At 45.1% G+C, this 72,089-nt stretch overlaps 1 protein-coding gene across 1 annotated transcript; it reads left to right on the forward strand.

Moving 5' to 3' along the window:
- The first annotated feature begins 13,066 nt into the window (after positions 1-13,066).
- On the forward strand, positions 13,067-45,233 carry LOC138249314 (extracellular calcium-sensing receptor-like). Its single transcript, XM_069203273.1, has 6 exons — positions 13,067-13,290; positions 17,314-17,605; positions 31,952-32,776; positions 35,465-35,692; positions 40,735-40,858; positions 44,311-45,233. The coding sequence occupies exons 1-6, from the start codon at positions 13,067-13,069 to the stop codon at positions 45,231-45,233; spliced, it is 2,616 nt and encodes an 871-aa protein (XP_069059374.1).
- The last annotated feature ends 26,856 nt before the right edge of the window (positions 45,234-72,089 follow it).

Here is a 72,089-nt window from a genome sequence, read left to right on the forward strand (position 1 = left end):
GAGTCTAGAATTGGCATTGAGGTTAAGCATGTACAGGAGTACGCCAACTGTGGAGTCTAGAATTGGCATTGAGCTCATGCATGTACAGGGGTATGCTGACTGTGGAGTCTAGACTTGGCATTGAGGTTAAACTTGCACAGGAGTACGCTGACTCTGGAGTCTAGACTTGGCACTGAGGATGAGCTTGCAGGGGAGCATGCTGACTGGATTCTAAACTTGCCATTGAGGTTACATTTATGTGGAAGTATGCTGACTGTGGAGTCTAGATTTGGTATTGAGGTTAAGCTTGTACCGGAGTATGCTGACTGTGGAGTCTAAACTTGTTGAGGTTAAGCCTGTACAGGAGTACGCTGACTGTGGAGTCTAGGCTTGGCATTGAGGTTAAGCACGTATAGGAGTACGCTGACTCTGGAGTCTAGACTTGGCATTGAGGTTAAGCATGTACAGGAGTACGCTGACTCTGGAGTCTAGGCTTGGCATTGAGGTTAAGCATGTACAGGAGTACGCCAACTGTGGAGTCTAGAATTGGCATTGAGGTTAAGCATGTACAGGAGTACGCTGACTCTGGAGTCTAGGCTTGGCATTGAGGTTAAGCATGTAGAGGAGTACGCTGACTCTGGAGTCTAGGCTTGGCATTGAGGTTAAGCATGTACAGGAGTACGCTGACTGTGGAGTCTAGGCTTGGCATTGAGGTTAAGCATGTACAGGAGTACGCTGACTGTGGAGTCTAGAATTGGCATTGAGGTTAAGCCTGTACAGGAGTACGCTGACTGTGGAGTCTAGAATTGGCATTGAGGTTAAGCCTGTACAGGAGTACGCTGACTGTGGAGTCTAGGCTTGACATTGAGGTCAAGCACATACAGGAGTATGCTGACCGTACATCTGCAGCTAATCCCCAGAACTTCAGGTACACACTGGGTAGGTGAGACAACACATCTGCAAGTGGTGGCTTTAATTGGCAGCTTGGGCAGTCGCGGGGCGTGTGGCACCGTGTCTATCATATGGGGCTCTGCCTTGATCTCTCCAGGACCCTGAGATGAATATGGTCACCAGGTGGTGAATCGTGGTCCGCTTCGGGCTAAATGGTGGGAGCGCAGCTTGAATCTGATTGCAGAAACTGCTGACACAGCAAATCAGTTGTTTGCAACACGCTAACGTCACATTATAATTGAAGTTTAAATGAAGTGAAGCTAACGACGCTGGTGAGTGGGTGTGGCAGAGGGGAGTGTCTTTAAAATGAGAAATACTGATAAAGAGGAGGGGTTAAACAAGGAGTAAGGAGGGGTTAAGGGGTGCTTAGGGAGGGACATGCTGCCATCCATATGAGAGTAAGTTCATTGCTATTCACAAACTTCACTTCTAGAGTTACTACAGCTGAAAGTAACCTAAAACTATTGTAAACGTACTCCAGCTCAGCGCTGGAGAAAGAATAGCGTCATCCATGGCCATTCACAGGTACTGCAAGACCCTCCTCTAGAAAATAATGGGTTGGGGACTTAAAACAAAAGCCAATAGAAATTAATGTTTAAATAAATAAAGTTATTATATAATTGCATTTTATTTGATGTGTAAATAGTTTTCCAAATATAAAACATTATCATTATTTTATTAAATATTTTACTAATCTTTTTAATGTAAAACTTAATTTAACATTATTATTTATTCAAAATAATTAAATTACTGTTAATTACTTTTATACATTACTTTATAATTGTAAAAACACAATAAAGAAATAAAATGTATTGACTATATTTTTTAAATAAATTTTCAAAAAACATGCTTTTTAATTTGATACTGTCACCATAATGAATTGTTTAATTTAAGATTATTAATTTTGTAACAATTTATTATCTTATTCTACATTTAAAATAAAAATATAAGATTAACAATAATAAAATTATTATTTAGCTTGAAAATATTTTAGCTATTTTTCAATAAGTATTATTAAACGTTTAGACTTTTCTGAATACTTTATCAGACACAAATCTCTGCCCCAATAGCAGAGGTCTCGGTCAGGGGTGCGGAATGTCAAATACGGGCATAAAGTCACCTCTATTAGTCACTTAAGGTTCTTATTTGATGTTGGTATTGACTCCACTCCCTAATTCAGGAGGTGGATACTAGTTGGTGTACATTGTTGAGTACATTTACAATCATAAATGGTGAGCAGCCCAAAGTGGAAAAGTTACTCAAAAGTGTTAGGAGTAAACTTGCACTTTTGTGAGTAGATTGACAAACATGTAAGTTTACCTTTGTGAATAGACTCCTACATGTGTAGAACACTCACAGAGAAAGGTACATCAGAACTGGCCTCTCACCTGTAGGCTGATGATGTTGTTAGATTTAATTCTGGCTGAACTTCAGAATGTTCCGTTTCTCTTCTGTAGTCACACTTGCTGAGCAAAGTAGCACAGCACACTTGGTCACTCCCTGAGTGCTGGGAGGAAGAGTCCTGCCTGCTGACTAGAACTCTGGACACAATGTGGTTTTATGATTATCATATGATGGCACTGTTAAAAAATGATATGGCTTTATCATCATTCTGTGCCTGGAAGCCCATTGTATCTACAGCCTTTCCAAACACATTTTAGGCATCTCATGGCGAGGCTTGATTAACAATGTTTATAAGTTTCTGTAAATTTAAGGCAGCATGTTTACAGATTGTGATGGTTTTAACTAATCAACAATAAAGAAATTATTTTAATTGAATAAAATGCATCATTGGCATTGACAGATGTAAGTACGCAGTATTTCAGTAGCGCAAACCTAGCCAAAACGCATCAAAGCGCAATACGGGGTCAAAGACAAACATAAACTCAACAGCTGATAGGAAAGGTAGGTGGTGCATGGACTAATAATGTAGAGGGATGTAATGTTCTCTAAAGAGGTGCGTCTTCTACTCTTTCCCGAACTGGAGCAGCACTGGTTGGTCCTGATGGATGCAGGGAAGGTGTTCCAGATCCAGGGTGCACAGAAGGAAAACACCTGCTGTCTTGTTTTTTCTTTTTTTTTTTTGAGAATCACTAGAGCTTCTCTGCAAGGTGAGTGGGGGCTGTTCATGGTGGCTTTTTAAATGATTTGGCTTGCTTTAACGATGGTGCAGGCAAGCAAGGGGTGCAAATGGAGTTCCCTCAAGAGGGGGATGATTTGATCCTATTTCTTTAGGCCCTGTAGGAGATGTGCTGAGGCATGAAGGATGCACTTAACGGGTGCTAGTCTGGAAAGTCTTGGAGCACAGCGTTACCACCATTCAGGTGTGAGGGTACAAGAGTGTGAACAGCAGTTCTGAAGTTTTTTTTTAGAAGAAGGGGTGTCACTTTCAAACCTACTACCAGGTCATGTTTACTTTTCTGGCAATGTCTTCCCTGAGGGTGAGGTTGGGGTCCAGAATGATTTCAAGTCATTTGGCATACAGCGGAAGTTTGGACTCAAATCCATCAAGGTTCATCAGGGTTCATGTCATTGGACCAGGTGTGTAATGATTCTTGTTTGTTGTTCTTGGCACATAACAGACAGATCAACACTTCAACCTTTCTCTTTGACTTGTGTTTTCCTCTTTTTATCACTACTTTTCCTTGTAGTGATCTCTTTTTTTTTAAGTTGACATTCTATAGCGTTTCTGCTTTTACTTCACTTTTTTATGGTATGTAATACTTTTTAGATGTGTTTTTTTGCCTATTTTTGCTGGCTGTTAGTCTCCTTTGATCACTCCTAATATAGAATCTTATGCTGCCATACCAACAGGCATGCGCTCACTGAATTCCTCAATAATCTAGTATCAAATGAAAAGGTTGAGTTGCACAAGTTACTGAGAGCCACATTTATCAACAATTTGCATCACCCTTGCGTCACGCAGAGTGACGGAAAACATATATTGAGGTTTACCCAGCCAGGCAAGGCCACCATGTGTGGCCCTCAGTGGCGTGGTAAATCTGGTGGAATGCAAGGCAGGGCAAGTTCCCATGCATCCACCCATGGATTATGATTCATTCTCACATTTACGAACACTGGTAGACCTAGAAACATGTCAGAGTTGTGTGCATTCCCACCAGAGGTACAACGAGAAGAAATATCTTTATTTCAACTAGTTGTTTCCTCTTTCTGTGTGCTACACATAGAAACAGAAAAATGCCTCTGAGGACTGTTTTTGTGCAAGAAGGTGCCCATGCACCATAGTGTAAGGGTGCCTGCATAGGTGTGATGCAGCATATTGTGAGCCGGCTCAAGGAGAGGGTAGCAGTTCGCTGTATCCTTTTAAATGTCACATTCCTGCCTTCTCCCGTCTATGCATTGCAGGAAGGTGATTTGCTGCGCTGCGTTGCTTCATAATTCGGCCCCTGAGTTCTTGTGCCATTTCTGACATGCTCTTTCAATCATAATATTTATAGAGCGCACTAGGTACCCGTTAGGGTTTCAAGGCGCTGAAGGGGGGGGAGTTGCTGCTACTGGTCGAAGAGCCAGGTCTTGAGGAGTCTCCTGAAGGTGAGAAGGTCCTGGGTCTGTCGCAGGGCGGTCGGGAGGGCGTTCCAGGTCTTGGCGGCGAGATGGGAGAAGGATCTGCCACCAGAGGTCTTGCGATGGAAGCGGGGAACTATGGCGAGGGCGAGGTTGGCAGAGCGGAGTTGGCGGGAGGGGACGTAGAAGTTGAGTCTGTTGTTCAGGTAGACTGGTCCGGCGTTGTGGAGTGCCTTGTGTGCATGGGTGAGGAGTTTGAAGGTGATCCTTTTGTCCACGGGGAGCCAGTGTAGGTCTTTCAGGTGGTGGGAGATGGGGCATCGGCGGGGTACGTCGAGGACAATCGGGCGGAGGCGTTTTGGATGCGTTGTAGGCGTTGGATGTCTTTTGCTGGGATGCCTGTGTAGAGTGCGTTGCCGTAGTCTAGTCTACTGCTGACGAGGGCCTGGGTCACCGTTTTTCTGGTGTCCGTCGGGATCCATTTGTAGATTCTGCGGAGCATGTGGAGGGTGTTGTAGCAGGAGGAGGACACGGCGTTGACCTGCTTGGACATGGTGAGGGCGGAGTCGAGGACGAAGCCCAGGTTGCGTGCGTGGTTGGTTGGTGTTGGAGGGGGGCCCAGCGCGGTGGGCCACCAGGAGTCGTCCCAGGCCGAAGGGGTACGTCCGAGGATGAGGATCTCTGTCTTGTCGGAATTCAACTTCAGGCGGCTTTTTCTCATCCATTCAGCGATGGACTTCATTCCCTCTTGGAGGTTGGTTTTGGCGGTGAGTGGGTCTTTGGTGAGGGAGAGGATGAGCTGGGTGTCGTCGGCGTAGGAGAGAATGTTGAGGTTGTGCTGACGGGCCAGTTGTGCGAGGGGGGCCATGTAGATGTTGAACAGCGGCGGGCTTAGGGAGGAGCCTTGGGGTACGCCGCAGATTATGTTGGTGGCTTCGGAACGGAAGGGAGGGAATCGGACTCTTTCTGTTTCTCTGGGTGATGTTGCATGCACCATAGGCCTTGGTGTATGTTAACAGGCTTGGTGTTTGTACTCTAAATGAGCTGGGTGACATTGAGGAAGAGTTAGGAATACGTGTCTAGGCTTCGATTAACACGCGCTGCTTTAGATCTCTTGCTGCAATCTAACAAAAATACAAGTGTTACACTTAGCTCTGCTGCTCACATTGTAAACTCAGAGAAGGAGTTGTCTCTTCTCTGAAGCACTTCTTGGTAGATGGAGACTGTAACCAGGTTAGCCTTGAGCATGTTCTGAGCCAGGGGAACCAAAGGACACAAGGAGAGCAGCTTGCAGGTACTTCCTAAAAATGCACAGAGGCACTGATTCATATCCAGTTAAAGGAAGGCAGGGTCCAGTGTGGGGGGGGCTGCTGCCCTTAAGACCCCTGAAAACCCTACTAGTTACGGCGTGGCTAACAGTCTTTCCGGTCCCTGGGTGAGAGGTGCTGGAAGTTGAGATACTGATTTCAGTCCTTTCAGAATAAAGGTAAGTTGGGGGGGCTTCACATGACTCAGCAGTAATTTAGCATGGTTTAGATGTATAGAATAACCTGTAAGACACTTAAAGGTGACAGATGTACGGATGTAGACTGGTAAGTCAGGGATGTGTAATGAAGAATTGTTTGAGCACACCAGGCTCCAGTCTCCAGTATCCAGTCTCATAATAACTTTATTCGCTGAGTTATACTATGGTGATAATTTTCACTAGGAAATACCAAATATTTGTCTACAGATTTTTCAATTCAAGGCAGATCTCCGCTCTAGCACCTGCAAACGAAAGGGATTCTCTGAATGTATTCTGTGACTCATAGCGCCCCTACCCCCAAGAACATTATCCTGTGGGATTTGTGATAGACACCTGACAGATTTCCTTTGCTGTGAAAATGTCACATTTTCCTTTTGGGGTTTTTGGAAATCTATCTGGTGTGACTCCAGTATTATCAGTGTAACAGGACGTTTGATACCAAACTACCAATTAGGGGTTGGCAGAGCTGACGGAGTTCCACTCCGCAGAATTCTGCGGAGTTGGTTAATAACTCAGTCGAATTCCGCAGAGTTCCCTGAGCTGCGGAGTGGCTCTGAATGCGCCCAATCTCAGAAGCGCTAAGCAGGGTCGAGCCTGGTTAGTCCCGACCGTGCTTAGCGCTTCCGTAATTGGGCACATTCAGGACAGGGGCATAGACAGCAAAAGCTGCCATATCAGGTCTCTTGTGCACCGGCCTGCCCGGTGTGCAGTCAATGGACACGGGGCAGGCCGGTGCACAAGAGGCCTGAAACAGCAGCTTTTACTGCCTAGGGACCCGGTCTGAATTCAGGCCAGGGCTGTAGACAGTGATAACTGCAGCTTCAGGTCTTTTGTGCACCAGTGTGTGCATATAGAACAAAAAAACGTGGACTTACTTGGTCCTCTTTTCCAGGGGGTCCTCTTTCTCACTGGCCTGGCTGGCTGGCTCTCTGCCTCCCTGGATCTTCGGGAGCTGCTAGGCTTGGCTGCCGGCGAGCAGCTCCACACTGCTGATGTCGGGTTAATGCACACTGCATCTCAGTTCTGGGCTACACAGCGCAAGCGCAGACTGTGTGCGCTTGCGATGTGTGGCCCATAAGTGGGCTGCAGTGAGCATGTGGTGAGGTCCACTCCGCTGGCGGGGCTAGAGGAGTTTTTGGCCGAACGCTGCGCTCCATGTGGAGTGCCAAAAACTGTTTTAGCTCTGTCAGCGGAGCAGAGCTCCCCGCCCTCCCGTGCTACCACTGCCTTATCCCTGCAGTTGTACACGTGATTGTTTCAAGACAACTATTCAGCAGAAAGTTTAAAACAATTACATACAGAAGAATATGTAATATATGATTCTTTGGCTGTAGAACAATTTATTTATTATAGTGTTTTCATTAATCATAGCAGGTTAATTTGCTGAAGTGTCAAATTAAGAAAGCAAAGAATTTCAGTCTGGCTGCAGCACTTTTCTGTGCACAGTTATCTTTTTTAAACGTTATTTTTAGGGTGATATAAAGTCTCATTGGTTTAGTAGGTCTGTGTCCAAAAATCAGCAAACATCTCATTTTAAAATGATCAAGCGCTGCTTGGTTTTGTAAAGTCAATCAGAAGAATGGCACTAGAGCGTCGGGCTGGCTTGGTTATGCCATCTTCCACCACGGTCCTAGGTAGCCTGTAGGATGAGCTGCTTGACTGGGTTTTGGCCGCTCCACGCGTCTAATGTAGTCTGTCTATCCTGCCAGCATCCCCCGGACGGACTCACTGCAGCTCTGTCCCCCCAACAAGTGCCCCCTGTCCCAACATCTGACACTAGAACCCTCTCCTAGGGAGTGTATCTGCGCTTTGCAGCCTGTGCACTCCTTTTAAGTATCTGCCTTCCAGTCTGTGATGGGTTTCTTTCTCAGCAGCCATATTCACCATGCCAGGCTTCTGTCACTCACACCCTGTCGTAGGTTGTCGTCATCCCTAACTCAGCCTTCCTGCTGAGATGTTTGTGAGTAAAGCCCTGTACTATCAATAAATCATTAGGTTTTTAAAGCACAGCTTATCACCCCGGGGGTATTCAGGCACTGGGGGTGGTTGCTGCAAGCTGGTAGCAATTCCTCAAAGAGCCATGCTTTGAGCTTTCTCCTGAAGTCGATGAGGGTGTGCGTGGTTCGCGGGTGAGGTTGTTCCAGATCTTGGCGGCAAGGTGAGAGAAGGCACGTCCTCTGCTGCAGCTGGGTCAAACTGTGAGGACATAGGCGAGCGATTTCAATCGCAGCTTCCTGGAGGGTTGGTGGAAGAAGAGTCTGTGGTGGATAAGACTGGGTCGTGATGTTGTGGAGGGCTTTGTATGCGATGGTGAGGACCTTGAATTTGCACCTCTTGTGCATGGGCAGCCAGTGAAGATCCCTTGGATTCGGGGTGATGTGGATCTACCTGGGGAAATCCAGGACAAGTCTTGCAGCCAAGTTCTGGATGTCTGGAGGAGGTGGAGTAGGGTGGGGAATCCAACGTATAGGGTATTCCCGTAGTCTAGACTGCTGGTGATTTTGGCTTGGGTTACTGTCTTTCTGGTTTCGATGGGGATCCATCTGAAAATGTTCTGCAGCATGCAGAGGTCATGAAAGCTGGCGGAGGCCACTGCAGTTATCTGTTGTCGAAGGTGAGTTTGCTGTCGATGAGGATGCTGAGGTTGTGGGCATGGTTCATCGATGTCAGGGGTTGTCCGAGCGTGGGGGGCCACCAGGAGTCATCCCAGAGGGAGGAGTTGTTTCCGAAGATGAGCACCTCAGTCTTGTCTGTGTTCAGTTTCAGGCAGCTGGATTTCATCCATTCAGCAAAGTGAATCATGGCATTGTTAAAGTTTTCTCTAGGGGAGGTGTGATCTTCAGAAAGGGAGAGTATGAATTCAGTGTTGTCGCGTATGAGATCATGTTGAGTCCATGGGAATGCATAATCTTGGCTAGGGGCATCATGTATGTGTTACAAAGGGTGGGGCTGATTGAGTTTCCCTGGGCGATGCCGCATATGGTGCTCTTTGGTTCTGAGGTAAAAGGTGGGAGGAGGAGTTTATGGGTGCATCCTGTGTTGAAGGTGTGGATCCACTTGAGGGCGTTGCTTCTGATCCCGATGTGGTGGAGTCTTGAGGTGAGGGTGTGGTGAGAGATGGCTAGAATGCAGCGGAGGGGCTGAGGGGGATCAAGTCTGCCTTCTCTCCATGGTCGAGAAGGGACCTGATGATCATCAGTAGTGGCAATAAGGGCAGTCTTGGTGATGTAGATGGTGCGGAAACTGCATTGGGAGGTGTCCAGTAGGTTGTGTCTTTCCAGGCATTCAGAGAGCTGTTTATTAATAGCTTTTTCCAGGTCTTAAGCTGGGAAGGGGAGCAGAGAAATGGGGCAATTATTTTTTAGTCCATGGATGGTTTTTTGAGGAGCGGCTTGACATCTGCTTGCTTCCAGGATTCAGGGATGGTGTCAGTCCTGATGGAAGTGTTGAGGAAGGGAGTGACAGCACAGCTGATTTCCTTCTGGCGCAGGTTGAAGATGCACTGGGGACATGAGTCATTGGGTTCTAAGCAGTGTAACTCCCACGCTTTGCCTCCACAGTAGGCTCTGGTCACTAGGGTTACAATAAAACGACACTTAAAGGACCAGATTCAGTGGTGCTGCCTCAGGATGCTGACAGGGGCCTCAGCTCTTTCACATTCCAGGGGTTCTAAGAAATCCTAGTGTTGCTGAAGGAACAAGTGCAGCAAATCAGCAGAAACTTTAACAGGCATCATGTGTTTAGGGTAGGAAATGAGGTGGTTGAGAAGGTACCCCAAGAATTATTTTACAAAAATGTTGTTCAATAGTAAATAGGCTGCATAATTCATATATATATATATATATATATATATATATATATATATATATATATATATATAGTTTGTGCTGGTCTGAATTAGAAAATCAGTTATTTAAAAGAGACTATTGATAAATCAGGGTGTTTTCAGCTGTTCTTGCTCTCGTGGTTGGTTAACTCAACCTACTTCAAAATCTCCCTGCCACCACATTCCACAATTCAAATGACAGAATAAGCCTAATGTTTAATATCTGTAAACTTTGAAAAGTAGCTATTTGTTTTTAATTTGGTGTCTGAACTCTTTTTTCCTCCATAGGATCTGATCACAAGAGTAGAAATGTTTATTAGTAAATGCCATCTCTTTGTAACCACAAAATGTAAACCAAGATATAAATGCAGGTGAATGGCAATAGTTTGTTACAAGTTGTTCTCCAAGTTCCCCTTAATTATTGACCGGGCACTGCATCTAAACAAACAGCTAATGCTAGCAGAATGGAGACGAAAACTACGGCCTCCTTATATTCCAGACTGGGGCGGTGAAGCAGCAGGCCCTAGTTCCAGTGCCCATGGGTAGATTTACTATGTTTGTCTTATTTTTTATTTCAGTTTTTACACATAAACATGCCTTGTCATCATCAAGAAGTCAGCATGTCAAAAGAGAATATTAAACTGTAAGCTCACTGACAGAGACTAAGGCAGATATAACCAATAAATGACATACAGGACTATTGTCAAATTATTAGGCATAAGGGACTTTGAGATGTACCCATGGATCAAAATGTTTACCGCAGGAGATTAGGACTGTCCTCCATCACTACCTTGGTAGATAGGCAATGGGTCCCATATATCTGGGGGCTGGTGGATGTAGGTGGCAGGAGAGTGCCTTTAGGTGCAGCGTTTTCACAACAAGTCATATGGTCATGCAACCAGTTTAGACAGTTTGGGGAGGACCTGACCTTCCAATCCAATGAGCAGGAACTCTACATTTACCCAATAGCCATACTAGGGCAACACATTTGTTAAAGGACTTGGGTGTTCCCATTACATATCACAGCAAAACCACCAATGGGGATGAAACCAGTTTGGGGCAGTCATCAGCCTCACTTCGACCATAAGCTTCCTCCAGTTACTGAGTTCATGCAGGCAGGACCATCCTGTGTGAAAAAAATCGTCCCCATTACATCTTCAACAGTAGGTACTTCTAGATACTTCAGGGGTGCGGTATGTACAATGTATGTATTTAAGTTGTATCAGCCAAAGTTTACCATTAGATGAAACCTCCTTAATCTGACATGTTTCTCCTGCATCTGTGATATTGGGCCTCAGATCCCACACCAGTCTATTCTTGGTGTGCAAAGTGCCATTGCTTAAGGTACTCACCGTGCAGGTGTCATACATGGCATCAGTTTGAAAGGGCTAGGAGTGATCACCAAGAAAGACAAAAGCTGCGATTCAGGCGATCCTTCTGGAAAAGATGGGTGTAGTCCCTTCAATCAATGTCTATGGGGATCGTATGTGAGCACTTTTATAGTCCCGTCATGGGGTTGGCGCATTGGCATAAAAAGGTTTGTCAGTGAACGGACTACCCAGTGTGGCTAGATTTGTTTTCTTGCAGTTGTTTAAGGACACCGGCCTCACTAGTCAAGACCACTGGGGAGCAACGAGTACCTCTCTGCAATTGCAGACTTTTCCGCCGGGTTCCTACACGCCCAGGGAGTGCATTGGACTGTATGGATTTCATTATTCATCTGGTTGGGTTTAAGTAAAATGGCGGCTTGAAGTGGCGTCAGCCAATCCCACTTCCAGGTCACGATGGAGCAATTGTCTGATATTTATTGTTAATGCAGTAGCACAAGCAAGGGGGGTCCCTGCGTAGAGCCACGTCTGCTAAGAGTGGCAGCTCTCACACTTTGAGGCTGCTTGGAGAGGCACAGCCTCCGGGAGGTGAGTGTGAGCTGTCTAACGCAGGATCTGCACTAAAAGCAGACCCTTTCAACACACATTCTAATATCTAGACAAACACAGAAGGATCCTGCGCACGTCAGCACACAGGCAGTGTGGGAGATTTAGAGAAATGAAAGCATTTCTCCTTGTTCGAACCTGCCAAGGGGGCACTAGTTCTTGACGCAAAGCCCAGTGTGCGCACCTTAGTAGAGTGGGTTTTACACCATACTATGGGTATTTGCACGGTGAGACCCCAGTGAGAACACCTTGATCTAAAGCAGCGCAACCAATGTTTGAGCCTGAAAAAAGGGCAATTCTCCGGCGCTAAAAAAACCTTTAGCTCTGGAAAGCAAGTATCAACTTTTTGCTTTATGTAATTTGAGCAAACATAAGTAACATGGAAAGTTGGTCGCTCTGAGCGCAGCTTTTTAAATGGTAGAAATTAGGCGCTATCTGGTCACAGCTGGACAGAGACTTCCTTATTCCACTCAAACCGAGGATGCTGAAGTTACTCAGAAAACACAAAATGCAATTTTGTCACCCATGATTAATCACAAAACCTTAACTTTAAAAAAGATTTCTGGAGATAATAGCCGAAAGGTATCATTAAAACAAGTCCGTCTTTACAGTCATGAACAGCACTAAAATATATTTCTTATCCACCATTTTGAAAAGCACCAGGGACCAGTGATTTTATGAAACTATGTATAATTATGTTGCTGTAATTGCCCTCACTGGAAAGTATTAATTATTTTGAAAAGGTTCGGCTGTTAAGGCATTTCAAGGAGTATAAAAACAGCAACACAACAGTGACAGAAACTATACCAGCCAGAATCCTAGATTCAAGCGCCTCGATACAAATTCAGATCATTCATAATTATCAAATTATTCATTTATAAAATGCCTACCACCAATAAAAATGTCTATTATAACTGAATCATTGGATGTGACTCTTCCCGACTCAATGTTACGAAGATGTAAGGATGAAACACCGAGTCAGCCTTGCTGACTACAGGCTGGTGAGAAGCTGGGAGAGTGCGACAAACCTGTGAGTAGCTGGCAAAGTGCAACAAACCTGCAAGTCGCTGGCAAGATGTGACAACTCAGTGAGTAGCTGGCAGGGTGTGACAAACCTGTGAGTAGTCGGCAAGGCAGTAACCTGCTGTCTTTCTTAGAAGAAACCTCCCATTCAGTTATTTGCTATTCTTGTTCTCATTGTGGCATTTGGAAGGAGATACCGCACACAGGCACTTAGCTGTGGTGAAGGGGACATGACAGCAACCATGCCCGGGTGCTGAAACCATCTTCTGTCCCCTGAAAGCACCAGCAATAGAGAATCGAAGAATGTTCGCAGCTTCCCTGGGGCTGGCTGTGTCTCTGGTCCTTCTGTGGCTCACCTCTGCTATGGTGGGCACTCGCCAGGGGTTATGCAGACTCCCCAGGTGGAGGCAAGAGTCTGTCTCTACAGAGGGAGATGTCATCATCGGCGGCGTCTTCGTCGTTCACTCAGGATATGTCTATAGAGAGCTGGCGTTTGAGGAAGAGCCGAAGCCCCTGTCCTGTGAAGGGTAAGAGCAGTCTATTCCACTACAAGTAGCAGTGCCAGAGGTAATATCCTGTATGAACGGTTTATTACAGTCTGTACACAAGTGTCACAGTGAATAACCTGAAGGAGGTAAGAAAGGTTTATTACAGTCTGTATACAAGTGTCACAGTTAATAACTGTCGGAGGTAAGAAAGGTTTATTACAGTCTCTACACAAGTGTCAGAGCTGATATCATATGAGAGGTAAAACTGTTTTTTACAGCATGTATAGAGGTATCACAACTGAGATCCTGTATCAGATAAGAACAGTTTATTACAGTATGTATAGGAGTGTCACAGCTGATATTCTGAGAGGGTAAAGGTTATTACAGTATGTTTAGAGGTGTCATATCCTGTGAGAGGTAAGAACAGTTTATTACAGCATGTTTAAAAGTGTCACAGCTGATATTCTGTGAGGGGTAAGAACAGTTTACTACAGTATATCTACAAATATGTCACAACTTATATCCTGTGAGTGGTAAGAACATGTTATTACAGTATGTATAGAAGTGTCACAACTGATAACCTGTGAGGGGTAAGAGCAGTTTATTACAGTATGTACAGAAGTGTCAGATATGATATCCTGTGAGGGTACAAACTGTGGTTTATTACAGTACATTTGAAGAGGAGCTCCAGTCAGCATCCAGTGTGTGGGATGCACAGCTTATAACTGCATGTATGTAAAGTCTACTCTCATTAAGATGTGTCCATCCTCACATGTGCACACTGTAAGGGACTGGCAATAAACAGGAGGGGCACATTCAGTTTATACTTAATGCCCTGGTGCAGTGGCATGAGAGTATATTCCAACTACAGTACAAAAAAGCTACAAACAACCATAGTTTAGCATGAGTAGTGAGAATAACATCAGTGAAGGAATAAAAACATGTGAAGATAAATATGTAATTAATGTTTAACTTTATTCTATACTTTATGGAGGTACCTTTCTACACACACAGAAGTACAAAAATCCTAACATTGTGGGTATCTTTAGAAAGCAGGGGCTATTCCACTTCAAATTTAAGTGCTTGGAAAATGCCCACACAGTTGAGGCTTTCAGCACTAAATTCAAATAATTTTAGCTATTTTATCTAATTACATCCTACGTCATACATGAATAGTGCTTTACAAATGAAACACTTTACAAATTCCAAAATACATATAAAGGACATAATTAAGTAATGCTATGTATTTAACTGTGGATAGGGATCTAATGAAACCCATAACTGAAAGTTGTAAAGTTGCTAGGTTGCAGGAACACTGGGCTCTTATGGTGATTTCCAGTTTGGGTCCTGGAGGCCTTAAACTGGTTGGTAACTGCCCTGTCAAAGTTTACTGTAGCCTTTTTCAGGTGCAGCATAAAAATTGCTTGTTTATGTTTGAGGAGCTTCCCTGTTGGTGATTGAGGCCAAGACGGCACTTTGAGGATGAGGTTTACCCTTTTTGGAACGCATAAACCTTTTGGTGCAGACGATTTCAAGGCAGGAGGTGAGCTCTCTTTCATGAAAGTGACTGAGGCTGTCACAGCTAGTCCGTCAGAGAGCAGTCCAGATGCCCCTCCAATCCCAAGGTTCGCTCCTCACATGCGAAGGTTGCTGACCAATAGGCTTCCAAGTATGGTGCTTTCAGTTGCCTCTGCCATCTGAATGCTAGGACACAGAGGTACATCCGCCACAGGGATAGTCAGTCAGAACACCAGAAAGTTTAAAGAGTTTGCCTGGATTCTCCTGAGAGTGATAAGACGCGCTCTATAAATCCTGTTTGATTGATTGATGGATTGAAGGCCTGCTCCACCCAGTGTGGGCTTTCTGACATACACGACTGCGATGGAAAGCATGGCGGTTCCTGCAGCAAAAATAATGAATGGCCCCCATGCAGAGAGAGAAAGCTCAATATTTCCTACGAACAATGTTTTTTGTTTCTTAGAAACAACTTTCATTTGAGGGTAGGCTTCCAAGAAACAAGATCAGTATTGAGTAAACCATCTTGACATGGCAGTCGGTCTGGTATTACAATATTGTTAAAATTATTTCGGCTGCATCGGCAGAAGCAATTACGAACAAACTATTCCTGCCAAGTAGGTGGGCTAGAGAGATAGCAGGCCACATGCACATCACTAAATCATTGAGGTGGGGGTGATAGAATAGTGAGTGACTGAGTCTGGGATACAGTATGAGTTATAGTATGAGTGACAGAGAGAGAGAACATGGATTTGAACACTGGAATGTTGGGAACTCCATTGGAAGCAATGGGTTAGAGCATTGCAATGTTGGGAGCTCCATTGGAGACAATGGGTTAGAACATTGGCATGTTTGGAGCTCCACTGGAGACAATGGATTAGAGCATTGCAATGTTGGGAGCTCCATTGGAGACAATGGATTAGAGCATTGCAATGTTGGGCGCTCCATTGGAGACAATGGATTAGAGCATTGCAATGTTGGGCGCTCCATTGGAGACAATGGATTAGAGCATTGCAATGTTGGGCGCTCCATTGGAGACAATGGATTAGAGCATTGCAATGTTGGGAGCTCCACTGGAGACAATGGATTAGAGCATTGCAATGTTGGGAGCTCCATTGGAGACAATGGAGTGCTCTGGACTTTCACTGGCTGGTAAAAGCCCGGAGTGTCAACATTCAAATGTTCTTTGTTCACAGCAACAGCTGTCAACAAAGGCATCACGGACCGAGGGGATTTCAATCCCCTCGGGCTCTCTGAGGACTTAGTTTTATTTATTAGAACATTCTGCCCTCAAGTGGCGTAATGTTCTAATAGCCTCATAGCCCTTCGTAGCTGGGTTATACTGGCAATCAAAGTCCAGCTCCCTTGTTAAACACTGGAGTGGGCCTTTAATAGTCAGCATAGCCCAGCTATTAAGGGCTATAAGGATATTAGAACATTCTCCCACTACGGGCTCTAAGGCTGTATTAGAACATTAGAATGTTGAGTGCTCCATTGAAGACAATGGAGCAGCAGCAGCCTATATGCACTGGTATGGGCCCGCAGCTCTCAAAAGTTCAATGTACTAATACACAGCATCTGCCTTTCTCTTGCCTCTTCCTCTGGAAAATATATTATTTAGCAGAGGAAAGCAAAAGGCAGAGGATTTGCAGGAGGACACATTCGGCTTTCACCTTTCCCTCCTCCTGTAGATCTGTGTCATTAGGGCTTCGGAAGGAGGGAGAGGTAATGCTGCTCAACTCCTGGGTCTGCCTGGCTTGGTTGAAATACCAAGAGGAGCTGAACTAGAAAATAAATGAGGGGTTCAGAGACAGAGCCAATGACGGAGACTCAATGGTAAAGTAATAAAGAGTGGATGATAAACTGACCATTAGAGAGTGATTGAAATAGTAAGAGAGTAAGCAAACAAAAAAAATGGTTAGTCAGTCATAGAGAGAGAAGCAGTGAGTGGTAAAGACTGGGAAGGACAAAGTTAGTCAAAGGGTGACTATATGATTGTAGAGTGAGTAATGATGGAATGACTGAGTAACAGTGCAGCAGAGTGGATGATACTAAGAGTAATACAGAAACTAAATTATAAGAAGAGCAACAGGAAGAGAAAATGCTCAAATATGGAACTGAATTGGGAAGTAAAATTGTTTCCAGCCACATACCGGTGCTTCCCACACTTACTACTAATTTTAAACTTAAATGTGTGAGGGTCTCCCCACAGGCCATATAGGCTAGGTGGAAGTGGAGATTTACATGCATAGGAGTTTGAATACCATTTTGTAGTACTTTAGTAAAAGCTTTATAGTACTACTAAAGGACTAAGTGCATTTTGTGAACAGGCCCCATTCTGTATACTTTCCACTATGTTGAGAGGAATGACAAAAGTGCAACTAACACTCTACATATCCCACAGTTATTCCTATTTAATTTAGTATCTGTATGTGTATGAACAATTGATGTCTGTTAACCGACTCCAATGATATAGATCAGTAATATTCACACTGATTTTCCGATCACATTTGTTCAGTAACAACAATTTGTCTCCTTATGCCATAGATTCTACGTTCGATATTACCGGGATGTTCTAGCTATGGGGTTTGCAATCAGAGAAATTAACCAAGCCACTGATCTATTACCCAACATCACTCTGGGCTTCCAGGTTTATGACTCCTGCATGTCGGAGGACAGAGCCATCAAGGGTATGTTGGCACTGCTCTCTGGGAACCAGTGGCCTTCTCCTGGATACAGATGTCCAACCCATCCGCAGATGGCCGGAATCATCGGGGAGACATTTTCATTCCTGACAGTCCCGATGGCCAGGGTCATGGGGATCATGCATTACCCGCAGGTACATGGAAACTGTGGGCAAGGGGTAGGCCCAACATGCACCTTGCAGATGTTTACCCATTATAGAAGAATTTGGGCTGTGCCACAATGTTTTTACTAAACAAGCTTAATCTAGCAGAAACATTGATCACTAATCAACACTTATCATGATAATTTCTGTTTTCGTGTATTAATTTTATCTTGCATCAATCTGTGTTCAAACAGACATAGAGCCTGATTTAGATTTTGGCAGGCAGGTTACTCGGTCGCAACCGCGACGGATATCCTGCCTGCCAAATTCCAAGTCCCATAGGACATAGTGGTACTTAGATTTCAGCGGACGAGATATCTGTCACCGTTGTGATGGAGTAACCAGTCCACCAATATCTAAACCAGGCTCTCCGTCTTTCTGAATATCGGAATATGTGAAAGTAGATGCTCATTCCCATGCTAGCAATTTTCACATTCACCATGTGACTTTGGAAACAGGGTGGACAACACACTGGGGCTGGTAGCTCATGAGCCTTTTGTACACTAGGGGGTAGCTAGCTTACAATTATCAAGCAGCTCGTTGCCCACACAAGCTACATGTAAAACCGGTATTTCTCACAAAAACTATACGTTATATGACAAAAAATGACACAATTTTGCTCACCCTAGTCAGGGACTGCAAAAAGAATGAGCTCCTGCGGGCCTGGGAAGGCAGATATAACTGAGTAAGGAGATACTGGAAGAGCAAAAAACAGAATATAAACAGTAGACAAGCAATGCTATTAGGAGAGAGTGAGGGTTGTGGAGTGAACATGTAAGAGGAGAAAAAGTAAGAATTGCATAGGGCCCATAAGTACGTCTCTTTGAGCTCTGTAATGTGTATCAAGAACAGCATGGTTCAATCCGATAGACAATGAATGCAGCTGTCTGACAAGAGATGGTATTAACACCATGTGAGTGTTGGTTGACTGGGGTGTGAGCCCTGGTCAAGCTACAGGCACAATCCCTTGCAGGATGAAAAACAGTAAGTCACTAATTTAACCTGTGCTTAACCCTGGGCAGCTTGGCACAAAAAGCAGCCAGGCTAAATGAAGAGCCAATGTGTAAAGTATGTATGCAGCACACAAACAGTAATAAAATGAAAACACAACACAATAAAAATCTCAAACCAATTTAGCAAACCAGGGTAAATTTTAATAAATTATTTGCCACAAAAATCACAAAAATCTACTTAGCAGAACTGGAGTTATGATTTTTTAAAGTTTAAAGTTCTAAAAAGTGCCTAAAAGATGAGTGCACCAACCACGGATATCTAGTCAAATCAAATCAAACTGGATTTCTATAGCACGTTGCTACACCTCAGGGCATTCCGGTGCTTGTTGAAAACCAACTTCCGATCCTTGAGATTGACCATCCCTACGATTATAAATCGAATAGATAGGTTTTAAGGGATTTCCTAAACAGCTGTACCGACTGTTGTTTTTGGATGTAATTGGGGAGGTTATTCCATGTCCTGGTGGCTAAAAAAGCAAAGGACCTCCCTCCGCATCTCACTCTTTTTATCTTTGGTGTCACCAACAATCCCTGGGAGCTTGATCGCAGGGACCTTCCTGGCACAGTGGCTGGCCCTGTTCCTTGGATGGCTCGGTGGGTTATGCACATAGGGCTGTTTTCGAGCTGGTCACCTTTAGCACCACACCGAAGGGTCCAGGAGGCCTCTTTGGGGTTTAAGACTCACTGAGGCTTTGTCATGGGTGAGGGTTCTTTAAAATTCCAGGAGTTTCCTGCCTCCCCTGGCCTGTCTTCTAGCTGGCTGCAATGACAATACAGGGTGGTTAAGCCTATTCTGTGGTGGCAGGATATAGCAAAGTGAGGCTGTGCTCAGCTCCAACCCCCCTCCCCCAAACCCCCCACCAATCAGGCTAGTGTAAAGGCCATTCAGGCTTTGCTAATACCACTATTGTGTGACTCTCTGGGGTGAATTCACAAAGTCTCCACTGTCAGGTACAGCCAGTCATGTGACCTAGGGCAGGAAAATGCCAACTTCCTAAGAGCGGCATTTTCAAATTTGTAATGATAAATTTGACTTTACCATTAAAGAGGGTTTATCATTACTAGTTCATAGGTACCAAACATGACATAACTACCTTCTCTGGTTTAGGAATTACATCTTATTAAATGTAATCAGGAATACCAAATATTATCTTATATGAGGGGTAGGCCTCACAGTAGTAAAAAACAAATTTTGGAGTTTTTCACTACTAAGGCATGTAAAACTCGAATGTATATGCCCTATATTTTAATTAAAGAGTACCCTGCCCTATGGACTACCTAAGGCCTACCTTAGGGGTGTAATAAAAGGGGAATTTAAGACTGGGCAAGCCTCAAACTCCCAAGTTGCCAAGTCGACATGGCAGTGGGCCACTTCCTTCAGGCTGCAATGGCAGGCCTGGGGCATGTTTTAAGCTGATACTTAACTGGTTGGCACAATGCGTGCTGCAGGCCCATTGGTTGCATTTAATTTACAAGTCCTGGGTATATGGTATATGGTGTATGTTGGCAATGGCCACTTCTGCAGAGTTATCCTCAAACTTTTGCCTTTTTCCTGCTATTTTGTTGGCTTTAGGACTCTAATGCACGTTACCACTGCTAATCAGTGCTAAAGAGCATGTGCTCTTGCCTCGAAGAATTGGTATAATTCCCTTACACTTGTTTGACATATTTAATTTACTTGTAAGTCCCTTGTAAAGTGATATACCTTATACCCATGGCCTGTAAATTAAATGCTGCTAGTGGGCCTTCAGAAGTAGCCTCTCAAACTTATCTCAGGCCTACCACTGCAGTGCCTACATACGCAGTTTACTGCCACACTGACTTGGCAAGTCAAACTAATTGCTAAGGCTTAAACTCCCTTTTTACTACACCTTAGTCACCCCTAAGGTAGGCCCTAGATAGCCCTGTGGGCAGGGTGCTGTGCATGTAAAAGGCAGGACATATACTTTTATGTGCTACATGTCCTAGTAGTGATAAACTGACTATTTTGTTTTTCACTACTGTGAGGGCTGCTTCTCTCATAGGTTAGCATTAGGAATTCCCTTATATATATCGAAGTGGTCATTTCTGATCCGTGAGGAGTAGTGTGGGCATGTTTGAAATGGGAGTGAGAAATCCTCCTTACTGGAGTAGTTGGATTTTACGTTACTATTTTAGAAGTGCCACTTTTATAAAGTGAGTATTCCTCTGTGCTTATAACGGTAGTGTTTTGCAGCCTGACTCCAATCCACATCTAGGGCAGACTGACAGCAACACTTAGTGCATACTTTTGAGACAGCCATAACACAGAAGGGGCTGTGTGAGACAGAAGAGGCATCCGCATCCATCTGCATACTGATAGTCATCCTGGGCTGGGGAGAAGGAGGGCTGTTCACACCTTACATGTCAATAGGCTGTGTTCTGTCCTCATACAAAGGTGTGGTAACCCTCTACTGATTTTGGACGACAGGGCTGGGTTGGAATAGAGTTGTATTTCACTTGAAAGTGTTCCTTTGAAGGCACCCCTGAACAAAGACCTTTTTTAGTATAAGTACATGGGCTCTAACCCCATGATTTTTAGACCATTTTTTGTGGACTGGGACTGAACCAATGCCAGAAGGACTGCTGAGCTGCAAAAGGACTCTTCTGAACTGCTCTTCGGTTGTTGCCCTGCTACCTGCTGCTGCTGGGTGGCATAAAGGACTCACTGGATTGCTTTTCTGCTTGTTGCCCTGCTGCCAGCTGCTCCCTGACTCTGGACTACCTAAACTCCTGCACATTGCTAGGCAGGACCGCCAAGGCTACCATTTTGAAAGTTATGTGATGTGCTGTCCGGCTGCCCACTCTCTGCATGTGCCCAAGTGCTCTCCACTGGTTTTTAGGAATCCCAGGACCATCAAAGATTCCCTCCACCTCCATCACTGATATACACTCAAGACCCTGTGAGTCCGTCAGTTGAGGCTGACTGTAAACCAGTGATTCATCCTGGCTGTTCTCCCTGATGGCTAGCACATCATCCTGTCTGGGGACAGAGCCTTGTGTTGTTAAGGAACTGCCTTTTTGTGTTGTCTCAGTGCCCGTGTCGAGGCAGGGAGTGTCTGCAGAGCCCGAGCAGTGTGCGAGTGGGCCACGGTGTGGCCAAAACACATTGCTGGAGCAACGTGGAAGATTACTGGGACATAAGAGTCCCTGCCCTGAAGGAGAGCCCAGCACTGTGCAACCCTCAGGAACTCCCATCCCTGAGCGGGGCCCCTCCTCAACTTGAGCCGCAGAGGGAAAGGCTCGCTGAAAGCTGTCTCCTGGAGTCAGCCAAACTGGGACAAAAGTTCACAATGCAACAATCCCAGGTGCTGGGGGAGAACCATCCAGGAAACCCTTCTGTGCAGCACTCCATTGCAGGTGGACCAATTTAGGAAGGACCCAGGGCTATTGGTAATCGCTGCTCTCGTGGGCAGCTGCTTGTTGTGATCTGGGTGCGGAGGAAGACTCAGGTGTGTCTCCCCACTAGAGCTTGCAGCATGTGTGCTCTCATTCCATGGGCACATCCTTGGGCTTTGGATTTACTGGTGAGCCCCGAAAGGGCACTACCATCCATTCCCTGTAGCTGCCTGCTCAAGGGTGAGACATCGGCCGCACCAGGATCACAAGCCGGACCCCTGTATTGTCTCACACACATGGGATCTGGAGTCCACGCTGTGACCGCCAAGAAAATGAATACTGACTCAGGAATTGCCTAGTGCACAAGTAGTTATGAATATTTTTGGTTTGGTCTATATTTCATGCACAATATTAAATATATATATATATATATATATATATATATATATATATATATATATATATATGTTTTATAACCCTGTAGGGAGTCTCTTTTGTGGTGTTTTTATTGTGTCACTGGTGTGGGTATGTTGCGCAAACACTTTACACATTTCCTCTGGATAGAAGCCTGACTGCTCTGTGCCAAGCTATCAAGGGGGTGAGCACGCTGTCTTTGGTGTGTAACTTACTTGTCCTGACTAGAGTGGTGGGTCTGCCTGGCTGAGGTGCATACCCTAGCCAACCAGAAACCCTGTTTCTAACAGTATACCACTCTACAAGGGAATCAGAAGTAAAATAAATATGCCAATTAATTATAAGCCAAATAAACCATGTTTTAGAAAGAGAGCACAAGTATTTTAGCACTGGTTAGTATTGGCTAAGTGCACAGAGTCATAAGGCCAAGAAGAGCAAACATCCAGCAAAAATAGGAGGAGGAAGGCAAAATGTTTGGGGTGACACTGTAGAGAGGGCCATTTCTAACGCACCAGTACTGTGGGGAGCTTAAATGTCAGTCAATCTTGGCCCTAAAACAGTTCCCGGAGGTAGAAGCACCATGTATGCTGGATCTTAGAATCCAATAGGAATGCTACTTCAGGGGATTGCTATGGTAGATTTGCAGTGTGATCAATTGGTAGTCATGGTGATAGTCATATAGTCATATGATCTATGGAAGAAATTGGGTTATTAGTTGGGGGCAGGAGGGGGGTGTTTAGTAATCTCCCCAAGTAATAATCACAATCCTTGTCAGGGTGAACCACTAAAGTCACTAAATAAACCTGAGCTCAATCCCCTGGTACAAAATGCGTAGAGCAAACTGGCTTAACTTAGAGGAGCTATGTAAAGTATTTGTGCAGTACTAAAACAGTGATACTGTTTAAATACAAAATCTGAAAAATCTGAAAAAGGAGGCACATGACAACTGGTGGCAGACCACAGAGCTTTTTGCAGCTATCAACATAAAATTGGCCAGATGACGGTGATAAATTACCATTTAAATATACCCTGTTTGTACTGTTCCCAAGGGGACCTACAGGAAGATCACAATTTAATGGGAAGAATGTCAACATGGCCATCTTCGGAGAAAAAATACATCTAAAATACTCCACTAGTCGTTGTGACCAAGAGCATTTTACTGCTAGTGAACATAGATTTGCAGGTAACTCATCAGATCTTTTCTTGCTTTTACGGGTTTTTAATTCCAACATTATTATGTTTTGATTCTTCCTCATACTAGACTCTATGGTGACTGGAATCTCAAAGGTGATGTGGTGACCAGCATTGTGGACACATCTGCTTCACTACAAAGTAACAGAACTGACTGTGGGTAATGTTAAAGGGAGGAAGTATCTGAATTCCTGCACACTTATTGCAATTCCCCACTTAGATCAATGAACAGTCAATATTGATCTGAGCCTGTAGAGTGACCTGAAACGAGACTGCTTCCCGTTTCATGGGATCTTACAAATGATTGAGCTCAGATGATACTTTTTGTGTGCTATTAAAAGGTCTTCCCCTACATTTAGGGGTAAGGATATATAAAAGTAAACTTGCTTCAAATCAGTCTCCAGGTATCAAAGTAGCATTAGCAGCTCTGATAAATAGTTGTGAATTATTTTCTCCTCTACTAAAAGTGCCTTTATTTTACTAGTAAGTGGTGCGAACAATCGGATAAGATCATTAAATTCCCAGTTGTCAGGTATGCATATAAATTTAAACAGGTAAGTGGCCATTTCAAGTTGGGATACTATGACCTTGCAACAGCATAGGGTATTTGTGCTCCAACACAGAATGGCAATCCTCTCCTTGTCTTGCTAAGTATCAATTTTCTGCCAACTGTGAAATCCTCATTGAATCTTGGTCCTCTTTACACACTTGAACCCAAGATTCTGGAGTGATGGTTTCCTACGAAACTCATGCACTGCAAATTTCCAAATAACTGCGTAAACCTCCTACCTAACCAGACGCTGCTTCCCTACATACTTTTCACCTTAAGGTCTGTACTAACCAAGTCCAATCAACTATGGCAGTCAGCCTTTGTCAGGGCCTTCTACAGCAGTACATTAAACCTTTAGCAGACTTGTTCACACCATTGTTGACTTAGGAAGGGTACCTGTATTAAGAATCACTGTCACATTTTCAGCTTTTTTAGGTATCTCAGAAAAACCTGTTTTGTGTGTTAAGACAAGGAGATTCCAAAAGGGTATTGCCTCCAGACCAACAACCACTGGCTGAATGAACAAAAACATTCTAATATAAATCAGTGTCATGGTCTACTAAAGCATTATAGGAAATAATCTCCACTCTAGACTAGCAAATGTTATATCCTCTGAGAGTACTGCTCAAAAAGGGGGAAAGTTATGATGGTCGGAATGCAGCCTGCTCAGCACTTTCTCAAGGGGAAATAGAATGAGCTCCTGTGACTACAAACAATTCACCCCTTCATGAGATGGCAATTAAATCCCCCCCACCCCGCTCTCATCATGACAATATTAAATAATTAGCTAATGTGCAGGCCCAATTTTATTAAGTGGATTAAAGTTTTGGTCAGAATACCACAGCACTATTGAATGTCAGTGCGAGGAATATCAAGGTTGCAGAAGTCTTGATTTCAATCCAGGTCTCTTTAATCCACTACCAGACAACCCCTACCCCATTATCACACTGTTGGAGGTTCCTGCTTTCTCCCTTTGTCATGAGTTTTGTTCTTTCCATTCCTCTTCCTTTCCCCGTTGTGAGTTGAACCATTGGTTTCAATTGAGCACCTGCACCATGGGACTACTGCACTCTAAGCCACTCTGCAACACTGCACGCTACGCCACTGCACTCTATGCCAATACACTTTACGCCAAGGCACTTTACTTTGCAACACTCAACTCTATGCCAATCCACTCTATGCCACTCTAATATACTCTGCACCACTGCACTCTACACCACTTTACTCTATGCCATTACTCTATGCCACTCTACGCAACTGAACTCTACCCTGCACCACTTCACTCTATGACACTTCACTCTACTCTAAAACAGTCTCCTCTATGCCACTCTACTCTTAACCACTGGACTATATGTCAATGCACTCTACACAACTGCACTGTGTCACTGCACAGTACTCTGCATCACTGTACACTACACCACTGGTCTCTACTCCACTCTACACCAGTGCACTCTTGACACTCTACTCTGCAACACTGCACTCTCCGTCACTGAACTCTATGCCACTCCAGTCTGCGCCACTCCACTATAATCTATGCCACTGCATTCTATGGTGCTGTATTGTATGCTGCTGAATTCAGTGCCACTACAGTCAAATGCCACTATACTTTGCAACACTCTACACCAGTCCACTGTACTCTATGCAACTCCAGTGTATGTCACTCTATGCAGCTCCACACTATGCCACTCCAATACACAACATTCTCTACCACTCCACTCTTCAACACTCTAGTCCACTCTTCACTATTCCACTCTATGACACTTCATGCCACTCCCCTCTATGCTACTAGCTATAGTGAACAGCAGCTACCCTGGTGAACAACATGGCTATAACACATAACAGAGACCTATTGCCTTTGCCAATGCTGGTTTCAGTTATTCTTACCAACTTCTCAATGCAAATCATTGGATAGTAGAAAGGTAATAAGATTTGATCCTAATGTGGACAATGGCTCATCCTGCAGATATTAAAACCCTCCATGATTATAATTACTCGCTGAGGTGAGGGCGCTGGGGGTGAAATTGTTTTTATTTCCTGACGGTCTTATATGAATCTGACTTGAACTGCTTTTAACTGCGTTTAATTGTGAGTTTGCGCATTTTTATCAAATGGGAGGTGGGAGCAGCTAATAACTTGTTGTTGGCCTATAATCCTTTTTTCATCGGGGACAGCTAGAGCCACCATTTTGGTTAGTGCGCGCTCTAGCCTTTCAAAGTCCAGATGTATATAGAGCAGGCCTCAACACAGACGTGACTGCACTGAGGTAGGGGTGCTGGGGGTGAAATTGTTTTATTTCCATAAGGTCTTAAATTAATCTGACTTGAACTGCTTTCAACTGCGTTTAGTTGCGAGTTTGCAAATTTTTATCAAATGGGAGGAGTGAGCAGCTAATAACTTGTTTTTGGCATATAGGCCCTCATTTCAACCTTGGCGGGTGGCAACCGCCGCCCGCCAAGTTGGAACCGCCGGGCGGCCGCACTCCCACGGGGTCTATTTAGAGATCCCCGCTGGGCCGGCAGGCGGAAACCTGCCCAGCGGGGATCTCGGCCGCAACACGGGAGCCGGCTGTGTTCAAACCGCCATGAAAAGGCTAACGGGAGGGGGACTCGTAATCCCCTGGACAGCGCTGCAAGCAGAGCTGCCCTGGGGGATTTAAACCGCCGGGACAAAAGTGGCGGGAACCCAAGGAAGCACCGCCAGCCTGTTGTAATGAGGGCCATAGTCTTTTTTCGTCAAAACCTCCATTTTGGTTAGTGCATGCTCTAGCTTTCCAAGATGTATACAGAGCAGGCCATGGTGCACAGGAGACGCCCGCGGTTAGCACACCGCCAGCACACCAAAGACCTGCCAAAGGCAAGTCCGCCTGCACCCATCTGGGTTCCGGGAGAGGCCAGTGCCAGCCACCATGCCAAATTTGTAAGAGAAAGTTATTTGAGGCTAACTTATAGTTCAGATTTACTGCTTCACTTAGCCCCCACAAAGAAGTGTGTGCCTATGTCCATGGACCCACTGGCTAATTCCTATGCTGTATGTGCACACTGTGGTTATTATGTCAATCTTGCACGTCCTTGTCAAAGTTACACAGTATAGCCTAAAGCTAAGAGTAGGACTCCTGGCTTCTTAGCAGCTTTCATCAATGTCAGATTGCTGCTGAAGCATGCTGTCGATATTTTTGACCTCCTATGCCAGGAGAATTCTGATGTATAATTTGTATCCAAAACCTGGTTAACTGAATTGTTGAGCCCTGCCATCTTCCCTGCTATTCCTAAAGGCTAAACAATTTGCAGAGGATTGCAAGAGTGGCAGAGGAGTGGGTGATGCTTTGATCTTCAGGGACATCTTTAACTGTACACTCATCCCTATAGAGCAGAGGTCTTCAAACTGGGCGCTGGCCCCCCATAGGGGGGCCTCAAGTGGTCCCAGGGGGGCACCAGACTCTAGCCAAAAGAAGCATTATACAGATAACAAGCCTTTGTTTTAAGCAAAAGCATGTTATTGCATTTTTAAAAAGGTAACAGTACTTAACAGCAATGTTTAAATAGGTCTAGACATATTTAAACATTGCCATCTTTATAAAATAATTGTGAAAAATTCTGAAGGGGGACCCAATGATTTTTATTTTTCAACCGGGGGGTAGGGGGCGCGGCATTAAAAAGTTTGGAGACCACTGCTATAGAGGGTCTAATGGGTGCGGAGGCATTGTTTTTTAACCTTACCCTCTCTCCTAATCAGTCTCCCTGGGGAGTATTAGTTTACAAACCTCCGGACCAAGCAGGTCCTTTCTTCCCCTCCTTGTATAGCGCTTTAACAGACTTGGCCTTGAGATTCGCTCATTTTATTCTACTGTGTGACTTCCACCTCCATATGGATATTAATGAGGAGAAGGAGGTAGTCTCCCTTTGGGACAGTATCGTATCTCTGGCCTTGTCCCAATTCGTGGCTGAGCCTGCACATCGACCTGGTCATAGTCTTGGACAAGTATTGTCCAGCACAACTTTGAAGGTGGAGACTGCTCTCCCATTAGCCTGGTCGGACCACTACTTTATCAAATTTAGGTGGGCCCGTGAAAGGAGGATTCATTCTCCAGAAGGGTTAGTATGTCGGTCTCACAAGCTTTCCATAAGATCCAGCCTGCGGTGTTTTGTAGGCCATTGGGGGAGAGAAACCTATTTTGTCAGGGTATGTAGACACTGACGCTGACCTTTTGGATGACTGGATCGGTACTACCACTTGTGATCTAGCGCCCAAACTTCCTCGACAGTCACGTCGAGCTAAGTCCTCCTGTCCGTGGTTCACGGACGCCCTTAAGAAGTCTAGGAGGTAGAATAAATATTGTGAAATAAAATGGAGACGTTCTTATAACCCAGCAGTTAAGGACAGGTGTAAATGGGCACAAAAAAAGTATTATAAAGAAATCAAGAAGGCAAAAAAAACCCTTTCTGATAGGATTTTGAATGCTGGTAACAAATCTAGAGAAAGTTTTTAAATTGTGAAAGCTTTCACATCACCAGCGGCGTGTGATGGGTGTCAGGAGCCCACAGTGGAATGGTGCCATAAATTGGCCCAGCACTTTCAGGATAAGACTGGAAACATCCAAGCCAATTTCTGCCTTTCTCTTGAGATGGAGGAGATTGTTGTGAAGAACCTACATCCTAGGCTAATTCAGGACTCGTTGTTGGATAGGTTTGATCCGATTTCTCTGGAAGGCTCGCTATCAGCAAATCATAATCAAAAGTCTGGTTCTCCCTTTCATCCATGCCCTTTGGGCCTTTTGGCTTTAGGAGCGAGGTTATTAATCCCCTGGCTAATAACTTCTTGAATGCCTCTCTATCATCAGCTATAGTACCCTGTGCCTGGAAGCAGTCAAAAGTCCTGCCGCTACTGAAGAAACCCAGGCCAACCCTGGTGATCTTACTAACTACAGGCCCATCTCCTTGCTTCTGGCCCTCTCAAAGGTTCTGGAAAAACATGTTAACCACCAGCTGTCACACTACTTGGAAAGCAACTTATTGCATCCAAGTTAATCTGGTTTCTGCCTAAACTATACCATGGAAACAGCACTAGTGCAGGTGGTAGATCACATCAGGGGTGCCTTACATGTCGGGGGCAGTGCTGTGCTGATAATGCTTGATCTGTCTGCAGCCCTCGACACAGTGCCCCATCCCACGCTCCTTGCCTGTCCCTGAGCCATTGGAATCAGGGCTTTAGCCTTGGGGTTGCTGGTGTCTTTCCTGGAGTGTAGGGGTCAAGAGGTGTGGGTGCCCTTCTTTTTCGTCCTGGTCATTTGATCTCCAGGTGGGAGTACCACAAGGTTCGGCTTTGAGCCCCACTCTATTCAATATTTATCTCACGCCTCTTGCTTTCGTGGCTGAGGCCTGGAGAGCTACTTCCACCTGGGACAGGGAAGAATTGTTCTCTGCGGAAAAAATCTGATTCTGTCTGTCAGCAGCAGTCTTTCAATGGATAACTCACCATCAGCTTAAATGTAAGGTGGGAAGAATGGAGCTACTGTTCTTCGGGGGAAGAACTGATGGTCCCTGGCAATCTTTCTGGCCAGTAGATGCTGCTCCAGCAGTACATTGAACCTTTAGCAAACTAGTGCTGTCAAAAATCTAGGCATTCAGTTTGATGAGGAGCTCTCTTTTCGGTCTAAGGTCAATGCAGTAGCTGGGACTATTTAGGTCTGCTGCGGGCTTTGAGAAAGGTTTTATATTTTCTTCCTCTCCCTGCGAGGATATTGGTAGTACAGGCCATAATTACATTTAGACTTGATTATGGAAATGCACTGTACTTAGGACTGCCGGATTACTTGATGAAAAGATTGCAGGTTGTTCAAAACGTGGCAGCCCGTATTTAGCTTGGTTTTCCTTTAAGAGCTCATGTTTCTTCCCACCTTAGAGAACTGCATTGGCTACCTATCAGGAAGAGGATCCTTTTCAAGACCTTGCTTTTGATACACGAGGCACTTCATCAGTTGGGCGCGGGTTATCTTAGAGATAGGATTGGCCTTTGTGCGCTACCTAGGCACCTGCGCTCTGCCAACCTTTTTCTGGCCAAAATCCTTCCCAGAATAGGGGGCAGGTCCTCTTCTTTTTTAGGGCCTTCCCTTTGGACCAAACTTCCTGTTGAACTTCGCTGCATCTGAGCCACTTCCCAATTTCGAAAGAAATTGAAAACTTGTTTTTTTACGCAGGACTAGTGCTTTTCTCCCAGCTGTGCCTTACTGCCTGTGCAGAGCGCCAGGACACTCCTTGGAGTAGTAGTTGCACTTTAGAAATACACTTTACATTACATTACATGAAATCCTCACTTACACAAACTGAAGAGTCGACTCTTCCAAGATTGAAGCCTTTTGTTCTTCCAAGTTTCTTTGCAAGACAACATTCACTCTAGGGTATATGCTGCCCCCATAGACATCAGTTCACAAATGTGCCATTAACAGCTGAAGTGACATTATACACTCTTTGACCCTAATGACATCACAGGAAGGGGGACCATTTGTCCTTTCACCCTGATATCATCACATGAAGGGAAATCCCATGATCACTGATCCTGTTGTCACTGTGGCCCCTCTATTAGAAAAGGCAGATACACCTCTATTTCATTTCCACCCATTTAAAAAATAGGGTGTGCAATGCGGTGCCAGTGTTCACCGTGACGTGTCACACTTGCAGCTTTGATGTGCTACAGGTGCAGTCATCACACTCCTAGGTGATCATCTAATGATAAATGTACAATATTTGAATGCTAAGACACACTTCCAGGCACAGGCATCATATGCAGACTGATAGCCTCAAGTGCCCAGACACATCATTCAGTGCCCATGTACAGCTTAAAGTGCCCATACACATCCCATAATGACAAGGCTAAGGCTCACATGCACAGGAACAAAGATCATCTACTCTGGGACAGTATCATCTCCAGATATGCTTTTTCCAGCCCCTCCCTTACCAGAAGGATCATACTGCCCTAGTCTTGGGAGATGGGTGGTGGGTCTCTGGCAGTAGAGATGTGCCGGAGCTCTTTCGCTCAGCTGGAGGGAAGAAACTGCCTGACCTTATCTTCACTTACAAGTCACCTTATCTGCTGAAGATGTAAATAGACAGTGGGGAGACATGCACCAATCAGATTTCTGCTTTTAGTGCTGAGTGGTGGATCAAGACAGGGTAAAACAATGTTTCTCCCTCTGCCTTTGTTTTTTCCTACTCATAGTACTATGTGATGTGGTGCTCCAGACATAAGGATGTCTGCCCATTAGACCTAAACGGCAGTGTGATACTTATATACTGTAAATTGGATTGAACTTCATGAATAATGGTGGAACACCTGTGCTCCGCCAGGACTGGGCCCTGTCTATTACTTGTCCCTGGCAGCACTGTTCCCTTTTGCCTTGACGTAAGTCGGTGCCATGGTTGGGAAAGGGATAGTCGAGAGTACTAACACTTGATGAGGGGTATATAACTCCAAGGTGACTTCAGATGGAGTAAAAAACAGAATAGAGGGGATAAGCAGTTTGTTGGAAACATGCTGGCTGCTGAGAAGAAACCTCTCAGTCACAGTCAAGGGACAGAGGAGCTCAACACTGAGCAAAACACCCACCTACTACCTAGGCAATATGGCAGCATCTGGCTGATAACCCCTCATCACAAACACACTTTTGGAATGAGTGAGCAAAGTAGAGGGAAGCTGGTGCTGGAGTTTATAGTCTATGACTGGGTATAAGTAAGAAGGTGTTTGTTACAGTCAGAGACAATCTTCAGATGTTCTTTCTGAAATATTTGTAAATTTGATATTGAACTCTACTTTTTACAGATCAGCCACTCAGCTGTGAGCTCCTTCTTAAGTGACAAGTACCAGTTCCCGTCCTTCCTTCGCACTGTCCCTGGTAACACCTTCCAGAACACAGCCCTGGCACAGCTGCTGGCACGCTTCAGCTGGACATGGCTGGGCATGGTCATTTCCGACACAGACTCAGGTCTCCAGGGGGGTGAGGAGCTAAGGATGGAGATTGAAGGGCATGGTGGTTGTGTGGCTTTCATGGAGAAGGTGCACCAGCGATACACCACGGAAGAGGTCCTGAGAGTCATTGCAAAGATTCAGACATATTCAGTGACTGTGATCATAGTTCACAGTGCTGAGGTGCACGTGAAGCTTTTATTGGAAACTCTGTACACACAGAATGTGGCGGACAAAGTCTGGGTATTCACTGCCTACTTTGCTATGACGTCTGGCCTTTTCGATAAGCAGGCCTGGAAAATACTCAATGGGACTCTAGGACTCGCGCCTCACACAACCAGTATGCACGGCTTCGAACACTTCCTACACCACCTCCACCCCACCACTTCTCGCGAGGATGTGTTTTTCAACCAATTCTGGGCAAAGGTTTTTGGCTGCAAGTGGCCAGTGGGCAATGAGACCGAAAACCTAGCCACAGAGAGGCTGTGCTCTGGAAATGTAGCTTTGGATGAAAAGATCACTCCTGTGTTTGAGCTGAATGACCTCAGCTACACTTACCACAGTTACCTGGCAGTCTATGCTTTTGCACACGCACTGAACACATTGATGTCCTGCACACCAGGGCAGGGACCCTTCACTGAGGGGACATGTGCTGATATTAATGATATCCGACCATGGCAGGTGAGAAAATACCTTAGCAATCTTACTACAATCTTACTATGGCTCATGTGATGTTGTTCCTCTACAGGTGACGAGTCGTAAAAAGTGAGTCAGTGAGAGACAGGTGCAAAATCAGCTACTCAGTTAAGTGAGTATCTGGATTAAACAAAAACAGTGCTACAAATACTGTGAAGTAGAGCTAAACAATTGTAACAAAAATACAATTTTCACATTGGAATAATGTCTAAATAATTTACAACAAATATTGTTACAGACACTGCAATAAGTCCAGACTCAGAATTTCCTCATGAAATTCTTACAAAGCATAACACGACCATTACTTTCTCTGAAGTCCATATGTCTACCATAGCAAGGGTAAGAAACAGAGCAGAAGGTGGACCATGGAAACGCGTGCTCTTCTGGCACTTCCTCTGACCACACATGGTCATGTAACCCAAACTTCAACAGCCATGCTGCCTACTTCAGCCAATGCTGTTGCTAAGGCGCCTTTGAACCCTCACTAGGCTTCCATCTTAGCTAGTTCTAATTGGCTCCCAATGCACAGCAGAATCTTCAAACATTTGACCACTGCACACACTTCAGTGTTTGGATGCAAAGACATAATAAACCAATTTTATTTGACTAAGGGCTTGATTTAAAGTTTGGGGGATGGGGTTACTCCATCACAAATGCAAGGGATATCACATCAGCCATATTACAATTCGCATAGGATATCATGGGATAGTAATACAGTTGATGGGATAGCCATCACATTTGTGACAGAGTAACCCCATCCGCCAAACTCTAAATCAGGCCCTTATTCGTAATTCAAAAAGAAAATATTCACGACTAAAAGTAAAAGAAATTGTTCAAATATCATCTCATTCAATTCAACCTTACAGAACACTTTTAATGTGCTCCATAGTGGTATTAAAAATTAACCGACCGCCTTTGGCTTTACAGTACAAGCACCCCCTCATTTAATTCCGTCCAGATATTTCCACAGTGACCAATATACACAATTGCTACGTAAAGGCTGCCACTGGTGAGGAGGCTTCAGTTCATGGCATCACTGTCACTCAAGCACAGACTTCTATAATCAGCCAGACATTGTCACAGTTCACAAGGGGTTCAAGACCTCTTCACTTTCCCAGTAGAGATAGTTTGAAAAGAGCCTCACTAGAGTAGTACATGACAGAGCCCAGATTTACAAACACATTGTGTCGGGTATGGGTTATGTTTTTTAACGAAGATCCGACGCAAAGTGTTGGGTTTGTATTAATAATCAAATGCACAACACGGTTTTAGTTGGATTGTAACCCAAAGTAGTGTTACTTTGCGTCAAGGTGGCATTCAGTCGATGGTACAAAGACTTGTAGACATGGATTTTTGTCAAACTCCTACGCCTTCCTAAGGAAGGCGCAAATACATATATAAAATATAAATATTTTTAGCCATTTTCTCTGGATGTCATTCAAAATAGAGGAACATTTACTTCTGTAAAAGCTTGTAAGTACCTTCCAGCCAGGGAAATGATGGGTTCATTGTTCTAAGTGCCAGCACCACAAGTACAGCCAACATGTGTCTCACGGTCAACCCCGCTTTTTCAAGGTTGAAAAATAACAGATTAACAACTTGTTTCCTAATGCCATATTCATGATTATTATAACAATTCACTTAATTGGCAAGTACCATAATATGTTTCAGAATACCAAATGTATCAAGATATTACATACAATTAAGAGATTGATATTTAACAAAATTTAAATAACCAGACTACCGGCCTAATTTATATCTTGGCGATGGGGAATGCTCAGTCACAAACGTGTATCCCGTCCGCCTTATTATGATAACCACACAACCCGCACCATGCACGGCTGAAGGGTCTGTCTCTCTGGGTGTGAGAATAGGTGTGAGAGGGGGTGCACGAGGCTCTGAGTGAATCTGTGAATGGATGTGTGATGATCTGAGTGGATCTGTGAGTGGGTGCGTTAGAGTCTGAGTCAACCCAAAGCGCTTCAGAGACCTTGTCTCCTTGATCATGGAAACAAGGTCTCTGAAACACGTTGGGTTGATGCTGCACTATTAAGTGAATAAACGCAAGTTTGCATAGGAGGAGAAGTGATCTTGACTGTTTTTTGTTTCAGAACACCGTGATATTGGTGAACGCGGAAGGAAAGCAATTTGGAATGATGGATGGGGAGTTGCTACCCTGTCGAGAGCTGCCGTTTTGTTGGCTATAGGGTTACAGCAGTATTTGTGTTTCTGATAGATAGATAGACAGATAGATAGATATAGTGAAAAGGGAATATAATTGAAATAGAATGAATTGAACCTTTTAACACCGGTATTTGTGGCTCTGGAGATATATATATATATATATAACATGTGTACATATATATTTTGTGGAAATGGAATATAATTGAAATAGAATTAAATGAACTTTTTAACACCTTTAAAAATGTAAGTAGTACTGAAATGAATTAAATATCTTTTAAGCATGTTTACCACAAATTACACACAAATAAAAACGTTACAGTAGTTTTTTTTAATTACTGTTTAACAAATAATATATAGATAGAACTATCGTCCCACATCGCTCTTTCTCAAGCTTTGTGACATATCAATTATCGGCTTGCGATGCTTCACAAAAAACTACTCTACACAAATTGATGCAACATTTGTTTTTCATTTTATCACTCTCCCCAGGTTCTTCATTATCTAAAGAATTTGCATTTCAAAGCGCGGAGTGGGGAAGAAATATTCTTTGACGAGCGCGGTGATGCGCCTGCTTCGTATGACATCCTGAATGTTCAGGTTTCTGAGGATGGCCTCTTCCAGCTTGTCAAAGTGGGAACATTTGACCCCAGTGCTCCTGAAAAGCAAGCCATTACAGTCAACGCAAGCGCCATCCTGTGGGGTGATGGGTCTTCTCAGGTGAGAGTGAAGGATTCTGTTCATTCAAAAACCATCTCCCAGCTTCATTTCTTGTTTGAGCACTGGTGGCACACTCAGCTGCTTTCCTGCGCTGGCATGAGGCCTTCAGCAAATAAAGCACCTTGACCTTCCTTGGTTTTGTGGTTTGTTTTAGCATCAGCACACCACACAATTATTGTACTTCCCATTGCAAAACTGAAAAATATGTTTACAACATGCAATGCAGAGAAATACCCACAGTGAGAAAGTGTGTGCGACAAAACCCTTGTAGGGAGAGGCAATTATAGCACCAGAAAAAGTAGTTGTTTGCTTGGGGATAACCACATTTATGAGAGGTTTTCTCCACTTTTCATTTTTTTTTATTACTCACATCGATGCAAGCATCAAATTTCCCAGAAGCTAACTTATTTGAATAATTATATCTCATGTTTTTCAAATTAAATGAATTTAATTATTACATTGCATAAATACACTTTTACATCAAATAAATGTTTTGTAAACTCCCACAGCATATTCCATTCTATTAAACTTGATTAACTTCATTATATGTGGCCCCTGGTACTGGCTACTCCACTATGTGAAATCGGGGGCAGTGGCTATCATGCCTCCTTACGGTAGGACCCAGAATTATGGACCTATTATGATGAAGAGTGAGCTAGTGATCAAAAGAGTGGCTCTGCAACATAGTGTTCCCAAAATAACAAATAAAAAAAACAGTGTGCCACTACATTATGTTTACGTGGTCCAGGGACTGCTGGAACAGGCTATAGTCCCAATGTCCTTGTTTCTTCTGTGTCATACTGAGAGAGGGACCTGAAAATCAGGGGGGGTGGGAGGAGAGGGGCAAGTGGGGGGAAGAGTCCTTGCTGGGCTTTGACCTGCACAAATTCACTTCTGTTTGGCCTTCTCGTGCTGGGCTTGGAGATAAAAGAAGGGGGTCCACAAACTAAGGGGTGCTGGAGATAATAAAATGATCCATGCACTTTAAACAAGTCGAAACACCAGACCTATCTCTGAAAGGTGTGTTGTAGGCTCATGAATCTTTCTTCTTGTCAGCACTTTGGTTCATTCTTCTGGGAGTCGTATGCTTTTCAGGCTCTGAGCTGCATCGCTTTGCAGAAATACTGAGCAGAGTAATGCATGCATGATGAGTTTCAGGAATAGGATCATCGCAAATGCGTGGGATGTCATTTGACTGGAGCATTGTAAAAGCCTTGCTGCTTCAATTCCAGTGTACTCCTCAACAAAGTCTTGCTAGTCATCAAACATTATGGATGCTATACTTAGGAACTGGAAGGATCTGGATAAAACAGTCCATCCACGCTTCATGGCTCTTCGTTACATATTATCATAAATGGAGGATAAATTATCAAGAGCAGTTTCTATGCATTCCATGGCGTGTAACCTGGCTGAGCATAAATAGTGGAGAAAGCAATCTTCAAAGATCTAGCAGATAAAAAGATAGATTATGCATTGCAAAATGTGTATCTGTGGTGTCACCTGTTAAGAGCTAGTATACATGGGTTATATACTACTCAATCCTAAATTACAGATTTCACAGAGTTGTTTAGAGCTGTGGATCATGGCAATGAATGTTCTGCTTTGCTTGAAGAGAAGGACAATCAGATCGAACTCTCGGATATCACTTTTGATGCTGTCCATGCCCCACCTTTGGTTAGTGGTCCCCCCACTGCAGCACAATGGAACTTACTCAAAATGGGCGGCCTACTGACAGAGCACAAAAAACTGTTGCTCTTCTTTTGCCATTTGGGGGAACCTAGCGGTTTGGTCTAGAGTTAGAATACAAGATGCATAGGCTGTTTAAAGAGAAGGAACATTCTTCCTCCATCACATAACATCAGCAGCAACAAAACATGCCCTCTTCTTTGATCTTGAGTTATGGGAGGAAGTATTCTTTAGGTCAACCTTCCAAAAGGACCATGAAGTTTTGGTAGAAGGTTGCCTACATAACTATACAGAGGCTTGGAAACTATCTACCTCAGACTAATGGGCCCTTCAAGTGGTCAGAATAGGATACAAGATCGAGGTTTCTTCCCCTCCTTCAGAATCAACAGGAAAACCAACTTATGGCCATTCTGCCCCAGTAACAGGTTGGCACTGACTTAAGTTGTTCATTCCTTACTTGAGAACTAATCAATTGTCACAGTGCATTATAATTGGGATTGGGAGTTTACTCTATTGATTTCCTGATCCCCAAGATGCTGATAGACTTGAAACATTCAAGTGAAGTGAAGTCTGCTCCCTTTAAAATGAAGACTTTGCCACAAATCATCCACTTGATAGCATCTGAGGTTTTCATGGTGACACTCGGCCGCCAAGATGCACATTTTCATATTCCTACAACAAACAGCCAGGATAAATTTCTCAGACTTTACTTACAGGAGGATCATTCTCAGTTCAGATTGCTACCATTTCACCTGAAGTTTGCCGCTCTTGTGTTCATCAACATGGTTGTTGCAGTGGTGGCATTTTCTTTTTTTTATCTGCAAGGGTGGTTAATCTACCCTTAGGTGGGCAATTACCTGTCTCATGCCCCTTCAGCAGAGCAGACCTTCGTGCTAATTTCATCAACAAAAATGGATTTCTACTCACTCTTCAGAAGTCTCAGTTGCAGTCTTCAAGAAATGTGCTAAGCAGTGGAACACAACACAGGGCACTTAATTGTCAACTGTCCTAGTGTACGTCTGGTTGAAACTACTTGGGCTCATGGCAGCGTGTGGATTCACAGCACTCGGGCCAAGGCATCATATGCATCCCCTCTGGTCACACCTGTGAGTTTGACGGAAGCTTGCATCACAGAACTTTGAGGCCATGAATATTGAGATAAAGAGTTGAAAGACTCACTACAGTGGTGGTTGGATCCTCTATCACTGTCCTAGGGAACTTCTCATCAAAGGGATCTTCCAGTGGTGATACGAATGGATGCCAGCTCGTTTGGATGATGAGCAACTCTGAAAACACCAGGACCCAAGGGATATCGCTCCATCATTCTGGTAATGAGAACCAAAGTGTTGGGGTCTGTCCTTTGTTGCTTAGTGAAATCAAGTCACAAGGGGCAGTAGACCAGAAAAGGCTGTGACAACATCAAACAAGGAAAAAGGAAAGAACAGGGCAATGGAAAATACAGATGTCCATGTCACTTCTCTTCCATGTTCCTTCAGTGTTGTCAACTACGTTACTTCATAAAACTCCTAGATAGCAGGCAGACCCTATCCAAGAATCTAGGTGGAGTAGTGGGCAGTTACAGTGTTTAATTGCATGCAAGAGATATGATGTGTTAAGAAGGCTCATTGGAACCTGCATTGTTCATGCTCTGCAACTGGTCTCTGGTTTTCACAGGAGGTTTCCATCCAAACCCAATTTGCCAAGGAGGTCTTTTGAGGCGGTTCTGTCAGGTCACCGGATGCAGTTGCTCAGAAAGGACTGCAGTAACATCAAGCAAGGAAGGAAAAGGCAGCATCAGAAAATACAGGCATGCATAGACAGGGAAAATACATCCAAGGGCAAGACATATCTGCCCTGCTACACCAGCAACACTAGAGTTGGCCAAAATGAGTTAATACAAAGGCTTAATACGTGCAGAAACAGCCATCTGGAAGCAGCAGCTGTTAGGACTGTCTTGCTTGTGCTACAATTAGCCTTCTGCCCTGTCACCTTTGTTGCTTTCTCTCTCTTTGGTCCCCTAAGTCCTTATCCCGCGAGTTGTGTTTTGTAATTAACTTGTGTGTTACAGGATTGAGAGATGTCATTAAGTTATGTGCCAAAGGTAGCCTATGGTGACTGACTCTGCCCCAACAAGTCAGAGACACCTGTCTTTTGTGACACTTTCAGGCGAATGCACCGCTGCAAAAGTGCATTTCAGCAAGGCAGACAACAGCATGCGTTCACAGCCCAAGAGCTTACAATGCCCGGTAAGAAAGGTGAACAGAACAGGTGCAAGAATTAGTTGAGCAGACACAATCCTCAATCAGTCAGTGAACTAATTATGGACTTGAGTATGTGTCGTTTGGAGTCTAAGGAGTCAATACAAGTTGTCTCTTCTCACCTGTAGGGCGTAGGTCTTTGGTGCTGTCACTATAAATAGCTGGGAAGGTGCACTTTTATTGGGACACAGAGGCGCTAGGAGCTCACTGAACCCTGTCTTTGGTTGCCTTTAACCACCCAAACAAGGCTGGTAAAGGGCACATGGCACCCTTGCTAGGACACAGAGCACGGAATATATACTCTTAGTAAACCTATCTTCCATTTAGGGCAGTAATATAAATGCTGTGCTTAATTTGTGCTAGTGGTTGCAGGTTGCAGGTGCTGGGCACTGAACCATTTTGTGTGGACTGGGATTCAAGTTCCATCATCACTCTCACCCAGATAAAGGCAGAAAAGGGATAAAGGAACAGAAAAATGGGACAATAGTGACAGAGGGAAAAAACAGGAATGAAAACTAGCCAGGAAGAGTGTGACAAAGAGGTAAGAAGCACAGGGTGGTAGAAGGGAGAGGCTAAGCCAGAGTCAAGACTAGGCAGCCTCAGGAGGCAGCAACCCTGGCATTCAGCAACAGGATCCTGGGAGAATGCTTTACCCTTGGACTTTTTCTTGCACAAATTAAGAGTTGTACAAACGCCGGATCTACAATGTAAGGAGTGAAATTCACTGCCTTGCTAAATCCAGCCAAATACGCCAGAGGCCATAGTCTAGTAAGGATCCTTTGGTTTACTGTCACAGCTAGAAACATACAACTGTTCTATTTGAAATATAGCAACTGTGCTGAAAAGGACAGATTATGTGAAATACAAGGTACAACACCCCCTTTGTCGGAGAGAGAGAAAGGAAGTGTGTGTGGGAGAGAGACACAATTATCTTCCACTGTGAACAGTGCTAGAACCCAGCTCTGGCTCTCTCCCTTTTTGGTAGCATCCAATAAAATACATACAGCAGCCCTGTTGATAGATGTTGATGCTGCCCAGGCAGGGATGTGTTGCCCATGTCCTTCATCTTTCAAATAAAGTCCTCTCTTCTTCCTGCAGATCCCACGCTCGGTCTGCAGTGACCCCTGTCCAGCTGGGTACCGAGAGGCTGCCAGAGAAGGGGAGCCCAGGTGCTGCTTCGACTGTGTCCCCTGCTCCCAGGGAGAGATCAGCAATGACACAGGTGGGCTTAGGTTTCTTACATTGAGGGTGTTAAGGACCACGAGGATATCTCTGACACAAGTACAGTTGTGTAGTCAGACGTTTCGGTGCTTTTCCTCTTGGACAGTGTAACCATTTGAGGTGTAAGGGGGGCTGAAGGCAATAATTTCACCCTCCATTATATTGAAGGCACAGTATCAATGCTCAACACATTGCCAAGTTAAACATGCAAGTGTATATTTACTCTCATAATGACACATTTACTCACCTTTCAAGAAGCTAACAAAAAGAAGTCGGTGCAGACCTAGATAGTAAACAACCATACAGGTCGGTCATATCTGTAGAGATTACTTCATCGTATGAAGGCTCATAAATTTTACAATCAAAGTTGGGTGACACTGCTCAATCTCAAACGGATCAGGGAACAGGACTCATGCCCAATCCGGGAGCCATTAGAATGGCTTGGGCCCCATCGCTCCTGATCTTCTTCTGAACTTGGGGCAGGAGAGGGGAAGGCGTACAGGAGTCCAATGCTCAAACTTGCAAAACGTTTGACACTGCACGTTCTCAACAGTGGTGAAAAGAGCTAGCTAGGGTTACCTCCACTGCCAAAAGGGGCCTTGTGCCAGCTCGGGATGCAGACCCTATGTGTGATGCACCAGCTCAGCTCATCTGTCCTAAAGGCCATGGATCCCACTAGGTAGTTCACGATTAGGGATATGTCGTTAAGCTCCAGCCAACTCCAAAGGCGCAGAGCCTCTTTGCACAGCATGCAGGGTCCTATTCTGGCATGCTTGTTGCATTACGACATGGCAGTGGTGGTGTCTGTGAAAACGTGCACAAGACTCCCTATGATGGATGTCAGGAAGACCATAAGCGCCAGACAAATGGCTGCAACATAAACAGGTTAATTGACCTCCCCAACTCAGCAAGGGTGGAGACGGGAGAGGGGTCTCCCACTGGTCAAATTGCAGTTGAGTAGCCACAAATACAGATTGCGTGATTCCTCTCAGAAACAAGGATGGCATCTGAGAAGTTGCCTTGGTGCTGGGCCCAATGGGTCTTTAGATTCCACTCCAGAGCCTGCATATTTCACCTAGTGTAGTCTGCAAGCAGCAGGCAGGAGGTTAGCAGGCCAAGAAGCTTCAGAGCTACTCTCACTGAGATTCAGTGCTGAATCATAGCCAAAATGTCCTGGAACAGAGGAAAGGCTTTAAACTGCACTGTGTCCGAGACAGCCCCTGTAAAAGGAACCCTCGGCAAAGGCATCAGGTTCATTTTAGGCTGGCTGGTCGTGAGCCCCAGTGACTTCAGGCTGTTTACAATTGTCTGGAGGTCTACGAATTACTGAGGTGAGCTTGCCTTCAACAGCCACCGGTTGAGAAAGTAGAACAAGAATCCCTGACTATCACTTTTGTGAACACCAAAGGACCATTGATGAGACAGAAAGACAGCACTGCAAACTGAAAAGGCTCCTGGCCTACCCTGATCCACAAGTTACGTCTGTGAGACTGCATGACGGAGATATGAAAAAATGCATCCTGCAGGTCCGATGCCACCATCCAGTTGCCCGGATCCTGGGCCGGCATGAACATTCTGAACTTGTCCTCAGTGCTAGGGTAGCTGAATAGAACATTCATTTCCTGAATGCCTCAAACCTTTTGAGATCACTGTCTGGTGGTGGGTAGGTGGGTCTATGGAGACTGGTCATCTGCTTATTCACCAGCAGACACAAACAGGACTTGGACCAAGTGCCCTACAAGGTGTCAGTAAGGGCCTCATGAAATAGATGCAAGGGCTCAGAAGAGGCTGGCCCAGGTTGCAAAACTTCAATAAATACATTTGTCTTGACTACAACTGAAGGCAGTTGTAGGTCCAGGACCTCAGCTGCTCATCAAATTAAAAATGTAAAGGAAGCATCCACATCTATTGGGAGCCAAAGAGGCTAAACCCTGTATCAGAGGGAAGTATCACACTCACTGGCCTTGCAAAGGCTGTCATCATAATAAATCATCCCCATGCCCACCATCGTCATCTGGCAACCCAGAGTCTTAGCCAAAACACAGTGGAGCCTAAAATGGCGGAACTGCAGTAGGGGAAACAGGAGCTCAGACTCAGGTTTTATGGTTACTGGGAGCACTGTAGCAGATCTAGAGCGTTACCTCAGTCAGGTGGTAGTGAACGGTTGGTCCATAGACATCAACTTGCTGAGGATTTGCCAATGGCCCGGAGAACCTGGGCGCATTGCATAAAGTGTGAGATGGAGATCGAGCAAGACTCATTGGCACATTTACGCCCTCGCAACTTCTCTTTTCATAGAGTGATGGGATGTGGTGAAGTTCTGCTTCGCTTTCTGATGCTTCTGTTTGGACTTTGACTTACTGGAGGATTGCAACTGTGAAGGCCACGTCTTGCAGGAATAGCCTCGAGGCTGGTCTGCAGACTCAACTTGGAGCGCGAGAGGGACTTATGTAAGGCCTGCGACCTCGTACTATGTTCGGTGCCATATATCTTTGCAGGCTTGGATCTCCTTCGGGTGCATGGGTGCGCACCCATCGCAAGACTTGGCATCATGCCCCAAACCCAAGTATCAAAGTTACATCTAGTGCCAGTCTATGACCAACATCTATTTTATGCAATCACATTATGGTCTGAAGTATGTAGTTTTAGGAGGGGATTTTGTTTCCTTGAACACTGGATTGCGGTTTGGGAGTTGTCAAATGACCAATGAGACAAAGCACAGCTCTGGATCGGCATTTGAAGCAGCAGAAAGAAAGGAATTGACATTGGCTCGTAGGAGGGGTGCTAATATGAAGGTCCATTTCGTCACTTTCTGGTGGGTGGTGGTGAATGAAGCCTATGTGAAGCAGCACGGCACCACCTAGTGGTGTGGAGGAGACCTACTATGAAAAGTTTCCAAATCCAGCTTGGTGTCAGTATTCTAAAGGTCAGAATCTGCAGTCAGAAGCATCCATCAGAAATACCGTGCAAGACAAGCAGTTTCCCTGCATACACCTCCCTACAGTAGGGAAGTCTCTGCATTTGTTGCACACATTTGCATATGGGGTTTCCAAATACTATATCTGCTGTGTGGGTGTTTGGTACATTTTCTGGTGATGTCACTATTTTGTACATTCTTTGAATAACACCCAATTCTACCTACATCTTATAAGCCAAATGTTTGTGAAAATACTTAGCAATTACCTTGAGGTTAATTAGCGTACAAAAGGATTAATTCCAAACTTATTCGGTGTAGGAAATCAAGTACACATTCCTCGGACACAAAAGACACAGTGATGGCTAGCTAATAAAAAGTACTAGAAAATAAAACATATCCATTATTCTTTCAAATGTACTTGTCCACTGCTTGCCAGCGAAATTCATTACTAAACTGCAGGATAAAAAGTTTTTTTTCCATTTCCTTATTTACAAAACCTCTCTAAAAATATGCAACTACACCCTCCTATTTTCCAGATACAGCAAAGTGTCTAAAATGTCCTGATGACCAATGGTCGAATGAGAGGCGTGATCAGTGCATCACGAAGCTGACTGAGTTTCTGAGATATGAAGAGCCGCTTGGTCTAACTCTCCTGGCCTCAGCCGCTGCCCTGGTCCTTCTGGCTGCATCTGTCCTATTTCTCTTCATTAGATACAGAGGCACCCCCATTGTCAAAGCCAACAACCGTGGGCTCAGCTATCTGCTCCTGGTCACCCTCATGGCTTCCTTTCTCTGCGCCTTCATGATGGTCGGCCATCCCAGGAGGCTCACCTGCATGTTCCAGCAGACAGCCTTTGGAGTCATTTTTTCCCTGAATGTCTCCATAGTTCTTGCAAAAACACTTACTGTTATCATGGTGTTCACGACAACACAGCCCAACAGCACAGCAAAGAAATGGCTGGGCTCCAGTATACCAAAATGGGTCATTTCTGTTTGCTGTCTGATACAAGTTCTTATCTGTGTTGTTTGGTTACTGAGATCTCCACCTTTTCCAGAACTGAACACAGTCTCTTATAATGAGAAGATTGTCTTGCAGTGCAATGAAGGAGACGCCATCTTCTTATACTGCATGCTGGGATACATGGGCCTCCTTGCCACAGTCAGCTTTATAGTGGCATTTTTCTCAAGGAATCTGCCTGGAAGCTTCAACGAGGCTAAGCTGATCACCTTCAGTATGCTGGTGTTTGTCAGTGTGTGGATCTCCTTCATCCCAGCATACCTGAGCACACGGGGAAAATACATGGTGGCCGTGGAGGTGTTTGCCATCCTGTGCTCCAGTGCAGGACTGCTGGGGTGCATATTCTTTCCCAAGTGTTATATTATTATGCTGAGGCCAGATAGGAATACCAAACAACATTTAGTAGGGAAAGCACATTTTATTAATAGAACAAGAGTATAAGATGCACCACAAATATTGTACCTTGCAGCACAGTAGGTTATTGTATCCTTTATCTCTCTCTACACTGTGAAGTGTTGTGCTTTTTTTGTCCTTTCAGCATTGTTAACGATTTGCACAATTGGAATCGTAAGTCCTGAAATAAGAAGTGTGTAGACATGTATTTTTGCTTATTAAAGACACTGACACATTGGTGGTTAACAACTGGCAAATGGAACTACAAGCTCAATTATTATTAACTTTTCTCTGTTACCCATCTGAGTGGTATCATCATTAAAGTTAATCATGTGCACAAAGCATAGGGTTGAGTTCCAGCTTCCTTGGCCTGAGGACATGAATACTGGATCTTTTAGCCAGAAAGTCTCTATTTTCTTTTTCTCCAGATTCACGCACCACACTGGACACTGCTCTCCATCTATCCAGCCACACTGGACAATGCTCTCCATCTATCCAGCCACACAGAACGCTGCTCTCCATCTATCCAGCCACACTGGACACTGCTCTCCATCTATCCAGCCACACTGAACACTGCTCTCCATCTATCCAGCCACACTGAACACTGCTCTCCATCTATCCAGCCACACTGGACACTGCTCTCATCTATCCAGCCACACTGAACACTGCTTTCCATCCATCCGTCCATGCTGGACGTTGCTCTCCATCTATCCATCCATGCTGGACACTGCTCTCCATCTACCCAGCCACACTGGACACTGCTCTCCATCTATCCAGCCACACTGGACAATGCTCTCCATCTATCCAGCCACACAGAACGCTGCTCTCCATCTATCCACCCACACTGAACACTGCTCTCCATCTATCCAGCCACACTGGACACTGCTCTCCATCTATCCAGCCACACTGAACACTGCTTTCCATCCATCCGTCCATGCTGGACGTTGCTCTCCATCTATCCATCCATGCTGGACACTGCTCTCCATCTACCCAGCCACACTGGACAATGCTCTCCATCTATCCAGCCACACGGAACGCTGCTCTCCATCTATCCAGCCACACTGGACACTGCTCTCCATCTATCCAGCCACACTGAACGCTGCTCTCCATCTATCCAGCCACACGGAACGCTGCTCTCCATCTATCCAGCCACACTGAACGCTGCTCTCCATCTATCCAGCCACACTGAACACTGCTTTCCATCCATCCTTCCATGCTGGACGTTGCTCTCCATCTATCCATCCATGCTGGACACTGCTCTCCATCTACCCAGCCACACTGGACACTGCTCTCCATCTACCCAGCCACACTGAACACTGCTCTCCATCTATCCAGCCATGCTGGAAACTGCTCTCCATCCATCCACTTTCGCTAGACACATCTATCCATCGATCAGTCCACGTTGGGGTGCTGCTCTCCATCCACACTGGGCGCTGCTCTCCATCTATCCATCCATGCGTTTCTTTCTTAATGCTGCATGGTTTTGGATGGAGGTGACACTTACAAATCTTACCCCTTTGGGTTGTTGCGGTTTGAAACCCGAGTCTGGCTGGAGGTCTCCGTTGTCCTGCAGATCCTCATATGAGGCTCCAGTCCTCATGGATTTTTGGACGGTGGTGGGACTGATGTAGCGTAGACTCCACGGAACTTAAAAGAGTTTTGTTGGTCTCAATAAAACTACACATTACCGTTAGTACTCCCTGGCACTGAAGGGAACTACTGTGTGTGTGGATGCGTTCCTTGTGAAAGGGCTGCACGCTGTAACTTATAGTGAAGTAACCAATGGCTGAAGTGAGCTTATACACTGCCCTTTAATGAATGCTGGAGTGGGTGGAAGTAAAATGCAAATGGTAATAACCACAGACTAATGACAAAAACTCCTAGAACTAACTATGTTATACACAAGCCATCAGGTCTTGGCTTAAACAGATCAAAAAAAGTCAATCAGTTTAGGAAGGAAAGAAGGAAAGCCCTACGTCAAAATGGCCCTAGGAGTGCAGACATGCCCTACATGACCTACTTGGTCCACGGGGAGGTGAAAACGCAGACCAGCTATGGAAATAGGAGACATGTTACCCTTGACGAATGAGTGACTACAGGGCCATTCCCCACATTTCTCCCATATAGGCCATAAGACTACCATTATGAGTGAATCCAAAAAGATGAACCCGACCATAAACAAGGGCACTACTGTCCTTTATACATGTCAGACATATGTTGCATGTTGTGTGGTGTCCTCACTAAATACGTTAGGTGTGACTGAAATACAAAAAAATATATATACATTCTGGAGAATAATTTTTAAATGATGAATGCCCTGGACCTTCTGGCCTTTTTGATGTAGGGTTGAAACATGTTGATGCTTACAAACAAGGTGTAGGACCACTGCCTCCATAGACACTTCCCTAAAATCTTTTACTCATACCAGGAACACCACGAATAAAAGGTACCCCGACAGGAAAATATATCCAAAATGCTCCCTGGCATAGGCGGGAACCAATCTTGGTTTTTAGGGAGGGACCAGTATGAGACCTGATGATGAAGCATGAAACCAACAGGGGGTGTGAGGGTCCATCTAACAATATAATGTGATGTCCTGATTACAGGTACAGCTTCACTTTACATATATTAGGGATTCTTCATGATCCGCAGGGGAATCAATTAGCATGTGTACGATAGCTTATGTGGCTTCATATTTAATTCCCAAACATATGAAGAAAAATCAAAATTAAATAGAATAATTTAATGCTTTAATTTCTTGGCAGCCCCACATTGAAATAACCTGCCCTCAATTTACCTTTGACTTCAGATTTGTTAATCTTTCTGAGGATGAGGAAGACTTGGCTGTTTTTGCTTTAACTACTTTTGTGATGGAGTTGCGCAAATATGAGGTCGAGCGCCAGGATATCCCTTAGGGAATGATTGTGCGCTTTATAAATACCCTAAATACACACAAATATACATGTATATATGTGTATATATATATATATATATATATATCTGGCTATATATATATATATACATGGAAAATGTCACTTACCCAGCGTACATCTGTTCGTGGCATGTAGTGCTGCAGATTCACTTACTATGCATATATCGCCATTTAGTGTTGGGCTCGAGGTGTTACAAGTTGTTTTTCTTCGAAGAAGCTTTTTTCGAGTCACGGGATCGAGTGACTCCTCCTCTCGGTGATAGTGCGCATGGGCATCGACTCCTTTGTTAGATTGTTTTAAGGAAGGAAGGTGAAGTAAGGAGGAAGAATTGTATACGTACAAATATATATAGAAAGTGAAGATGTCCATGCAATGTATCTACATATTTACATGATAAAGTACTACAAAGGCTACAGGCTTCTGGGGAGGAGGGAGGGCGCATGTGAATCTGCAGCACATGTCACGAACAGATGTACACTGGGTAAGTGTCATTTCCCGTTCAATGGCATGTGTAGCTGCAGATACATATGATGTGCACAGATTGAAAAGCAGTATTGGCATTTTGCGTTTTGGCTTGTTGCGAAAAGGTCTGTGTTTGGTGTTCCACACATCTGAAAGTAATATTGAATTACTTGTGGTGAGGAACCAGGAAAGATAGAATCCCCACCCGGGGTCTTCTTCCCAGCGGTGGAGGGACACCCTAGTCCTCAGGGTCCGCTTAGCAGAGAGTACGCAAATCAAGCAGAGTCACCAACTGGAGGAATAAAGAGAAGTTTATTACATGGATTATAGCTCGAGCTAATACAGAGTCCCAGGACTGTCAAGTGACTATCCTACGGAGGCTGCCCCTTCACTCCGGGGCACCCAACCTTATATACACACAAAACTGCTTAGTCAGAGGACAACTCCACCCCTGGCGTATTCAAGGTCCTCTGCGGCCTTCAGAATATTTCAGGGATACACGTGTGGTGGGAGAAGGTACAGATGCAGCTGGCAGGAGGTGGCAACGACCTGTACGAACCTGTTCTGGCAGTTACTGATTAAGCACAAAAATTCTCTGAACTACGGTTAGAACAAGTAAATTACAACGATAAGCAGATTGCAGCCCAAGGCTGCGAGCACAAGGTCAATCATCAAAGTTCAGGAGGTTTGTCGAGCACATGGCACCATAATAAAGATAAACAGATGCCTAGCAGCTATGGTGTATGATTAAGTTTATGTACATTTTCTCAATCCCTCCTTTTGCCATTGTGAGGCAAGCTTGAACGTCATTCAGTGTCTATGTTAATGGACATAAGGTCTTTTATCTCCTGCTCAAGGGACAGCATAGCCGTGTGTTGAGGAGGGCGAACAGGCCAGGGGGCAAGGGATGCCATACAGCAACCGCACAAAGCAGGTAGGCACCGTACACAAAGACAGCAGGTGAGGAATACAGCAGCGAGCACAAAAAGGAATATTAGTATCTTCCAGCCCCATTGGGAAATCAAGCCCCAAAACCAGTCGTCAAGGACCATGTTCCTTCGTCTTGGTGTATTGTGGAAGCTATCGTATGCAACCTTTGAATAGCTTTATACACTGAAGGGGCATTGTCTGGTATATAAACGCAGCAGCTCGATCCGATCAAAGTACAAACTCCACCACGGTCCGCCAAGATGAAGTCAAGAACCATTCTGTTTGAAGAGTAACAAGGCGGTCAGCAGCGAGCTCTGCAGTGATGTTACTCAGAGCTCCTGCTGTTTCATTTATTGTTGCTTCCACGACTCGTGTGAGATGTCTGATATCCCTACTGTTCATCATAGGGCCCCAAAATGGAAGGACTCCTTTAAAGTAGTCCAATGCTTCTTGTGCTGAGGTATCTTCTGCAGATATTACCCCTCTCCGAGTCCTGTGGTGTTGAGGGCCAGCTGTGTAAGTTGGTGGTAGTAACCAAGCAATGTAACACGTGCCGGTCCAGGTGGGTTCCAAGGAGGTGTAGGCATTATTACCACAAACAAAATACGGGTTTCGTGATGGTATCATGGTAGGCCAATTAGTTCCATTCAATATTACTGTAGCATTACAGTTACTGGCACCTACACTTCTATTAACACTTTTCTGAAAACAAAGTGGAGCCTTGACCTGTGTTACGAAAAAAATTCGGACAATCCGGGGTGTGGTATTAAAGGATACAAAATATATGTCAGTAGACCTATTTCGTCGGTCAGCATATTCTGACTTTTCTTCCTTTGTTCCATAAACTCTTGTTCCAGTGGGCCAGCATAACCAGTATAGGTGGGTGACCAATAGTCTGGAATTAGTAGCATCCATTGAGGTAGCCCAAATGGCTGATAGTTCTTACCAGGTGCTGCAGGAGCCATCAAAAGAAAAAGGGAATGAAATATATGGCAACCTTCTTTGCACGGAACTCGGTAGCAAGCCACATATCCAACAATTTGTTCTATTTACAGCCAGCTGATGTTGATGTAACATAGATATGAAGGTATTGTTTTCATATTCCTTACGTCGTCCTTCCTCATGGGGTGGTAAGGAAACATGGCTGTGTTCTGAAGGCGGTGGCGTAGTTGGTGAGACCTCTGAATCAGAATCATGTATTACCCACTCAATGCAGGACAGAAGTACCAAAAATAGTATTGTTATGGTGAGACAAGCGATACGTGGGCCTAATAGTCTTTTTAAATTACTTATTTTCTTCTTTTTCATCTTGTCTTCTTGTATAACACCCATTTTTCTTTATTGCTTGTCCCACTAGCAGTTCAGTCCGACCTAAGTGCTGCTCGTGACTGGTGGTTGCTTCACTGTGGGGTGATTCCAGCAGTCCTATTGACACACTCTGGTCCGCCCCGACAGACAAAATCACGGCCCTGCAGCTATCGTCAGACTTAGTACAGGGGACAAGCAATCAGTTCATTGTTCATTTTCTTATTTTCGTGGGCGGAAATCGTATCTTGTGGACTGTGGTATGGTATGGTCAGGAAACAATTGTTCAGTGTGACCTAAATCTGAGGGAACCTCCTGCAGCACACTGTCGTTCTGTTTTTTATCACTCCTCGTAGTGTTGCTGAAATGGTCCTCAGTCGTCGGGTGGTCACCACTTTTTATTTCATCAGAGGGTAGGAGTAGGGGTACTTTCTTACAGTGGGATGCTGTAGGAAAGTACCATCTTGCCTGGCATGTTACCCCCATTTTTTCACTGTATATATGTTGTTTTAGTTGTATGTGTCACAGGGACCCTGGTAACCCAGGGCCCCAGTGCTCATAAGTGTGCCTGAATGTGTTACCTGTGTAGTGACTAACTGTCTCACTGAGGCTCTGCTAATCAGAACCTCAGTGGTTATGCTCTCTCATTTCTTTTCAAATTGTCACTAACAGGCTAGTGACCATTTTTACCAATTTACATTGGCTTACTGGAACACCCTTATAATTCCCTAGTATATGGTACTGAGGTACCCAGGGTATTGGGGTTCCAGGAGATCCCTATGGGCTGCAGCATTTCTTTTGCCACCCATAGGGAGCTCTGACAATTCTTACACAGGCCTGCCACTGCAGCCTGAGTGAAATAACGTCCACGTTATTTCACAGCCATTTTACACTGCACTTAAGTAACTTATAAGTCACCTATATGTCTAACCTTTACCTGGTAAAGATTAGGTGCAAAGTTACTTAGTGTGAGGGCACCCTGGCACTAGCCAAGGTGCCCCCACATTGTTCAGAGCCAATTCCCTGAACTTTGTGAGTGCGGGGACACCCTTACACGCGTGCACTACATATAGGTCACTACCTATATGTAGCTTCACAATGGTAACTCCGAATATGGCCATGTAACATGTCTATGATCATGGAATTGCCCCCTCTATGCCATCCTGGCATAGTTGGCACAATCCCATGATCTCAGTGGTCTGTAGCACAGACCCTGGTACTGCCAAACTGCCCTTCCAGCTGCTGCTGCTGCCAACCCCTCAGACAGGCATCTGCCCTCCTGGGGTCCAGCCAAGCCTGGCCCAGGATGGCAGAACAAAGAACTTCCTCTGAGAGAGGGTGTGACACCCTCTCCCTTTGGAAAATGGTGTGAAGGCAGGGGAGGAGTAGCCTCCCCCAGCCTCTGGAAATGCTTTGTTGGGCACAGAGGTGCCCAATTCTGCATAAGCCAGTCTACACCGGTTCAGGGGACCCCTTAGCCCTGCTCTGGCGCGAAACTGGACAAAGGAAAGGGGAGTGACCACTCCCCTGACCTGGACCTCCCCTGGGAGGTGTCCAGAGCTCCTCCAGTGTGCTCCAGACCTCTGCCATCTTGGAACCAGAGGTGCTGCTGGCACACTCGACTGCTCTGAGTGGCCAGTGCCACCAGGTGACGTCAGAGACTCCTTCTGATAGGCTCCTTCAGGTGTTAGTAGCCTATCCTCTCTCCTAGGTAGCCAAACCCTCTTTTCTGGCTATTTAGGGTCTCTGTCTCTGGGGAAACTTCAGATAACGAATGCAAGAGCTCATCCGAGTTCCTCTGCATCTCTCTCTTCACCTTCTGCCAAGGAATCGACTGCTCACCGCGCTGGAAGCCTGCAAACCTGCAACATAGTAGCAAAGACGACTACTGCAACTCTGTAACGCTGATCCTGCCGCCTTCTCGACTGTTTTCCTGCTTGTGCATGCTGTGGGGGTAGCCTGCCTCCTCTCTGCACCAGAAGCTCCGAAGAAATCTCCCGTGGGTCGACGGAATCTTCCCCCTGCAACCGCAGGCACCAAAAAGCTGCATTACCGGTCCCTTGGGTCTCCTCTCAGCACGACGAGCGAGGTCCCTCGAATCCAGCGACTCTGTCCAAGTGACCCCCACAGTCCAGTGACTCTTCAGTCCAAGTTTGGTGGAGGTAAGTCTTTGCCTCACCTCGCTGGGCTGCATTGCTGGGAACCGCGACTTTTGCAGCTACTCCGGCCCCTGTGCACTTCCGGCGGAAAGCCTTTGTGCACAGCCAAGCCTGGGTCCACGGCACTCTAACCTGCATTGCACGACTTTCTAAGTTGGTCTCCGGCGACGTGGGACTCCTTTGTGAAACTTCGGCGAGCACCGTTTCACGCATCCTCGTAGTGCCTGTTTCTGGCACTTCTCTGGGTGCTACCTGCTGCTGAGAGGGCTCCTTGTCTTGCTCGACGCCCCCTCTCTCTTCTGGCCCAATTTGCGACCTCCTGGTCCCTCCAGGGCCACAGCAGCTTCCAAAAACGCTAACCGCACGATTTGCAGCTAGCAAGGCTTGTTGGCGTTCTTTCGGCGGGAAAACACTTCTGCACGACTCTCCACGGCGAGACGGATCCGTCCACCAAAGGGGAAGTCTCTAACCCTTTTCGTTCCTGCAGAAACCTCAGCTTCTTCTGTCCAGTAGAAGCTTCTTTGCACCCGCAGCTGGCATTTCCTGGGCATTTGCCCATCTCCGACTTGCTTGTGACTTTTGGACTTGGTCCCCTTGTTCCACAGGTACCCTAGATTGGAAATCCACAGTTGTTGCATTGCTGGTTTGTGTCTTTCCTGCATTATTCCTCTAACACGACTTCTTTGTCCTTAGGGGAACTTTAGTGCACTTTGCACTCACTTTTCAGGGTCTTGGGGAGGGTTATTTTTCTAACTCTCACTATTTTCTAATAGTCCCAGCGACCCTCTACAAGGTCACATAGGTTTGGGGTCCATTCGTGGTTCGCATTCCACTTTTGGAGTATATGGTTTGTGTTGCCCCTATCCCTATGTTTCCCCATTGCATCCTATTGTAACTATACATTGTTTGCACTGTTTTCTAAGACTATACTGCATATTTTTGCTATTGTGTATATATATCTTGTGTATATTTCCTATCCTCTCCCTGAGGGTACACTCTAAGATACTTTGGCATATTGTCATAAAAATAAAGTACCTTTATTTTTAGTATAACTGTGTATTGTGTTTTCTTATGATATTGTGCATATGACACTAAGTGGTACTGTAGTAGCTTCACACGTCTCCTAGTTCAGCCGAAGCTGCTCTGCTAAGCTACCATTATCTATCAGCCTAAGCTGCTAGACACCCTATACACTAATAAGGGATAACTGGGCCTGGTGCAAGGTGCAAGTACCCCTTGGTACTCACTACAAGCCAGTCCAGCCTCCTACAGATGCATGTATCGAATTCTTAGCTCCCTTGACTTTAACTGCTGTTCGAGTAGCAAGAAGGACCTGTCACAGACCTTTCCATCGAGGTTCGAGACTCTTTTTACGCTGGAAATTCTTTGTGAGAACCCAGTCGCCAGGTAGTATCTTGTGACCTGGATCAGTGGATACAGATGGGAGTGCTTCACGCACCTGTTGGTGAATAGAACGCAAAGAATTAGTGAGTTCATTTAAATAGTCCATCAAAACGGGATGTTCTAGTTCTGAGTACTTGTGAGGTTGAGGGACCCCCCAGACATTTGCTGGCCTTCCCATCACTATCTCATGGGGTGACAACCCTGATCTAGAGTGAGGCGTCATCCTGACAGACATTAAAGCCAGGGGCAACGCGTCCGGCCACCGTATACCGCGCTCTGCGCATATCTTTGACATCTTCAATTTAAGTGTGCCATTATATTTTTCAACTAGTCCTGCTGACTGGGGGTGGTTAGCTGCATGAAACTTCTGGCGGAGGCCCAACCCTTCACACACCCTTTTCATCATCTGCCCTACAAAATGACTCCCATTATCTGACCAGACACACCTTGGGACCCCAAACTGTGGGAAGAACTCCTTCAGAAGTACCTTTGCGGTAGTAATGGCAGTATTATCTTTAGTAGGGTAAGCTTCTACCCACTTACTAAACATACAGACCACAACTAGGACATATTTCAAGTTGTTACACCTTTCCATCTCAATATAATCCATTTGTAGTACTTCAAAGGGATACGTTGGTGGTGAAAAATGCCCAGCGGGGACTGAGGCACCCTTCCCTATGTTATGTTGTAAACAAATCATGCAGGATTGAACCAGTTGGTCAGCTACTCTTCTGATATGTTTATTATACCAAACCGGATCAAGCAAATCACAGATGCTTTTCGCACTAACGTGTGCAGGACCGTGGGCCATAGTCACTACTGGCAGAACGAATGCATCGGGTAACAACCATCTTTCCCTCTGTGACAGATCTGTCCAGCACAGCGTATTTTCATCTAACGGCCTTCCCTTCTTCCCATTCCTTTTTCTCCTGTTCAGTTGCCTCATCCTGTGTCTTCCTGACACTCTCTACCGTGTTCCCAAATATTTCATGGGGACGAACCTTCTCTGTACTATCTACCACATACATGTATCCTGTCTTTGCATATGCTGTATCTTTTGCTGTCTGATCGGCTAGGGCGTTGCCCCGTCCAGTTTCATCTGTCACCTTTTTGTGTGCACTATACTTCATGATAGCCATTGTTTCGGGCAATGCCAGGGCAGAAAGTAAGTTAGTTATAAGGGTCCCATGTTGAATACGTGTCCCATGTGAGGTGAGGAATCCTCGTTCTGCCCACAAGCGACCAAAATTGTGTGCTACGCCAAATGCATACTGACTGTCCGTGTAAACATTCACATTAAGTCCTTTACTTAACTCACAGGCTCGTGTTAGAGCTATTAATTCTGCGGCCTGAGCAGAGTTGTGTGGTATTCTAGCTGTTTCAACTACAGTGGTAGCTGTTGTAACTGCATAGGCTGCAGAGGTAATGCCATCGGGTAGCTTGATGCATGAGCCATCTACGTATAATATGCCATCAGGGTCTTTCAGTGGAGTGTCCTGTAAGTCCACTCTCTCTTTTCTTTCATCCTCCGTCCGGAGAATGCAGTCATATATGTCATCATAAGAATCTTCAGTTTTTTCAGTAATTGGCAATAAAGTGGCAGGATTGAGCGTGTTGCACCTTTTTAATGTTATATGACTAGCTAAAAGTGTCAGTTCATAAGTAGTTAATCGTGCATTAGTAAGATGCTGCATTTTTGTTTTGTTTAATAGTGCGTCAACAGTGTGTGGGACCAACAGGGTGAGGGGTGAATCCATGACTATCCCGGCCGACTGGCGCACTGCGACCACTGCAGCGGCTACTGCCCGTAGACAGCTCGGGAGTGCACGGGCCACTGGATCCAGTAGGGCCGAAAAATAAGCACAGGGGCGTTGTTTGCCGCCATGCTCTTGGGTTAACACTGATAGTGAACATCCATTTCTCTCGCTCACATATAATGAAAATCTTTACGATAATCAGGCGTACCCAGTACATGTGCTGTGCAGAGTGTATTTTTCAATTAATCAAAACCAAACTGAAAATCGTCATTCCATTCAATTGTTTCAGGACAATCTTTGTGGGTGAGATGCAAAAACGGTTTTATCAAAAGAGAATAATTAGGAATCCATTGACGACAGAAGGAGGTAATACCTATAAAGGCTCTACCCTCTCTCTGTCTCCTTGGAACCGGTATGTCTCGTAAAGCTTGTATTCTCTCAGCCGTCAACGTACGTCCCTCCTTAGACAGGAGGTGTCCTAGGTATATAACCTCCTGTCTACAATATTGCAATTTGGAGAGGGGGACCTTATGGTGATGGTGTGCAAGATGTTTCAATAAGGCTACAGTATCTGTTTTACAATTTTGTTCTGAAGTGGATGCTATTAAAAGGTCATCCACATATTGAACCAGCGTCGAGGAGCAAGGAAAAACAAGGGTATCTAATTGACCCTTGAGGGCCTGGCTAAAAATGCTAGGCGATTCAGTATAGCCTTGTGGAGCGCGACAGAACCGGAAACTGCGACCACCCAGAGAAAACCCAAAGATGTGTCTGCTATCTGGATGAATGGGAATGCTAAAGAATGCATTTTTAAGATCGATAACAGAGAACCAAGTAGCAGAGGCAGGTATCATTGTTAATAATGTCGTAATGTCAGGAAAAACAGGGAACTGGGGTATCACAATCTTATTGACCGCCCGTAAATCAATAACAAATCGGAGTCCTGGAGACGCGGTGCCATCAGATAATTTTTTATGAACAGGAAGGACAGGACTGGTACAATTATTACCACGCGTTTCTTCAATGACACCCAAATCAATCAACTGGGTCACAGTATTTTTGAGTTGTTGTTCAATGTGTTGGGATAATTTGTATTGGGGAAGACGAGGTAATTTGGCATTGGCTTTCAAGCGTATGACATACGGTGGTATGTCCAGACATCCAACATCGTCCTTATGTGTGGCCCATAAAATGTCTGGCAAATCTCGAAGTTCGGGTGGTAGTGGTTTTGACAAAAATTGTGACGGGGAAATATTTGGACCTAAAGTGACATGAACTCCATCCGGAGAGCAATAAATGGTGGCGTACAATTTCTTTAATAGGTCCAAACCCAATAAATTCTCACTACAGGCCGAAGTAAGAATGAGAGGGGAGCTAATGGTGTAGGGACCTATAGCAACATGCAGCGGCTGGGAGACGGGGTTAGCCACCGGAACACCAGAAAAACCCATAGAGACCTTAATATTGCCAGACAGAGGGACCCCTTGGACCTCTTCCTGTTTAACAGAACTTTTGGTGGCCCCAGTATCTACCAAAAAATCATGTGGAGTACCGTCTAATTGTACCTCAACGTGAGGGCAATTCTGCCTAACTGGAATAGAAACTGGTCCCACCCCCCTCTGTCGAAGGCTGTCCTAGTCAAAGGAGGACCCCTGACCTTCATACGCATCATAGTCGTCATTAAAATATTGACGCTGGGATGAAGCATCAAAATAATTCGGGCGGGGGGTACTGTGGGACCGTGAAGGAGCCTGCTGGCGGGATCTGTCTGCAGGACCAGACCTACTGCGTGGTCTGTTGTCCTCTTGCGGTGGGGGCATGGGGCGGCCTGTGGAGTTGTCCTTATTGGGGCAGTCATTCTTCCAGTGGCCCTCCTGCTTGCAATAGGCGCACTGATTGTAGGAGAGGGAAGAACGGGGAGGGCGTTGGGACTGCCTTCTGTCATTGGGAGGTCCTTGTGACCTTGATCTGGACTGCTGTTGACGGGGCCGAGTGTAGGCCTGCTGAAATAACACCTTCGTTTTCAACTCCTTCGTTTTTTTCTCGTTCTTTTTTTGTTCTTCTGTCTCCCTGTTCTCATAATATTGGGCCATTGTCAGTATTCCAGTGGCAGTAGAGACTGGCCACATACTTTCACACAATTTCAATTTTCCCTTTATGTCTGGTAATAAACTGTCCACGAATTTGTCAACAAAGAGTCTTATCCCCCCTTCAGTAGTCATGTCTTGGCCGCAGTAATCAGAAAAGACACCCTCAAACCTTGTATAAAAGTCCTAAACACCCTCGTCCTTTTTCTGTTTACAGGCGGCCAATTTATCCCAATTTATCCTGTGTGGTGCAAGTATGGTCTTCATTAAATCCAAAATACGCAGTGGGAGAGCCAATATAAGTGGGTCTGGTTTCGCTCCCCCAACCCTGTCCCTTTCTGCTGCTTGCAATTGGTCCCACGTGCCCCCTAGTTCAGCATGGTCGTGCCTCCGTACTTTTGACCATACTTCCTGCGGGACTACTGCTGCCATTAACATGTCAATATCGGACAACGTCATAGTACAGGATTCAAGAATTTGTTGCAGTTCTTTATAATATCCTGCAGGATTCTTACGGGGGTCAGGTAAGGCGGCTTTTAAGATATATGTTTCAGATCTTTTCCATGGGGTGTGTACCCACATTTGTTGAAAATGCCCTGCGGTAATAACTTGACCAGCGTTATCCATCACCGGCTCTCGCCAAACCGGCGGAACCTCTCTCATGGGAAACATGGATGCCCTTATAGAAGGGCTACATGTCCACAGGCAGTCCCTATATACGAGAAGAGTAACAACATAATCATGTAGACCAGAACCAAACGGCAGTCCAGTAGAGGTGCGTTTTCGGAGGTCCACCAGTCCCGCGGGAGCTGAGGAACCATCATCCTCATATTCTTGTATTATAATGTTGCACATAAGGGTAGCTGCATGTAACTGAACTAAACTATCCCATTGTTTCATAGTGTGGACAATGTCCCTGACCCCATAGTCATTCCAATTAGTCATCCACCTCCACCTTTTTTCAATGACATCTTCCTCTTGTGAATTAGAGAACAAGTGTCCGCGGAGGGTGCGCTTTCGCAGGGTCATGGGACGGGGGGTATGTGTGGTGTCTAAACAGGAGTCAGGGGTGGGCCAAACGGGGGCCAGTCGAGGGGTGGGTACAGTCGGGCGGGGTGTATCCTCTATAGGTCTGGTGACAGGAGGGGTGGTGGTGGGTGGCTGAGCACTCGCCTGAGATCCAACCGGGGGTGGCACAATAGGGTCACCTGGTGCAGGTTGAGGATGTAGTGTAGGATATATTGGTGGAGTATATAATGGGGTTTATCTAACATATAGTTTAAAAGCGGGTCTTCCTCTTGTGGCTTATCCACTACTGTCCTGGAAGGGTAACACTTATCAGTTTGTAAGTGAAGCCTTCGGTCATGTTCTGAAATTTTCTGTTGATGTTCAGCTACGTCAGAGTCATATAACTTTTCAGTCAACGTCCTGGTCTTATGTCTCTGTAATTCTTTCTCTGCCTTCCTACGTCTTTGGTCTGCTTCTTTCTGCCAAGTCCGTAGTGAATCAAACATCCCTGGTCTACTTTTTGTCACAAACAAACGTTCCTGTAAATAGTCTAATTTATCTTTATCAAATGTCCCGTGAATAGGCCATTGTAAATCAGAACTAACTTTGGTTATTTTTCTCCATATATCAGACCAGATAATCGGACCTATGCCATATTTAACATATTTATCACGATTCGGAGTCCCGGTCGGAGGAGCGGGGTATGTTTCCTCCAGGCGGGAGTCTGTACTGCAAAAGACAACAACACAATTTCCTAAAACAACTGAACGCTGGCATTCTTCCAGTATTTTAAAAAAAAACATTCTTACACCAGTGGTTTGAATACACCAAATGAGTGGCAAATATGCCCTTTGCTTCCTATATACTTAAATGACAACTAAGGTCAGTCTTACCACTGACGTCGATCTTTGCAAAGAGCGATAGAAACCGTACAATACTCACAGACCTATTTTTTGGACAGGAATCTTTCAACTCCCGTCCTTACCTGACACTTCTGTTATAGTCCGACAGTTGGGGACTCCAGTAGTTCACGGAAAACAGAGACCCGAATTCAGACAGCGCCAGGAGAAGTCGAGCCGGCTGGAAGACACACAGTGGAGATCCACAGGTCCACGACAGAGAACGGAGCTCAGAATCTGGTGTGGGGCGCCTCCCTTGGAAGTCCAATCGTGAGTCCTCCGTCGCCTGGTCGGTCCCCTGGATGCCTGACTCGGGTCCCTGTTCGGGCGCCAACTGAGGAACCAGGAAAGATAGAATCCCTACCAGGGTCTCCTTCCCAGCGGTGGAGGGACACCCTAGTCCTCAGGGTCCGTTTAGCAGAGAGTACACAAATCAAGCGGAGTCACCAACTGGAGGAATAAAGAGAAGTTTATTACATGGATTATAGCTCAAGCTAATACAGAGTCCCAGGACAGTCAAGTGACTATCCTACGGAGGCTGCCCCTTCACTCCGGGGCACCCAACCTTATATACACACAAAACTGCTTAGTCAGAGGACACCTCCACCCCTGGCGTATTCAAGGTCCTCTGCGGCCTTCAGAATATTTCAGGGATACACGTGTGGTGGGAGAAGGTACAGATGCAGCTGGCAGGAGGTGGCAACGACCTGTACGAACCTGTTCTGGCAGTTACTGATTAAGCACAAAAATTCTCTGAACTACGGTTAGAACAAGTAAATTACAGCGATAAGCAGATTGCAGCCCAAGGCTGCGAGCACAAGGTCAATCATCAAAGTTCAGGAGGTTTGTCGAGCACATGGCAACATAATAAAGATAAACAGATGCCTAGCAGCTATGGTATATGATTAAGTTTATGTACATTTTCTCAGTGGGTGAATCTCCCATTTGTGTATTTGTTGCTGCGTCCTGCTTAAGAGGTCCGCTAGCTGGTTGTGTACCCCTGGGAAGTATTCTGCTGGCAGGTGAATGTGATTGTGAATTGCCCATTTCCAAATTGTTTGTGTTAGAAGGGACAATTGGGATGAGTGTGCGTCCCCGTTTTTGTAGATAATACATTGTTTTCATGTTGTCTGTCCTTATTAAGACTGTTTTGTGTATGATCTGTGGTTGGAATGCTTTGATTGCTAAGAACACTGACAGCAATTCCAAGTGGTTTATGTGTAAGTTTGCTGTATTGAGTCCCATTCCCCCTCTATTGTAAGATTGTTGAGATGGACTCCCCATCCTGTTGTTGATGCATGTGTGGTGATTATGGTCTGTGGCACAGGGTCCTGAAATGGCCACCCTGTTGATAGGTTGGTGTGATTTCACCATTGCAGAGATTTGTAAGTTTGGTGGTCCAACAACACTAGATCCTGTAGTTGACCCTGTGCCTGAGACCATTATTGCGAGAGACACTGTTGCAGTGGTCTCATGTTTAGAGGTGCATTGGACACTATTGCTATGCATGATGCCATCATTCTCAATAGGCTCATGACACACCTTATTGTGTAAGTTTGATTGACCTGCAATTGTGATATGAGAGTGTGACAAGCTTGTATTTGTCGTTGATTTCGGTGGGCTAATGCTGAGTGTTCAGAATTGCTTCTAGATAAGGTTGAATTTGTGCTGGCTGAATGTGAGAGTTCTGGTAAATTGATTGTGAACCCTTATTTGTGTAAGGTATTATTGTGTATTGTGTGTGCTGTTGACAGTTTAGAATGGTGCTGGCTTTTATTAACCAGTCGTTTAGATAAGGGAAGATATGTATGTGCTGTCTTCTGAGGTATGCTGCGACTACAGCTAGACACCTTGTGAATACTCTTGGTGCTGTTGTTACCCCACAGGGTAGTACTTTGAATTGATAGTGCTGGCCTGCTAGTACAAACCTTAGATACTTGCATGGAGCTGGGTGTATATGAATGTGGAAATAAGCATCTTTTGGGTTTGTTTTTGTAAAAAGGGAATGACATCCTGTAGAGTGACCATGTGAAAATGCTCTTGACAGGCTATATTGATTTACAGGCCTGAGATTGAGAATGGGTCTGAGAGTGCCATCCTTTTTTGGTATGAGGAAGTATAGTGAATATACTCCCGTCCCTTGTTGACTGATGGGAACTATTTCTATTGCCTCTTTCAGAAGTAGAGATTGTAACTCTTGTTTCAGCAGAGCGGTGTGTTTGAGAGAGAGCCTGTGAAAACTGGGTGGAATGTTTGGTGGAGTAGAGATGAGCTCTAGGCAATAACCATTGCGTATAATTGACAGTACCCATTGATCTGTTGTAATTTGTTGCCAGTTATAATGGAAATGTTGCAGTCTCCCTCCCACAGGAGATGTATGTTGCTGTCGAATGGATGGGAAGTCATTGCGTTGATTAGGTGGAAGCACCCTTTGAGGCAGGGAATTTACCTCTGGACCTGAAATGTTGTCCTCTGTAAGAACCCCTGAAAGATCCCGTACTGTAATATTGCTGTCCCTATTTTGAGTGGGACTTGGAAGGCTCTGGAACTTGTGATTTAAATCCTCCTCTAAATTGAGGTTTACGAAATGAGCCCAGAAATGGTGTAGTATAGAGGGCTCCCATGGCCTTTGCTGTTTCAGAGTCTTTTTTGAGTTTATCAATGGTTATGTCCACCTTTGGTACAAAAAGCTCCTGTTTATTGAACGGCATTATTAAGGACCGCCTGCTGTAAAAAACCGAATGACTTTAACCAAGCATGTCTCCTGAAGGTAATGCTGGTGTTTATTACTCTAGCTGCAGTATCAGCTGCATCTAATGCAGAACTGATTTGATTATTTGCAATAGTTTGCCCCGACTTCACTATTTGGTGTGCTCTTTTTTATGTTCCTTGGGGAGATATTGTAAGAATTGTGTTGCTACCCTTTTTCCTGCCGCATCAAATTTGCAGCTCTCTTTGTCAGGGTGAGGAGCATCCCCAGAGGACACGCTATTCGCACACTTCCTGGTTGCACTGACTACAATGGAGTCTGGTGGTGTAGGAAGCTGGCTCTGTATATACTACCTCAAAGTGAGAGATAGTGTGAACAGAGTCCAAGGGTTCCCCAAGATGCTTTACAGAGGCAATAATAGATAATACTAATGGTCTATTTGTGGTAGTGAGGTCGAGCAGTTAGGCTTATCAGAGGGTAGTGTTAAGCATTTGTTGTACACACACACAGGCAATAAATGAGACTTTACTCTAGGCCAATAGGTTTTCATATAGAAAAATATTATTTTCTTATTTTATTTTAGAACCACAAGATTCAAATTGCAGGTAAGTACATTAAATGTAAGGTACTTTGGATAGCTATAGATATAACTTTGAATTAAAACAGTAATGTACACAGTTTGGCATAAATTGGCAATAAGCTATTTTAAAAGTGGACACTGCAAAATTCAACAGTTCCTGGGGGAGGTGAGTACAGGTTAGTTTTTGAGGTAAGTAAAGCACTTACAAGTTCAGTCTCCGGGGCATAGGCAGCCCACTGTTGGGGGTTCAAGGCAACCCCAAACACCCAGCACCAGCAACACAAGGCCGGTCAGGTGCAGAGGTCAAAGAGGGGCCCAAATAACATAGGCGCCTACGGAGACTAGGGGTGCTCCGGTTCCAGACTGCTAGCAGGTAAGTACCTGCATCCTCGGGGAGCAGACCAGGGGATTTTTGTAGAGCACTGGGAGTGTCCCAAGTAGGCACACAAAGTACACCCTCAGCAGCACAGGGGCAGCCAGGTGCAGTGGGCAAACAAGGTGTCAGGTTTGTGATAGAAATCAATGGAGGGACCGGGAGTCACTGGGCAAGGGTGAGGACCACCTGCTGGTCACTGCTGCAACAGTGGTTTGTTCTTTACGGGCCTGGGGGCTGCAGGTGCAGTGCTTCTTCCAGGTGTCGGGTTTCTTTTCACCGGGCAGTTGTGTTCAGGGGGGTCCTCGGGATTCAGGCGTTGTCGTGTGGGTGCAGAGAGGTTGGCTCAGGGTGGACACGTTGTCGCAGTCACCTGGGGGTCCTCTCTGCGGCATTAGTTTCTCTAGACATGGGCCAGGGGCGTTGGAGTCAGAGTGGTGTGGACTCATGCTTCTGGAGTGAGATGAGAGTCCCTTTAAAGATGGCTTCTTCTTGCTTGAGGTCGACAGTTCCGCTGTCCTCAGGAGTTCTTGGTCCTTTGTAGTGCAGGACAGTCCTCTGAGTCAGCAGAGGTCACTGGGCCCACAGGATGCATCGCTGGAGCATGTTCTTTGAATCAGGAAACAGGCCGGTAGGGCTGGGGCCAAAGCAGTTGTTGTCTTCCTTCTTCTCTGCGGGGTTTTCAGGTCAGCAGTCCTTCTTCTTTGTAGGTCGTCGGGAGTCTGATTTCCTGGATTCAGGGTCGCCCCTAAATACTAAATTTAGGGGGGTGTTAGGGCTGGAGGGCAGTAGCCAATCGCTACTGTCCCCAAGGGTGGATACACCCTCCTTGTGCCTCTTCCCTTTGGGGACAGGAGCACTTCCCTAGTCCTATTGGGCTAAATCCTCCAAAACAAGGTGGAGGATTTTCGAAGGAGTGGGGTCACATCAGCTCTGGTCACCTTAGGGGTGGACCTGGCTGAGGGGGTGACTCCTCCTTGTTTTTCTCATTATCTCCCCGGACTTGCAGCAAAAATTGGGGGCTGTGTCCGGGGGGCAGGAATCTCCACTAGCTGGAGTGCCCTGGGGCGTTGTAACACCAGGCTTCAGCCTTTGAGGCTCACTGCCAGGTGTTACAGTTGCTGCAGGGGGAGGTGTTGTTGTGTAGCCATTTTAGTTATAGCTCCATGCATGTTATTTTAACACACTAGGCCGCTGTGCACTTTAACCTAGATATATTTTATTCGGCTTCGCATTGTTATTTTTACAATAACCATTTTACGGTCTTGTTTTATTTTTCATCTATCAAACTGTTTTGCTTAGCGCAGCACCGTGTTCTCAAACAAGGCATTCTTGATCACCCTGTGCTTCATTCAAGGCTACAGTTTGGTACATTGCCGGTGAATGTGGTAGACGTTTAGTCTCCAACATTCGTAGAAAATACACATCCTTACGTAGGGACATTTTCTTAGAACATCAGCTGTGTTATTATAAAAACACTTCCTAGTCCCATTGTACGGTAAGAGGGAGATTCCAACCAAGGAACCACGACTGTATGCTGATTGCTGAACCCTTCGTTACAGATGCTAACGCAGACCACAGGCCTTTGCTCAGTTATGGGGGTTGATGTCTTCCCAGGAGAACCTGAAAGGCAGAATTAGAGCTTAACATGCTGTGCTCAGATTATGATTTAGACAGGAAATAATCCATCGATCTTAGTGACAATATGATAGCGTTATTCTTATGCTTCACTCTTCTCGTCACCATTTCAATACTGTCATGTTGTGTCATCTTGGTTATTGCAGCTCACGCTTTGCTATCTAAGATGCAGTCGTTTTATTAAACCAATCATTAAAACATATACTGCTTCTGTTTGTCATTATTTATGAGACTGAATTGTAAATAAGAGAACCGGATGCGACCTGAGTGACCACGACTTCCCTGAGAAGCCTAATGTCATGCGCTCGGCTGCCCAATCATCCCTATCACCTGGTAGAGATGAGGCACTGCTAGTTAGCCGGAGCAAAACATGGATTTACAGCGACAGGTGTCACCCACAGTGGGTCAGACTCAGTCTCCCACACTGTGGACGATCTTGCTGCTCAAAATCCAGTAGTCACATTAGAATAATGAGAGCCTACGCGGCATGGCGCCGCCAACGTTTGGTCAGGCTCTAATTTTCGGGTCCTCCGGAGTATCTCTGTCTCATTATATATCATGACACCTCAATACTGTATGCCGAGACGTCTGAGGTGCTGAGGATTTCAACCACAGCTGCGTAGGTGATCCTACTACAGCTGGAGGTTGTTCAAGCTTGAACTTTAAAAGGAAAACCCTATTTGGTGTGCCTTCTCTGAACTCAGTGTTACTATCATGGCGAATCCACAACAGGTACAAATAGCGGTTAACATGAGACAACCTCTAACTGCACATTTATAAGAGAATGGCCTAACGGCCCAGGGGGGTCCAGTCACATTTGTGGTGGACGCCCATGCAGCTTATAGAACAGAACTTTTTTACTCTTAGGTCACATTTCCAGCAGTTGATGGGAACACGAATACATTTCACCAATATACACCTGCAAATGTGCCTGGACAATACAGAGCATACACATATTTAGAGATACCTCTATCTTATCAAGAACATAATAATTGGCTTGATGGCGCCCTACCGCACACTATATTACCAGTAAGGTTAGGTCCAATAAGTAATACGGTCCTACCTGGCCTTTATTGGCCACCTATACACCACATCCTGCGTTTGCAAATTTAGCAGTAGCTGAGGTTCGTCGTTTATATATTGAATTAATAGCGATATATAGACGATTAGTACAATTTGTGATGCAAACACTAAATACAAACCTAGCACGTGCTGCTCCAGCACATCCACATGCAGCAACACCAACTATAAATCCTGCAACTGTACATTCTACCCGCCAAACGAGAGGAAACTCAGTTTTGGTTAGCACACAAAATTAATACGCTAAAGGCAGTATTTCCCCATACGGGACCTCAGGATAAACATAGAATATTAACAATGTGCTTGCCTTTTGGGATGGTCCCTACAGTAGAAAACTGGAATACCTGGAGCGCAGTATTTGCCGCGCTCTATACAACTGCACACAGTACACCGACACTTGCCAATTTACCAGAAGTGTTGAAACAAATTCAAGATGAATACGAGGCTGCCCGGCCCTAGATTTGGGGCTGCTCAGGAAGAGGGTCCTCTTGAAGAACAAGAATTGGGCTCTAGCATTGTTAGACAGCGCGGAAGAGGTCACAATAGTTCGCCGGAATCTTCCAGAGCATCTGAAGGTGAAAGCAACTGATGACTTTATACAAGTATAGACTGCGGACATGCATGTCTCCACGTCTGATAGGGTGTACAAAGTAACGTTACAGTTAGAAGGAGACATAGAACGCACAATAGACGCAATCTTTTGGGATCGCGTAGTAAAAGTACATGATGTCTTGTTGGCTGAACAAGATTGGCCACCTGACTTTGTCAGTACCTGCCCATATGGAGAAGAAGTCATTAAGCCTTCTGTCTCGCCCCTTGTTCCAGAGGAACTCGCTGAATCCTATTCTACTGAATAGGCTTTAGCACAAACACCTGCACGTAGGATGGGACAAAGAATCCCCCTACCATGTAATTCTAATTAAAAGTGCACCTCAGCCACAACCGCAGTATCCTATAAAACATGAAGCAAAAGCACCAGTGAGAGAAATACTCACGCAATTAGAGTACCAGGGTGTGATTGAACCCTGTGTCTCACCAATGAATAACCCATTATACCCCGTAGCTAAACCAGACCTTTCATACAGAATAGTCTTAGACTACAGATATTTAAACAGTCATACACATACCTATGCTATCCAAAACTCGCATAGCACAGCACTAATGAGCAACATAGTGCATAAAAAATACAAAACAACACTGGACAGTTCCAATGGGTTTTTCTGCAAGAATATAGCGCCTGAGAGTAGAGACTTAACAAGTTTCAGCGCACTAGGCTCCCAGAAACAATTCTGTTGTTTACCTCAGGGGTATAAGAAGAGCCCAGGACTGTTCGCAGCACGTGTCACTGCAATTTTGCACGAGATTGACCCTGACGCATTGTCCTATGTAGATGATATTTATCTCACGGATGATGAATTACTGCAACATTTAAGACGGGTAGCCCGCATTGTTGTAGGATTTGCTGAATTTGGCTACAAATTCAACTTAAAAAAAAAAATATATAGCCTTCCTCCGCGTCCTGTTCCTTGCATATGAGCTGTCAAGTGAAGGGAAGAGCCTAGCGCCACAATTCTTAGAAAAATGCGCACAGTTACAACCACCAAATATGGTTAAAAACTCCAATCACTATTGGGTTTCCTAAATTTTGGCAGAACTTACATTCCAGATTATGCTACACGCATAAAACCTTTATATGACTTGATACGTCCCGATTTTTCAAGTAAATTCTGGACAATTGAACATACACGCATTCTTCGAGAGTTGCAGACAGATATGCTTGCAGCACCACACTTACATACGAGGGACAACAAAACACATTTGGTCATCAGAGTAATAGCTGGGGCCATCGGTTTCACCTATGTGACATTTAACGAAGGTGAGACAGTCCCGATTGCATACAAATTGCACTTGTACTCAGTGGCAGAACAACGCTTTGCTCCCACTGAGAAAATCCTCACTGCTGTTCAGATGGCTGTCATTAAAGAAAGACCTCTTGCCCAAGGAAAACGCATTATTGTTGTTTCTCCAATCCCAGACATAGAGGCTGTTACAAAAGCTAGCGTTCCAAACGCAAAAGCATTACATCCACGTTGGATACAGTGGGCCACGTCTCTGACAGCCACTTATGTAGACTACATTTTTGACCCAAAGCTACAAACTCAGGAATTCTTACAATATGAAATAGAATACCCAGTTCCAGCAAATACATTGCCTATTGAACAATATCACAGAGTCATGTACACCGCTGGCTCAGCACAACCTGCAGTTGGAACTAAACATCAATATTCTGCTGCTTGTGCAGTCGTAGGTGGCTGCATGGAGGGCGATACATTTTGTCCTCTACATACCTTTACACAAACCCTAGGGGATTGTACAGCACAATTGGCAGAGCTAAAAGCTCTGCTGATGGCACTAGAACACACGGATCCTGCGCAGCCTACGCTGATTGTTTGTGATTCATATTATTGTGTCCAGTCCTTTAATGAATACCTGCATTATTGGCGCCAGAATGGGTTCAGAGTTTCCAAAGGCAACACCATTAAACACAGACTACTGAGGGGGAAAGTAGCTAACCTGAAAGAGACGCTACCGAACATCCATGTTGTACACACACTTGGACACCAGCGCGTTGGAATACATGTTGCTGGAAATACACTGGCTGATGAAGCCGCAAAGTCAGCAGTGGCTGTGGCCGCTGTAGCTGCAGTGACTCGTTTGAGTTTAAAACCAGACGCAGACATTTGGGCTGCTGTGACAGCTACGGCTGATGGTACGCCCTATCCTAAAGGATTTCCTAACAAATATCACTATCGAATGGGAGGTATGCTGAATGCTGAGGTTACGATACCAGGCGTAGGTGTACGAGACATCCCCAACAAAGACATAAGATCACAATTGATTAAAGCAGCGCATGAGGGGGTGGCATCTGCCCATGCTGGTGTGGCTGCTACAATTTCGATCTTGCAGGCCCGTTATTGGTGGCCAGGTCTCTACAAAGAGACTAAGCAGTATGTCCTTTCTTGTGACATCTGCCAACAAATCAAAGTTTCCACTGCCAAGCGCCCACCGCAGACACTCCTCTTAATTTCAAACAAACCATTACAATGTGTGTACTTGGACCACTGTGGTCCCCTAACACCTGATAGTGCATACAAATATATTTTAGTCACTGTTGATTCATGCTCCAGATTTTTATGGGCGTGGCCACAACGCTCAGCTGACGCTCGGACAGTTATTAAAGATTTGCAAGTCTTTATCGGTACATATGCAGTTGCGGCTTTCCATTTGGACCAGGGCCCTGCTTTCGCCTCAAGGGCATTCAGGGACGCCATGGCTTCGTTGGGGGTCCAACTCCAGTACTCGTCTCCATTTCATCCTGAGGGAAATAGTGTTGTGGAGCGATTAAACTGTGATTTAAAGCAAGCCTTAACAGCCAGAGTCTTAGGTACGGGTCTTAGTTGGCTTAACCACCTGTATAGAGTCCAGAGAGCACTAAATAATCTGCCTAGAAGGTCCCTGGGGGGTCGTACTTCATATGAGTGTCTGTTCGGAACTCAAATGTATGTTCCGGATCTTGATGGTCTTGGCGTGGAGGCAGCAGAAACACCTTTTGACATAAATTAACGTGTCACTGTCTTACAGGAATTGCAACAGTTCCGTGATGATAATTCTTCCAACAGTGCCGCCTCCACATGAATTAAGGATGTGCCTGTAACATCTACTGGCTGGATTCCCAGAGTTGGGGATCTTGTACGTGAGAAAGTCGCTGTGAAAAAGGAATTTGGCCCTTCTTATCAAGCACCAGTCCCTTTACTAGGGATACACGGTACCAGAACTGTTATTCTACCACCGTTGGCGGGTTTTGTCTCCATTGACAATGTCAGACTACACCATGTGGCCGATCCTGCACAGCCGACCAAGAGGAACATCCAGTAGTTCCCGAATCCCGCTCACTACTGGCGAAGACGTTCCTCTACAAGTTGTTTACACCAACACCGACACCTCTCCGAGCAGATATGAAAAACTGGTGGATAGTTACATTTATGAGGTGTTGGAGCTTCCCTTCTCGTACAAATGCTTCAGTGGCATGAAAGAGGTCTTTCTAAGCGATAGTGAATGCGAGACTTCAGTCAGCCATTCGATGGTTTGTAAACAGCTGTCCTTGCACCCAGGACAGGCTTTGTTACTGGTCACAGAGTGTACAAACGCACTCACCCCATGTGGCCAGACATTGGTCTGGAAGTGGCAGGATGGCAGAGACCGGTCAGCCTAGCACTAGCAGTTGGGCTGGCATGCAGGGGGCATCTCTAAGATGTCCTCTGTGTGCATTTCTCAATAAATCCCACACTGGCATCAGTGTGGGTTTATTGTGCTGAGAGGTTTGATACCAAACTTCCCAGTATTCAGTGTAGCCATTATGGAACTGTGGAGTTCGTGTTTGACAAACTCCCAGACCATATACTCATTATGGCTACCCTGCACTTACAATGTTTAAGAATTGGCTTAGACACTGTAGGGGTATAGTGTTCATGCAGCTATGCCCTCACCTGTGGTATAGTGCACCCTGCCTTAGGGCTGTAAGGCCTGCTAGAGGGGTGACTTACCTATGCCACAGGCAGTGGGGTATGGGCATGGCACCCTAAGGGGAGTGCCATGTCGACTTAGTCTTTTTCTCCCCACAAGCACACACAATCTGTGAGTGTAGGAGGCTGGCCTGGCTTATAGTGGGTACCTTCCCACTATAAGCCACTATAAGTGGGTACTCTCACCCAGTTATCCTTTATTAGTAGAATAGAGGTGTTTCTAGCAGCTTAGGCTGTTAGATGTAGCTATGGCAAAGCAGCTTAGGCTGAACTAGGAGACATGCAAAGCTCCTACTATAACACTTATATCATATAGCACAATATCATAAGAAAACAAACACAATACTCAGAGTTACTAAAAATAAAGGTACTTTATTTTTATGACAATATGCCACAAGTATCTCAGAGGATACCCTCACTTAGGAGGTAAGTAATATACACAAATTATATGTACACAAACCCAAAACAGGTAAGTAACAGTAAGCAAAGTAGTGCAAACAATCTAGAATCACAATAGGATGCAATAAGTAGACATAGGCCTAGGGGCAACACAAACCATATACTCCAAAAGTGGAATGCGAATCACAAATGGACAACAGGCCTATGGGAGATTGTAGAGGGTCGCTGGGACTGTGAGAAAACAGTAAGGGTGTCCAAAATACCCCACCCCAAGACCCTGAAAAGTAGGAGTAAAGTTACCCTATTACCCCAGAAAGACACAATAGTCGTGATAGGGGATTCTGCAAGAACCACAAGCACCAGCAAAACACTGAAGATGGATTCCTGGACCTGAGGACCTGTAAAGAAAGGGGACCAAGTCCAAGAGTCACGAAAGTGTCCAGGGGGGCAGGAGCCCACTAAACCCCGGATGAAGGTGCAAAAGGGCTGCCTCCGGGTGGGAGAAAGGGCTAGGAACTTCTCCTTTGGATGGAAGATGTCCCACGGCGTGCTGGAGGTTGCAGAAGTGTTTCCAGGCAGAAAACCTGTAAAACAAGC

This window comes from Pleurodeles waltl, chromosome 8 (genome assembly GCF_031143425.1).
Source record: "Pleurodeles waltl isolate 20211129_DDA chromosome 8, aPleWal1.hap1.20221129, whole genome shotgun sequence".
NCBI classification, from domain to species: domain Eukaryota; kingdom Metazoa; phylum Chordata; class Amphibia; order Caudata; family Salamandridae; genus Pleurodeles; species Pleurodeles waltl.

Coding starts and splice junctions, on each gene's coding strand:
- LOC138249314 (XM_069203273.1), top strand. CDS start 13,067: ATGTTCGCAGCTTCCCTGGGGCTGGCTGTGTCTCTGGTCCTTCTGTGG. Junction 13,291..17,313: donor AAGCCCCTGTCCTGTGAAGG/GTAAGAGCAGTC, acceptor CTTATGCCATAG/ATTCTACGTTCGATATTACC. Junction 17,606..31,951: donor GGATCATGCATTACCCGCAG/GTACATGGAAAC, acceptor TACTTTTTACAG/ATCAGCCACTCAGCTGTGAG.